This window comes from Monodelphis domestica, chromosome 1 (genome assembly GCF_027887165.1).
Source record: "Monodelphis domestica isolate mMonDom1 chromosome 1, mMonDom1.pri, whole genome shotgun sequence".
Lineage (NCBI taxonomy): Eukaryota > Metazoa > Chordata > Mammalia > Didelphimorphia > Didelphidae > Monodelphis > Monodelphis domestica.
The window spans coordinates 719,305,899-719,369,866 of record NC_077227.1 but is presented as its reverse complement, the minus strand read 5'-3'; the positions used below and the strand labels follow the sequence as shown (position 1 = coordinate 719,369,866).

The 63,968-nt window shown below is 44.4% G+C and overlaps 1 protein-coding gene across 1 annotated transcript; it reads left to right on the top strand.

The window, feature by feature from the left end:
* Positions 1-7,454: 7,454 nt before the first annotated feature.
* Positions 7,455-42,777, top strand: PAX8 (paired box 8; the record flags this gene model as incomplete). The annotated part of the gene is made up of 10 exons (XM_056818591.1): positions 7,455-7,672; positions 10,756-10,953; positions 13,020-13,108; positions 14,158-14,283; positions 15,146-15,321; positions 22,796-22,916; positions 23,499-23,705; positions 33,276-33,377; positions 39,185-39,271; positions 41,433-42,777. Coding segments are annotated over 10 exons (1,401 nt in total), but the record flags the coding sequence as incomplete, so codon positions are not given.
* Positions 42,778-63,968: the final 21,191 nt, after the last annotated feature.

Here is a 63,968-nt window from a genome sequence, read left to right as displayed (position 1 = left end):
GGAAAAGCAAAGTAAAGAAAAGAGAAAGGAAAAGAAAAGAAGAGAAAGGAAAAGAAAAGAAAGGAAAAGAAAAGAAAGGAGAAAGGAAAAGCAAAGTAAAGAAAAGAGAAAGGAAAAGAAAAGAAAAGAGAAAGGAAAAGAAAAAGAAAGGAAAAGAAAAGAAAGGAGAAAGGAAAAGCAAAGTAAAGAAAAGAGAAAGGAAAGGAAAAGGAAAGAAAAGAAAAGAGGGCAGAATCTGGCTGATTGTGCCCCAGAAAGTTTGGGAGCAATGGAGCTGGCTTCATGGGTAAGTGGAGCTGACATGGGCCCTCCAGGTTAAGGAAGGCCACCTTGGTTGTAATCCAGCTAGCTAGATGTTCTTGGTGGGCATGGCACATTATTACACCGGGGCCCTTCACCTGGAAAGTGGGGAGCTTGAACTAGGTGACCTCTTCATTCCCTTCCAACTTGAACATTCTGTAATTCTCAGAGAGATCTCCAGGAGGACCCCATTAACATGTAAATATGCTCCCTTAGGGGAGAGGGGAGAAGTGGAGAAGCCAAGGTTGGTGTTTAGCTGGTTCACAGAATCTTCCCCTAAGGGGATGGGACTCAGAAGGGAACATTTCGAAGAAGAAAGGAAAGCTCTGGAACAGGGGTGGGGGCCCTAGGGCATCCAGGGGCCAGCTTGAGGACAATAGGCCCCTGGGGTGGGGTAGAGGGAGTGGACGGGCAGGTGCCAGCAGAGAGGGCATGCCCATGGTGATGCCAGCCATTTTCCTCTGCTGGGTTTGAGCACCTGATGGAGTAAGAGAGCTCTGCAGGCTGACTCATTGTGCATTGTTCTTTCCCTGACTGTGTGGGGCCCTGGGTTCTGGGTTCTTGGTGCTAGTGGCAAAGAAGGCAAAGATACAGGCGATATTCCTCCACAGTCCCTTCTGGGTCCTACCACCCTGGCTGGCTTTCCAGTTCCTTCAGAAAGCACATGGTGGGACAGGCTGATTAGCCAAGGTCTTTTCCAGAGCGAATGGAGGTGCTTCAACCCAAACTCTCCCCATTTTGCCACTGGCCCTTGGGCAACTCGTCCATGATTCAGGCTGTTGTGCTAGCGCCCAAGGATAATCAGGATGCTGATGATCTCACCTACTTATAAAATGCCTTCCAATTTACAGAGCACGGAATTATGGGAAGAGCCTGGGATTTTAAATCAGAGGATGCAGTGTCAAACCTTTCCTTCAGTACTTGAGTTTCCATTCAAATAAAGGAGTTGGATTAGTTGCTCTAAGGCCCTTTCCAAGGGCAACTAGATAGCACAAAGGATGGCCCATTGGGCCTGAAGTTGGAAAGACTGAACATGAGTTCAAGTCTGGCCTCAGATACTTCCCATCTGTGTGACCCTGGGCAAGTCACTTAACCCCATTTGCCTCAGTTTCCTCATTTGTCAAATGAGCTGGAGAAGGAAATGGCTACCCACTCCAGGATCTTTGCTGAGAAGACTGCACATGGGATCATGAGGAGTGGAACACAACTGAGAAATGACTGAATAACAACCACAACAAGATCTCTTCCAACTTGAAATCTTATGACCTCTGGCAGTGGAACTGAGCAAAAGCATCAGTCAGAATTGATAATTAGTCTATAATTCTATGATCTAATTAGATTTTTTAGCACAAGCCCACTAATCCTCGTTTTATAGATGAGGTAACTGAGCCTGGGGAGAATAAAGTGACTTTCTTATGGTCACCAAGTCAGAAAAGAGTGAACTATCTTGACTAGAACCCAGGTCTTTTGACTGAAGCCAGAGCCTTTTTTTATAAGTCTGGGGTTGACTGAGGATGGCTAATGCAAATAGCACTCAGTGGCCCTGGGAATACAGCCTTAATTTCTCTCCTGTCTTTCCTAACTGACCTGGTAAATGACTTTGGAGAGAGGCTTTTCACCAGGCTAATGTTGGGCATTAGTCAGCACGTCGCCTCCATTGATCCATGGGATATTCTTTCTAGGCAGAGCTACTTTCTGGTCAGACGTGGTATATATTGTTTCTAAACTTTCTTCCTACATAAAATGATCTAATCCTTTTCTTCTCTTAAAAACTCTTTCTTCTGCCTTAGAATCAATACTGCATATTGCTTCCAAGGCAGAAGAATGGCAAGGGCTAGGCAATGGAGGTTAAGTGACTAGCCCAGGGTCACACAGCTGGGAAGTGTCTGAGGTTAGTTTCGAACCCAGGACCTCCTGTCTATGGGTCTGGTTCTTAATCCATGGAACCACCTAACTGTCTCCTCTAATTCTATCTTACTTGAAGGAAGAAATAGCATGATATGGCTAGACCATGGAAGTCTTGAAATCCAGGCATTGGTCTCAGCCCCGTTACTTCCTAGGGTGTCCATTAGATGGCTCAAGGTGAAGAGGGAAGAACCTTGGAATCAAGCTAGACCTGCATTCAGCTTTTGCCTTAGAGACATACTAACTGTGTGACCCTGGGCAAGTCACTTAAATTCTCAGCCTCAGTTTCCTCATCTCTAAAATGGGAATTTTAATAGCCCCTACTTCCCAAGATGATTGTGGGGATTAAATGAGAAAATACAAGCAAACCTTAAAGAGCTATAAAACATGGGGCAGCTTGGTGGTTCAGTGGATAGAACCAGACCTGGAGACCAGAGATCCTGGGTTCGAATTTGCCCTTTGAGGTTTCCTAGCTGTGTGATCCTGGGCAAGTCACTTAACCCCAATTGCCCAGCCCTTACTGATCTTCTGTCCTGGAACCAATATTGATTCTAAGCCAGAAGGTGAGAGTTTTCATTAACAAAGCAACAAACAACAAACTTGTGGGCTACTTTGATTATTGCTGTGACTTGGTGCACCAGCCATATGTGTGTGTATCACAATACATCCGTCTTTCTTTTTTATTTTGTACCCGGCTGCTATTATCAGCTTTGGATTCATCCATAGTAGGCTCTAGGGAGGTCCTGTGGTCATTCAATGGCTGTGAAGAACGTTGGTCTTGGAGCCAAAGGAACGAGTTCGAGTCCTGATTTTGCCGCTTATTAGCTATGCGATCTTGAACGATTTCTTCAGTAAGAAAATAGATGCGGAGAACTTTGTAACCACAAAGCCCAATAGAAATGTGAGCAGAGACGATGTGGCTACAAGGAAACCCCAGCAGATGTAGCAAGTGTCGGCTTGATTCCGCTCTGGTGTCGCGGCTGCTTAGCGCCCCCTGGTGTTCAGTGGGCAGACGCCAAATGGCTACCAAAGGAACTCTGCCCAGAGCTCAGAGGGGTGAAAGCCCCAAGGGACCTTGGGGGGTGGTCTAGTCCAACCTGCCGCCTCGAGGAAGGCCAGCCGCTGAAGGCAGGGCATGACTGGAGGGCATTTTCCACGGTTCTGGCTCCCAGACCTGCTTAAAACCACCCTCCCACCCCCCACAAAGAAGGTTTTTCCAAGCTGCCATCTGAGGCTCACTCCCCACAATGGACAAATCACTTGATAAGGTGGAAGACAATACGAAATATGGTGTAATGGAGAGAGTATTGGACCTGAAGTCAGAAGATCTGGGTTCAAATCTCACCACTATGATGTTGGCCATCACTTAGCCCCTTTTGGCACTTAGGTTCCACATCTGTGAAATGATGGGAATAGACTAGAGAGTCTCTGAGATACTTTCCAGGTCTAGATCTAATTTAATCAGATGGGGGGGGGGGTAGGGAGGAAGGAAACAAACATTTATTAAGTACCAATGCTCAAGCACTTTGCAAATCTTACCCCATTTTATCCTCACAGTAAACCTAGGGAGTTAGGTGCTATTATTCTCCCCATTTTACAGATGAGAAAACTGAGGCAGACAGAGGTTAAGTGACTTGCCGAGGGTCACATAATTAGTAAATATCTGCAGCTGAATTTGAACTCAGACCAGCATTCTATGCACTGTGCCACTTAGCTGGAATGAAACTGGACATGGGATTTTATTTGTATTGGGAGCTCCCTATGAGGAGTTTCCATTCTATCAAAGCAGATCTCACCTTCTCTGCAATTTACAGTTTTAAAGTTTTTCCCAGAGTGCAAAAGATTAAATGACTTGCCTAGGGTCACTTAGCCAGTTTGTGGCAGAGTCAGAACCTGACTCCAGGTCTTTCTGGTTGCAAGCCAAGCTATATGGCATGCTAGGCTGCCTCTGATTTGATCCTAAGGTCATATTCATTATCCCTTTCATTTAGTTCTTTAAAATGAATTTTTATTGTAATCTTTTGATCTTCGATTGCTTAAATAATTTTGAAAAATCATATTCACATTCATTATATTGAGATCCCCTGAAACACAGATTCTATAATTCAGTGGGTCTCATGCTGTATCTTATCTTCACAACCACCTTGTGAAATAGATAGGGCTGATATTCTCATTCCCATTTAACAGAAGAAAAAAACTGAGGCTCTGTGATTTGCTAGTGGCAGGGAAGGGATTAGAACCTTGACTTTCCGAATCCTAGCCCAGTGTTCTTTCCTACACCACACTGGCAACCAGACTTGAACTGTGAGCACTGCCAGGAGAGTGCAGGATGCCTTGCTTGCCATATTCAGACAGGGACTTCTTCCCTCCTGTCCTGCTGCCCACATCAAAGAAGCCTCTTATTTTTTTTAATGGGAAATTGACTGTTGAAGTCAGTGGGTGAGAATGGGCACTGGATGTCTGGCTCTCCACCCACCGCTATAAATAGGACTTCAGAGGTTTGAAAAATCTCCATCTTCTGTGAATCTGCAAACACCCAGGCACACTCCCCTCTCCACCTTCCCCTCCCTCCACTCCTTTCCATTCCCATCAAGGAAAGTTATTGGATGGCAAAGCATCAAACTGAATTCCTGCAGTCTTGCCCCTGGCCATGGATTTTCACAGAATTACAGAATTTTAGATTTCAAAGGGGCAGGAGGAGCCATCTGGACCAACCCATACCTGAAAGAGAATTCCTATTAGGACACATTCAACAAGAGGCTACCTAGTCTCCTTGAATGGCCTCCCACCAGGGGAAGCTGTCTGCTTCCAAAGGCAGCCCATTGCCGCTCAGATGGTCAGGAAGTTTTTTGAGATCCAGCTTAAAATGGCTCCTATGCTGTGCCCACCTTTGCTCCCTTTTCTTCCCCCTGGAGTTGAACAGAACAAGTCCAATTCTTTTTCTATTTGACAATCCTTCAAATACTTGAAAACAGCTATCATCTTGTCCACCCTCCCTCCCCACCTTGAATCTTCTCTTCTCTAGACTAAACGCACCCAGTTCTGGTCTTCAGATGACAGCGACTCAAGACCCTTCCCTTCTTGGGCGCTATCCATGTAGCAGCGCCTTAAACCAGGGGTTGGGGTTAGAACTGAACACAGCACTCTGGAAGTGGTCTGCTTTGGTGGGCTCACCTTGTCAATCCTAGGCCTCAACCTTGTATACTTTAGAATGAGTTGATGCTGCCTTTATAAGCCTGAAGAGTTCTAGAAAGGGGAGATCCATAACTCGGAGCAATTTTCTGATTTGCCTAGTCAGGAATTATAATCATAAAATCATAATACATAGCCCTATGGCTCTCTTTCTGGTCTTTTTCAAGGAACTCTCTGGAGGCCTTGTGAGGTCTTGTGGCAGGCAGAGATGATAGGATTTATTCACCACCCCCTTCCCTCATTGGGGAAATGGAGAAATAGGAATGGAATGACACATAGTTTAGGTCACATACTTAAAATTTTGGATATTCCATGATGTCATCGATATTCTTCATCTATTCCTTCAACTTCCCTTCCATGCTTCCTCCTCCTTATATCATGCAATTTTGTCCATGTCTTTGCATAAATTATCTGTATAATTTCCATCATACACATTGGAGCTTCTTTTTTCTCCTTCCTTGCTTCCTTGCTTCCTTCCTCTTTCTTTCTTTCTTCCTTCCTTCCTTCCTTCCTTTCTTTCTTTCTTTCTTTCTTTCTTTCTTTCTTTCTTTCTTTCTTTCTTTCTTTCTTTCTTTCTTTCTTTCTTTCTTTTCTTTCTTTCTTTCTTTCTTTCTTTCTTTCTTTCTTTCTTTCTTTCTTTCTTTCTTTCTTTCTTTCTTTCTTTCTTTCTTTCTTTCTTCTTCTTTCTGTCTTCCTTCCTTCCTTCCTTTCTTTCTTTCTTTCTTTCTTTCTTTCTTTCTTTCTTTCTTTCTTTCTTTCTTTCTTTCTTTCTTTCTTTCTTTCTTTCTTTCTTTCTTTCTTTCTTTCTTTCTTTCTTTCTTTCTTTCTTTTCTTTCTTTCTTCTTTCTTTCTTCTTTCTTTCTTTCTTTCTTTCTTTCTTTCTTTCTTTCTCTCTTTCTTTCTCTCTTTCTCTCTTTCTCTCTCTCTTTCTCTCTTTCTCTCTCTCTTTCTCTCTTTCTCTCTCTCTTTCTCTCTTTCCTCTCTCTCTTTCTCTCTCTCTTTCTTTCTTTCTTTCTTTCTTTCTTTCTTTCTTGCTTTCTTTCTTTCTTTCTTTCTTTCTTTCTTTCTTTCTTTCTTTCTTTCTTTCTTTCTTTCTTTCTTTCTTTCTTTCTTTCTTTCTTTCTTTCTTTCTTTCTTTCTTTCTTTCTTCCTTCCTTCCTTCCTTCCTTCCTTCTTCCTTCCTTCCTTCCTTCCTTCCTTCCTTCCTTCCTTCCTTCCTTCCTTCCTTCCTTCCTTCCTTCCTTTGTTTTTACAACCTATATTTCAATGTAATCTTATTATTTTATGCATTTAAGAATTCTTCTGATAAGAAGTCCACAGGTTTCCTCATACTATGAAGGGGTCCAAAGGGACCTCAAAAAGGTTCTCAGGGAAGTGAAATGATTTATCTAAGGTCATACATTGAGTTAGTAGCAGAAGCTGAGTGTAGCACTCAGATCTCCCGATTGGTTGTCAGGGCAGTGCCTTAGGAGCAAAAGAGAAGAGAAAGAAGGAGCAGGGACTTTTTTCTTTTGCTTTAGAGGGCAATTGAAGAATCATAGATTTTGAGCTAGAAGGGATCCCAAAGGCCATCTAATTTGACCCCTTCATTTTCTAAATAAGGAGGTTAAGTGATTTAGCTGAGGTTACACAAATAATGTCAGAGGCAGGATTTGTATTTGGGTCCTTTGACCCTTATTCTTTTTCCTAAGGACTATAAAGGGCCTGGGATGCTTTTGACATCAGAGTCAATGCCCTTGACTCCCTAAGGTGTTTAGTTTGCCCCTGACTCTCCCCTTGCTCCAGTACTTTGGCAGAAAGTTCTCCTTCTCTTCCCCTTCCTGAGAACCTTCAACTCCAGCCTTCTCCCCTACTTGTCCTGGACCAAAAAATCTCTCTTGGATGGTCCATTTCATGATGGAATAAAAGAGATGAGGGTGTTGGGCCCACACGCAGCTTGTGGGAAAATCAGAGCTAAACTTCTGCTGTCTATGATTGGTATATCTCAAGATAGGAATTAACAAGCTTCAGGTGGGAGCAAGCTATCAGTTGTTTTTGTTGATTCCCTTACTTGATGTTCTTCCCCCCAATACCCACCCATTTGGGAATGGGGGAATTTTCTTTCTTTAGGCCATGGGGGACTGAACCAGCTGGGTGGAGCCTTCGTGAATGGCCGGCCTCTCCCTGAAGTGGTCCGTCAGCGCATTGTGGACCTGGCCCATCAGGGTGTGAGACCTTGTGACATCTCTCGCCAACTCCGGGTCAGCCATGGCTGTGTCAGCAAGATACTGGGCAGGTAAGCACGAAATTCATCTCTTTTGCTTAATGCTTTTGATTGCATTGTTCTCCAGCATTTCTCTTCCATGGGCTTCTTCTCTGATGATCTGGGCTTTCTTGCTATTCCTGGAACCCAATACTCCATCTCCCAACCCTAAGACTTTTCTCTGGCTATTTCCCAGGCCCAGAATGCTCTCCCTCCTCTCCTCTGCTTTCAGGTTTCCCAGATACCCTTGGTGATTCCACTAAAATCCCACCTTGTGTAGGAACCCTTTCCTGGATCGCTCCCTTTCCCCTAGGTCTATCCTTTTACCTCTGAGATTGTCTCCCATCTACACTGCATATATATTGTCAGTCTATAGTTGTTTGCATATTGTTTCTCTTCATTAGTGTGGAAGCTCCTTGAAGTCAGGAACTGTTTTTGCCTTTCTATCCCCCCATGCAGAGAGTAAGGCCTGCGCACATGCCTGATCCTTGGACTTGCCCAACACAACCCACTTCTAATCCAGAATGCTATCTTGCAGAAGCTCTTATATTTGAGAGTTTGGAGATCCATAATAGCGGCTCCCTTCTATATCATCTGCATTCTCCTGCAGTCTCCCCATCCTGAGTGACACTGAGGGTTGGCCTAGTAGTTTCACTTCGTATGTGCTGTTCTATTCTAACATTGTTTAAGAAGAGGCAGAGAGAGAGCAGATGAAGACTTTGGATTCTTGGGATATGAGGCGTGATAACTAGGGATGGGGGCTCAGAACTCCTTGAAGATGACTAGAAGGTATCTTTGAGGGTAGAAAAGGCTGGGGAAAACCAGTTGGGATAACAAATTGGGAGCAGGGCTTAGAGACCTGTGGTCAGTTTATTGAGGAAGAGTTGAAGAATCCAGATTCATTGTAATAATAATTATTTAATGATTCATGATTAATTGGTAATAATTTATTATTAACAAAAGTCACAGGAATAGCTGGCATTTCTTCTAAGATCTGCAAAGCACTTTTTCTACATGATCTACATTGGGCTTCACAATATTCCCCTTAGGTAAGTGTTATTATCCCCATTTTATTGCTGAGGAAACTGAGATTCAGAGAGATTGAATGATGTCTTATTCTAGGTCATATACAACTACCAAGTATCTAAGGTTGTACTGAACCCAGGCCTTTGAAATTTTATTCTCTCTACTATACCAAGCTACTTGCTATGCACACACATTGTATAAGATGCTGAGGATACAAATACAGAAATGTTTTATTACTGAAGTTAGAGGCAGCAACTTCAGAGTTCAATCTCATTTTAGATATTAGTTGTGTGACCTTGGATAAGTCACTCAATGTCTGAATCTTGGTTTCCTCACTTGTAAAAAGAGGATAATAATAATAGCATCTACTTGAGGGTCAAATTTACACATATGCACACATACATCTATATGTACACACAACACATATATGCATACACATGTATATATGTAGATATACCAATATTTGTATATACTACTTTGCAAAGGTTAAAACTCTATCTAAATTATAGTCATTATTGTTGTTATTGCCCATGGCTAGAGAACTCCACTTTTAGGAATCTGCCAAGATGCTACAAACAGAAAGGAGAAGCTGATTTGGAGGATTTCTTTAGGAAGTCTTTCTCTAGGGATGCCCGTGGGTTGGTTTTCAAAGTGAAAAGTTTCCATCTTGCCCAGGGAATGGGCCTGGGAAAAGAACCTTGCTTGTCCAGGGAGCACCAGAAAATGAAAATTAATATATAATAACTCCAAATATTATATTTTATAAGATTTAGTAATAATCACTAGAAGCAAAGGAGTAAAAAGGTAATTTTCTAACAAAATAAAGCCATGTGCCCCAGCTAATCTACCTGCTCAAAAAGCCCTCTCCACTGAAGCAGCGACAGGAAGACAAGAGGAAGAGAGGAGGAAAAAGGGTGAATTTATATCCTGCCTACTTCAGTATGTAATGACAGGAGGAGAGTGGGATGCTGGGAAATGGAATTCAATGATACAAGATTTCTAATGACACAAAAGTAAGGGTTAGGTACCACAAAGTTCAGAGAGAACCAAGCATCAGGTCACAGAGGAAGCTAGTTAGGTGAAGTAAGGAGAGCTGGCCAGGTGGGGTGGTGGGAAGTGATGAATTAATTAATCAAGCCAAGCCAAACTACTTGAATAATATGAAATGATGTTCCCTGTAGCTATGCTTTTCTGCACATAGCTTGCATGCACCAGAAGAAGCCTAGAATCCTAGGATAGAAGGGAACTTTGAAATCATAGGGTCACAGATCAAAGATTTAGACCTAGATGGGACTATAAGGGTCAACTTGTTTAAGCCCCTCATTATATGGATAAGGGAACTGGAGCCCAGAGAGGTTAAGTAAATTGTCCAAGTTTCCACAGAGAAGTAAGTGGCTGTGAATTCAACCTCTTGCCCAGTGCTGGCCTGGAATGAGTGGCCTCTAGTGGAGACTACAGGGAGGACAACTGAAGAAGTAAAAAGGAAGCAAGGCAGTAGGCACAATGCAAAGGCAGAAATCCTGGGTTCAACCCCACCTCTGGTCTTTGGTCTCTTGGACAACTTACCTTGCACCCCTGGGCCTCATCTGTAAGTTAATGGGGTGGGATTCAAAGGTCTCTAAGGTCCCATCTAACTTTAGGTCTAGGATCTGTAAAAGAATGTCTATCCTACCTTGGGGTTGAGGGTCCGGGTAGGGATCCTTATGAGATTTAAAGATGGAAGACCTTAGAGATCATGTACTTCAACTACTCTAATTTTGCACTTGAGGAAGCTGGGGTCCAGAAAGAAGCCAGAGTGACATTCTCAGTGTTGCAAATACTAGAGGCATGACTGGAATTCAGCTCTTCCAATATCAGACTAAGTACTTGTTCTAGACTAAATCTAAATTACCTTCTTCCTCTGAAGCTTTCCAGAAACTATCCCTTTGGAGTCCCATTTCATCTGTCCACATTTCCTTCTCCAAGAACCCCTAAAGAGGACAGACTACAGTTAGGAAGAACTGAACTCTGCCATCCCACTCCTCTGTTCTCCACCCTCTCTGTTCTCACTTGCTTACTGGGTAATTCTCCCGCGTTCTCTATTGGAGTAGGTACTACGAGACTGGGAGCATCCGGCCTGGAGTGATTGGAGGCTCGAAGCCAAAGGTGGCCACTCCTAAGGTGGTGGAGAAGATTGGGGATTACAAGAGGCAAAACCCAACCATGTTTGCCTGGGAGATTCGGGACAGGCTCCTGGCTGAAGGGGTCTGTGACAATGACACTGTCCCCAGCGTCAGTTCAATCAACAGGTAGGAGAAGAGAAAGATGTATAACTCTGACCAGTGGGAGCCACTAACAAAGCAATTCTATGGAGGGGAGGGAGGATAAGGCAGAGATTGGATAGTGGCCCAAACACGTTAGTGCCATTCTCTCAAATCATAATAGGGCCTTAAGCTCCTAAATTAGCCCTGATCCCTTTAGGAATTGGGGAAGTGGATTTGGGGTAGGAAATGGTGGGTGCCTAGCAGGTGCTACATACCTGACCCAAGGGAGAGACCTGAGGTGCAGATGTCCTTCAGTTGTTCCATTCTGATTCTTCATGACCTCTTTTGGGGTTTTCTTGGCAAAGATATTGCAGTGGTTTGCCATTTCCTTCTCCAGCTCATTTTACAGTAGAGGAAACTGAGGCAAACAGGGCTAAGAGACATGCCCAGAATCACAGAGCCAGTGAATGTCCGAACTCAGGTTTTCCTGGTGCTCTCTCCACTCCACCACCCAACTGCCCATAGAATCACTAGCTTGCTGAAAAGCCCTGATCAGATACCACCTCCTACACCAGGCCTTGCTGAAACCAACTATTTGTGATCACTACCCTCTACGGCCTTAAGTTACTTTATATTTCCTAGAATGTGATTTATAGAAACTGATCTCTGGACATGTACAAACTTCTTAAGGGCAGGATGCTTTAATTTTTGACTTGGCTCCCCTGTGCTTAGCACAGAGCCAGGCACAAGCAAACAACTCAATAATGCTTGTTAAATTGATTTGAATTTAACTCTTACTCTTTGATCTCCTTGGGGTCTCCAGGGTGGAGCTTCTCTTCTCTGAAGGAACCTATCTCCAATCTTTTTTTTTTAAACTCTTACCTTCCATCTTAGAATTAATACTATGTGATCAATTCCACATACATCTTCAGCCTGGCACTTTCCTCTAGTGCCAGCCTCTGTCACAGTTTTGGTTCTAAGGCAGAAGAGTGGTAAGGGCTGGGCAATGGGGGTCAAGTGACTTGCCCAGGGTCATACATCTAGGAAACTGTTTGAGGCTAGATTTGAACCCAGGACCTTTCATCTCTGGGCCTGGTTCTCAATCCACTGAGCCACCCAGATGCCGCTCCAATCTCTTTTCTTTACAAACTATATTCTATTTTTCTCAATAATAATAATAATAACATTTATATAGTACTAATTCTGTACTAGGCACTTTACAATGATTATCTCAACCCTGTGAAGTAGGTGCTATTATTATTATCCCTATTTTGCAGATGAGGAAACTGAGGCAAATAGGGTTGAGTGACTTGTTTATAGTCACATAGTTGGTCAGTTTCTGAGGTCAGATTTGAACTCCGTTCTTCCTGACTCTAGGCACAGGGCTCTCTCTGTCCACTGTGCTACCTGGCTGTCTCAACAAAGGCTCTTTAGATGGGCAGTGCCTTGGGCCAGCGGGCTGAGTAACTGGGCTCAAGCTAGGTGTCTCCTAGGAGTTGCTGTGCTATCCACCTCCCCGAATGGCTAGATCGAGGAGGCAGATCCCTTTCTCCTTGCCCCTGTTGTCCAAGGAGGCTGGTCTGGAGGGTACAGTGGGCTTATAGGCTCATAGACTTAGGGCCAGAAAGGACCGTAGAGGTCATAGATTTTAAACATCTCATTTTTATTCCTTACTTGTTTTTCAGTCATGTCTGACTCTGTGACCACTTTGGGGGTTTTTTTGGCAGAGACACTAGAGTGGTTCCCCGTTTCCTTCTCCAGCTCATTTTGTAGATGAGGAAACTGAGGCAAACAAGGTTAAGTGACTTGCCTCTCATTTTACAGATGAGGAAATGGAGGCAAAGACAGGTTAAGTGTCTTTCCCAAGGTGGCGGGACTACATCTGAACCAAGGTCTTCCCCAAATCGTACCTTCCCCTCAGAGTGGCTGGAAGAGTAGCACCTCCCATCTCTGGGCTGCAGAAAGAGCTCCTTCTCTCTCCCAGAGAAGGGCTCCATGGTGTGCCATTCATAAGAGTCTTGGAGAGGGTCTCGCCTGCCCCAATAGCTGGGGTCGTGGAGACTTCAGGCTCCCCAGTGTCCCCAACATCCTTCTATTTCTCTTCCCAATAGGATTATCCGGACCAAAGTGCAGCAGCCATTCAACCTCCCCATGGACAGCTGTGTAGCTTCCAAATCTCTGAGCCCAGGACACACCCTGAGTAAGTACCCACTAGTGGCCCAGCTCTAGCCCCTCAGACACACATGCCGTTCACCCCATTGTTATTATTACCCATCATTTGTTTCGTGTTTCAAGGTTGGCATACTATCTGTTCTCACGGCTCTGTGAGGTGGATATTGCAAAGATTCTTACCCTCATGTTATAGATGGGGAGCTGTAGCTTTAAGTATTTAAGTGACTTGCCCAAGGTCTCAAAGTGATTGAATCAGGATTAGAACCCAGATCTCTTAAGCCCACACCTAGCAGGATGTTCAATATTCTGTGTTTGTTACTTCTTATATAAGCGATCTCTTACACATATGTATTTTCCTATATTCCCATATCCTCACACATACATGCATTCACATGTACACATACTCACACATGTATGTATTCACACAGTAGGCATGAGATGTCACTTGCCCTGTTGGGTTCTTAAGAGCGGCCAAAAAGAGGACAAGTTGAAATCATAGACTGTTTTAGATCTAGGAGGAAACCTTATAGCTCATTCTGTCTACACCTTTTCCTCTATCTTATCTTTTTACAGATGGGGAAATTGAGGCTCAGAGAGGGAAGTGATTTGAATAAGATCATGTAGTGAATTAGGTAGTGGCAGAATGGGGGTAAAACTGGGTGTCTTTCCAGAGTGGGCAGAGCTGAGACCTCAGGGAAGTGTTCTGTCATTTTTTTAGATGTGGTAAAGTGGGGTAGGGGAAGTGTGGATTACTATTTTTATTGGTTAAGGGAACCCATGGAAAGAAAACTCCTTCTAGAAAAGAAAATTGTTGCCTGCTCTTTCATTTATAGTATCAAGGGTTGCCTGGGAGCACTCAAAGGTTAGATGACTTGACCAGGGTCACACGGCCCCTACATGGGGACTTATACCTAGGTGTTTCTCCTGAGAGGCTGCCTCTATATTGATTATGCTGATAGCACTGCCTCTTTCTAGCCCTTTATTCTTTAAGGCTGAAGGGTCTTTCTTTCTCTTAGCCCAGATGACTGGGAAATCCTTCTGACTCCTGTCCTGTCTCCTCTCTTGTTTCCCCTCCAGTCCCCAGCTCAGCTGTGACACCCCCAGAGTCTCCACAGTCAGATTCACTAGGTTCAACCTACTCCATCAATGGGCTCTTGGGGATTGCTCAGCCTGGAAACGACAGCAAGAGGAAAATGGATGACAGTGAGTAGGGGAGGATTTGGGGAGTGGAATGCCTCCAGGGGATTCTGAAGAGTAGCTGGCCATGGCCATTGGTTAGGAGAGTGAAGGCCACATTTCCTGCCTGGGGTCTTAAAGACCATGGGGACTCTTTAGTTTGGCAGCATGTCAACTAAGCTGATGACATGAGTTTCTCAGCCCTCAGAAGAATGGTACCAACTTATTCCATCTCTCCGTAGAGAGGGCAGATAGGGTTCCAAGGGTTCCTGAAGACTCTGATAGATCAGAACAAGTTCATGTATTGGGGAGATTCCTGAAGAATGCCTGCCCTCCTGGAGTAGAATTCATGGCATTCTAAAATGTAGTCACCCAATGTAATCTGATCTTTGAAGAGAGGAAACTGAGGCATAGAGAGAAAAGAATACGTTCCTAGTATCCTGCAACTAATTAGTGCTCCTTTCCTCAAATCACCTTGTATTGACTCAGGAGCAAAGGATCATAAATTTAGAACTGAAAGAGACCTTAACAACCAGCTGGCCTAACCCCTTTATTTCATAGAGAAAATCAAGACCCAAAGAAGAGAAATCACTTCCCCAAGATCACCCAGCATTAGAATCTGAACTGGTTCCTGACATATCTTAACCCATACATCCTGTGCTCTCTATCTTATACTATTTGCTAAGTGTCTCCTATGGGGGCTCATCCAAAAGCAATGAGTATCTTCTCAGGTGACAGAGGTTGGCCAAGATAGGTACGTGTTGCACATTAGAGTGAGTCTCTGGGACAACGCATGGGCCCCCCTTCAGTTAGAGAGACCCCTGGGACAAGAGGAGCTATAGGATGACTGGGACCTTCTCTGAGGTCTTCCTCCATGCTGGGTTCCCAGGTGATCAGGACAGCTGCCGGCTGAGTATCGACTCCCAGAGCAGTGGGAGTGGCCCTCGGAAGCACCTAAGGACTGAGGCGTTCAGCCAGCATCACTTGGAGTCACTGGACTGCCCATTTGAGAGGCAGCACTATACAGAGGCTTACCCATCTCCCAGCCACACCAAAGGAGAGCAGGTGAGTTCTGGGACCCCGATGGGAGGGAGCATGTAGTTCTGTTTCCAAAACGTGGAGCAAAACAAAGCATTCTGTTCAGAACCGTGATTGACCATCCTGCCCCCTTTTCCCCATGTGGCCCAAATAACAAGAATAAAAATCAAACTTCATTTTATGATTTTTAGAGCCATTTGGCAAACATTACCTGGCTGTTTCTCTAGATAATTGTCTGAGCTCAATAATGTTAATAGATGGCTCCAAACACCTGCTTTTAAGACAATTTCGGAGTATCTTGTGTAGGAGCCCAGATTTAGACCAAGGAGGGTCCTTATGGTCATCTGATTAGATCACATCATTTTACAGATAAGGAAAGTGAGGCATGGTTACATCAAAAAAGATGGCATTTGATCCCAGGTCCTTTGATGCCACATCCAGTGGTTTTCCCACTCTGTATTTTAGCCAGGCAGCTATTACTAACTCTCTTTTACAAATAAAGAAACTGAGGCACAAGGAAATGAAATGTCTTGCTAAGGTCATAGCTCTTACAAGGGAGTATAAGTTTTCAGACTCCCAACTGGGATACACCATGTCTCAATGGTTATTCACAACAGCTCTTTGAGCATCATAGGAGAACATGGAGCTTTAAAGGCTGTCTAATCCAACCCCCTCTGAGATATTCTCCCTATTTGTTATATGAAGAAATTGAAGTATAAGGATATAATTAGAAGGGAGTTAGATTTGGAGTTAGAAGGTCTAGGCTCCAGTTCTGCCATTTGCTACCTATGTGACCTTGGGGAAGTCTCTTTACCTTTCTGGGTCTCAGTTTTCTCCTCTGTAAAATGAAGGTTGGCAGACTCAATGACTTCTAAGGTCTCTTCTAGCTCCTAATCTATGACCTCATTACTTTCCTAGGGTCAAACAGCTAGTTAAGTGTTCAAGACAGGATTTGAATCCAGACCTTCTTGATTCCAGATCTAACATTGTCTTTACTATGTTGGATTGTCTCTCAGTAGAAGATATTATTTTATCCTCTTTTCATAAATGAGGCATCAAAGAGTTTCAGTGACTTGCCAGGAATACACAGGCGACTAGTAATAGAACTAAAACCAGTTTGTATAGGCTCTTGGAGAGCCGATTGTAAAATTTTCAGCGTAAGCATTTATGCTTCTGAAGTCGACAAATGCCACACATCGGAGCTTGTTTTACTGTTTTGTTACTATTTGGACTTGAAAATGTGATGAAGAAAATGTTAATAATGTAGATTAAATCTAAAAGTTTGTTATGCATACTCTTTTTGCAGGGGAGGGGAGAGCCGGTTGTTAAACATTTACCAACCCACCCCTGAAAGAACCCAAGTTTCTACTCCCAGTCCAATGGGTTTTTTGTTTGGCTGATAACTGGTGCATCCCTCAGTTACTGTGAAAAGGCTTCCTTCCCCTAACTCCCATTTTTCAGTCCATTCAGACAAGGTCTTGTTACCTCTGTTAGCCTTCTCGAGCCACTGAGGAAAGATAAGATGATAGGACTAGAGAAATGAAGGCTGAGATCCAGAGGGAAGTTTTGTTTCCAAAGGAACCTTGGATGGGTAGGTTGGTGAGGACATCAAGGAAGGGCATTTTCCTCTCCTCACAAAGCCTCAGCTCTAGCACTCCCCCAGAGCTGTTGACTTCCCTCTTCTCCATCCGTTGACCAAAAGCTCCCTGATTTTTCCTGTACTTACTCTCTAGCTGCCCCCCTGGGTCGGCCAGCCTAATTCTGCTTTCCGGATTTATGCTTGGCCCTCCCGAATGTGTGGTCAGGAAATTTCCCAAGTTCCCAAGTGGTCCAACTTCAGCTTCTTACACTTGCCCCAACTTTGGAAAGAACAGCCTTCGGGGGCCTCTTCTTCTGCGGTCAGCCTTCAAGGGTTGACTGGGTCTACAGTATGGCTACCAGTAATGGAGTGAATTGTAGTCGTTGGCTTTGTGGGGAGCTGGGCTTGGGCCAACGCCTGCAGCTGGGGAGGGAAATGCATCAGCGATTTTTACCAGCAGCAGTGGATGCTGTGAAGAGGGGGCCATGGAGAACAGGCGATCAGCAAGAAGAGGGCCTGGATGTTCATCGGCGAGTCAGCAGAGAAGGTGTCATTGGCTCCATGGAGGGAAAATGAGGTCTGTACCAAGAGTGTGGAGAGAGAGAGCCCGATACGTGTGATTGAGCCAGCCTGCTGGAGAACAATGGGCCAGCCTGCTGAGAGCCAATGAAACCCGGCCATGACTCTGGGGAAGGCTTCTGTCGATGCCACATTTCCTGAGGACTGGTTCCATTTCTCTGCCTGCCTTCCCTCCCCCCCACCCCCTTCCCAACTTGCCTAGTCAGGTCTAAGGAGAGGAGGAGGGGTAGTGGAGACAAGTGGGGACAGAAGCCTGGCACTGGAGTGATCTTCGAGCATCTATTATGGCACATCTGGGGATGAGAAAGCTTGCTTTGCTTGGAGTTCTTCGGTTGGCCTCTCTCTCTTACCCTTCCATTGCCCATGTCATCCTTTGTCTGACGAACAGCCGATCTTGCCCCCTGCTCTGGCCCTCCTCACCTTGGCCTTAGCTGGACAGAGGAAAAGGTCCAGAATGGAAACGTTTCTTCCCCGAGCTAACTAGGAATCTCAGTGCATTCCTTCCAGGGCTCACTCATTCTTGGAGTTAGCCTAGAATCTTAGTGTATTTGCTCGCGTTCTCTCTCTTGCTTACTCACTCGGGATATCTCGGGTTATGATAAGAGGACAAAGCCATTCTTCTTCTAGAAATGAGAACTAGGCAGTGTGATATAGTGGGAAGAGCACTGGCTTTGGAGTCACAGGACCTGGGTTCAAATCCCATCTCCGTTGCTTACTACCTGTGTAGCATCAACATGTTTCTTGGGTCTCAGTTTCCCTCTCTGTAAAAGAAATGGTTTGGACTAGATGATCTCTGAGGTTCCTCATGACTGGAGATCTATGATGTAAAGATGTATAGGTATACATGCTTACTCCATGCACTCCTGTATTGATCAGACAACATTAACACAGAACAGTTAGATGCACATTAGAGTTTGGGAAAGGAAAACACTCCAGGTAAGCCACCTGGCCAGTCACCCAAGCTGCAGAGTAGATGGTCAGTACCAGGTCAAACTATCGGGGCTCCTGTCACGTCCCCTCATAGTTTGGGGTTAGAGTAGACCAGTAATAACGTAAAGCTCATGACGTTTCAGTTCTGGTGATTAAATCACAGCAGGTCATAGTCAGAAGAACTTCTCCTATGTAGGGACCTTCAGCAAGAGAAGTCGGGGAGATCCCCGATACCAGGAAAGAGGAGAGCTATGGGAACACGATCCCCAAACATTAACTCGATCAGTTAAAACGCATCAATCATCCATGAGTTTGGACTAGGGAAAAGGTGTCAGGCTGATTTTCTGAGGACTTAAAAAAATGAATGAGCTATCTGAGGTTATTGCAAGGTATCCCAGAAGTCTTAATGCCATTTAAAATTAACTTTTAAGCTAAAAACTCAAGACTTTGGAGGCTTTAAAAATCGTTGAATGAATTCCCATCACCTACCAAGACCACTCCATCTCCATGGCATAAAAAAAGTGATACTTCAATGGAATATCAATGGATTCTTTGGGAATATTGATGATTCAGAGGCAGGACAGGGAAGGAAGTACAGGTAGATATGGTCACAAAGTGTTCTTGTGGGGAGTAGAAGCTAGGTAGCACAGGGGATAGAGTGTTGGGTCTGTAGTTGGAAGGATCTGGGTTCAAATTTGACCTCAGACACTTCCTAGATGAGTGATCCTGGGCAAGTCACTTAACCCTGATTGTCTAGCCCTTGGTACTCTTCTGTCCTAGAGTTGGCATTAACACAGAAGGTATGGGTTTAAGAAAAAAAAACAAACCTTCGACAAAGTAGGGATCTCATTCAATTTCTGCATTCTGGGTTCAAGCAGCACCAGTACAGTCTGATCCTAAGCTATAGATCCTTTCCCTCCATCATTCCTTCCTTGGGAAGATTTGTAACTTGAAGACCATTTAGCTAGTGACTGCTTCAGTGCCCTCAGTGGTGCTCTGGCGGCCTGAATGATTGAATATGGCTTCCAGAAGCACCCACAACACAACTGGAAAGCGACGTGGTTCCTTGGAGACACGACTTCAGTGAAAATAATTAGGAGTAATCACAGTCGGCGGCTTGGTTATGTAACAGACCTTTGCTGGGCTTTCGATCTGCGTGAAATTTTAGACAGCATGTGTTTGCGAGCGAATGGGGAGCGATGTTCCTGGATGAGGCTCCTGTTGTGTCTGGCTGTGTGGGCTTCACCTCTGGCTGGTGTGGGGCGTTGAGATCGCTAGGTAAGGTCTTAATCCAGAGCTCTGAAGGACCTCAGAGATCACAAGTCCAAATCCTCATTTTAGACTCAGTCGCCAGAGTGGTTGAGTGAATTAGGGTAACAGGATCGATCCTAGACCTGGACGGGGCTTGGGTGGTTCTCTTTCCCAACCCCTTGTTTTAGGGATGAAGAAACAGAAGTCCTTGGACTCCAGAGTCTGTGCTCTTTCTTCATGTCCCCCTGGTGAAGACAAAATGACCCCAAAGGAGGGACTTTTGTAAAGCCCCAAGATGAAAGAGTTTGGGGTGCCATGGGGTTACATCTATACGCAGCACGTGTGTGTGTGTGTGTGTGTGTGTGTGTGTGTGTGTGTGTGTGTGTGTGTGTGTAGTTTGTGTCTTGCTTTTGGCTAAATTCTTGCTTTGAGGGAAAAGAATCCCAAAAGATATTAGCGTCAAAGTCTGCAGAGCATATGAAGACTGGTAAGAATTCAAATCAAGATATTAATAATGGATAATATGCCTTTTGGGAATCTCAATAATTTCTTATTGAGATTAACCCTAAATATCTAAGGGAGACTAAGGGTAATAAATGATCTTCACTTGAGTTTAGAGAAAAACTTTGCTATACAATATGGCTCAAGTTCCACTTCTGTTGGAGACCCTTCTGGTCATCCCCATTTTTGCTCCATCCCCAACTCCAAACTTTTCCTGCTCAAATAATTATTCTCCATTTCCTCTCTCTATATATCTTGTATGTACACAGTAGTTACTTGTTTTCTCCTCTATTAGAATGTGAGCTTCTTAAGGGAAGATATTTTTTTTTGGGGGGGACATTCCTAGTGTTTATCACAATTACTTAAACAGAATATGCTCAAAAAATACTTTTTGGGTTCATTTTTATTATATTGGCTCTGCCCACCCATGAACAGTTAATATTTCTTCAAATATTTAAATATGACTTTATATAAAAATGTTTTATAATTTTGTTCAAGTAGTTCCTGGGCTTGTCTTGGCAAGTATACTTCCAGGTATTTTATGCTTCCAATGGTTATTTTAAATGGAAGTATCTCTTGTAGTGTATTTTTTTTGTGAAGTAAATTTCTTGACTGACTGATTATCTGGTATAGTAACCCTGGCATATTTTTTTCATCAGTTGATCAAACAAGTTTGAATCTTAAGAGTGAGTTCCTCAAGGTTCAGTTTAGAAAGTTGACTTCTAAGTTGACGGGGAAGTTGGATTCAATTACCTGTAATGTCCCTGCCAACACTACAATCCTCTGACTTATTCTGTGAGTTCACAATGAGTCACATGCCCTAGAAAACTCTGTCACTTTCTTTGTGTCCAAACAGTGAGACTGAGGTCCAGAGAGGGAAAAATAGGCCATAGGATCATAGGAGGCTGCTGGGTTCAGTTATCTCATTTTGTAAATGAAGAAAATGAGGTACAGAGATATTAAGTTACTTGCCCAAGATCACATAGTAAACATCTGAGACAGATACACTGGGCAGCTTCAGTTGTTCCTTTCAATTGGGCTGTCCCCATGTACAGATGACCTGAAGACCTTGAGAAGTTAGTGCAATTTGAGGGTCATTTATGAGGTTTGATTCGTTCAATGTTTGGTCCATCAATCCAATTTGCTTCTGAATTGGAGAGACAAGTAGAATTAGAGTTTCTCTGGGGAGTTAGGGCTTCAATTTTGGTTCTTATTCTGAAAGACACCCAAAAGAAGTTAAGATGAATAGAGTTAAGATGAATACTTGGGTTTCCAGGAAGACATTGCTGCTGTGAATCCTCACAGCCAGACTGACAAGTGGGAAGGCCATTGGAGATATGAAGCTAGGCTGTGGATAAGATAGTTGTAAGAGGAAAGAGCAATGATTAGAAGTGTGTTTGGTAAATATCTAGAGAAATTAGAGAGACAAATGATAGGGAAAATTAGGGGGGTCATAGAGCTGGTTAAGGGGCAATACAGAAGGGTGGAAAGAGCACTGGCCTTTGGGTCAGGGTTTAAATGCTGGATTTGACATTTCCTGACTTTGTTACTTGGGCAAGTACCACTGAACTGTTTGACTCAGTTTCCCCATTTGGAAAAGAGAGATAATGCCTTGTTTACAGTTAGTGCTGAATAAAAACTGAAATACACAAAGAGGCACATTTATGGGAGCTATTGTTACCAGTATATGCTGATCAAAATTCAATGCAACTCAACATTAAGTGTTTATGATGGTTGACCTAGGACTGTGTTGGCAATCCTTTGGCACACATGCCAGAAAGGACTGCTCCCCTCCATCTCTCCATGTATGCCTGAGGACATTTCTTTCATCACTCACCCCTCTGACCAGAAGACCAATGGGAGCACTTCCTCCCTCCCCTGACTGGGGTAAGGCAGAGGGCTCGCATGCAGCCCGAGGGTTGCAATTTATATACTCCATCTCTAAAAGATTTGCCATCACTAGGTGAACTATTTCTACAATGAAAACAATAAGATAAAGAAAAGCAACTTTGAAAGACTTTAGAACTTTAACTCCGATCCGTACAAGGATTAACCATGAGTCCAGAGGTCTTCAGACACATTATTGGGCATGGCCAATGTGGGAATTTGTTTTGTTAGACTATGTGTGTTTCTAATCAGGGTTTTACTTTCCATTTTTATCCGTTAGAGGAAAAAACAAGAGGGAGAGATCATAAATACATTTAAAAAGAAATATAATTTTTCAAAAGGACCTACTTTTTTTAAGGTATTGTGCTATATACTGGCATTTATATAAAGAAAAAAATAGAAGTCTCAACCCTAAAGAGACTTCTGGTGTTGTGGGGGAAGGAAGATGGACATAGATAAATATATATAAAACACATACAGGGTAAATACAAAACAAATTTCAGAGGTTGGGGAGGAAATTGATAACAATCAGGGAAAGTCTGCTGTTGGAGGTGGTACCCGAGCTACGGTTTTGAAGAAAAATTAGATTTTCTGCAAGGCAGAGGTGAGGAAGGCAAGCCTGTCAGGCATGAGGTTAACAAAAACATGGCAATGGAAGATGACCACTCTGTTGATTGGTCTAAAAGTTTTGGGATAACTTCTGACCTCATCCTGCTAAGACCAGATCTGATGAGTTTAGGGCACTTTATGTACTGACTCTTCTTTGCTCTCCAGGGTCTCTATCCTCTGCCCCTGCTCAATAGTGCCATGGATGATGGGAAGGCCACACTGACCCCTTCCAATACACCGCTTGGTCGCAACCTCTCAGCTCATCAGACATACCCTGTGGTGGCAGGTAAGGGGGGGCAGGGGTTGTGCTGGGGTGCAGCTGCAGGAGAATGAGGTGGATTTAGCTAGAGGAAGGAGCTTGGAGGGTTCCCAGGGCCAGGCAAGAGAAGATGGACCACACTGCTAGAAATATAAGTAGGGGTAGCCACAGCTCAGCCAGAGGGGCCAGGCCAATCACACACCGTGTCCTGGTTCCTTCTTCCTTTTTGTCTCCCCTTGTCCCAACTCAGCAAAGAATAAGGGTTGGTAGATTCTGTTTAGAAAGTTATTTCCTCACCCTGTGGTCCTGAACATATAGGAGAGACCCAGTGTGGAAATAGACTTTTGCCTCCTCCCCTTCCATGGTCCTCTTCTCATTGACCCTCCAGGAGGACCCAGAGTAGGAGGGACAAAGATCCAGCCTTGTCTTTCCTGGTGATGCTGAGGCCCCCTTCCTCAAAGAGAGGGGGAGCCCCAGGTCGCCCCCTCCTCCCTTGGCCCCCTGCAGCCATCCTGTCCCCTTGGCATCTCATGTTTTGATTTTGTGCATGGTTTCTCATCATATCATCTCACACCCCTCTCTCCTTGTTTGTCTCCCTCCCTTCGGCAGATCCTCATTCACCCTTCGCCATAAAGCAGGAAACCCCTGATGGGTCCAGTTCTAGCTCCACCCCTTCCTCTTTATCTAGCTCGGCCTTTTTGGATCTGCAGCAAGTCGGCTCCGGGGGCCCAGCTGGTGCCTCCGTCCCATCCTTCAATGCTTTTCCCCATGCTGCCTCCGTGTATGGGCAGTTCACGGGCCAGGCCCTTCTTGCAGGTATGGACAGGGTGGGAGGGTCTATAAGGTTATAAGTCAACCACTATCCCCTTGTGGGGGGCCCACTCCCTTATCTTGCTTCTCCACTCCATCCTTTCCTCCATGCATAATTCCTGGCACTCAGTAAATATTCTCTCTCTTTCTCTCTCATCCTTCCATCCTTCCATCTATCTATCTTATCTATCTATCTATCTATCTATCTATCTATCTATCTATCTATCTATCTATCTATCTACCAATCCATCCATCCATCCATCCATCCATCCATCCATCCATCCATCCGTCTATCTATCTATCTATCTATCTATCTATCTATCTATCTATCTATCTATCTATCTATCATCTCTCTTTCTATGTCTGTCTCTGTCTGTCTCTGTTTCTCTCCTCTCCCCATACCCATCTCCATGGTTTCCATAAGGTCAGGTCAGGTATGGCACGGAGGGAAGGAAGCATCTAAAAGGATGCAAGGAAGAAAGAGGCATCTTCCAGAGTCTGACAGCCCAACTAACCCTCTTCCCCAAATCTGCAGGGAATAGTGGAGAGCATGGACCAAGAGATCTAGGGGCTGAGTTGTGCTCACTTTTAGCTTCAGTGAAAACATGTTGAGGAAAGACCTGGAACATCTTTGGGCATGGAGATAGGAGGCAGGATTCTTGTCCATTTGTTTTTCTTCTTTTACCCCCAATTTAACAAATTTATTAACATTTATTATGTGCTGAGGGAAGAAATGGGAATACATATTTATTAAGCACCTACTATGTACCAGGGACTGTGATAAGTGCTTTATAAATATTATCCTATTTGGTTGTCATAAGAAATAATTATTATCCCCATTTTACAGTTGGAAAAACAGAGGCAGATTGGGTTTTCATGACTCTAGGTCCAGTGCCCTGTCCACTGCAACACCTAGCTCCTTTGGGGCATATGAAGGCAAAATGAAATAGTGTCCATCCTCAAGGACTTTTGGGTCAATGAGTATGGGCAGAGAGGGCTTAAGACAATAGATATATTAATAAGTAAATGTAAATTATCTACAAATAAATTGGAGAGGGAGAAAGAGTATAGTTTTAATACGAAAGACAATTCATTAACAATAGAAGCGAAGGCACAAAGGAAGAGTAGGGGACAGTGCTGGCCCAGATTTCTAGTCATTAAACAGGGGGCTGGCCCCATTTAGGTCTCCAGGAGAGAGGAATCTCTGCAAACAACCTAGCAGCATAAACAGCTGGGTAAGCTCACAGTTGTTGACACTGTAAATCATGTTTTTCCAAATAGTCTCGGGATGAACATCTGTCCCTGGTGCCGTTCTTGTTTATTGCCACTTGGCAACTGGAAATGTCTTTCTCTTCCCAACGCCGTGTTGAATGTAAGAAGGCTTTTTGGAAGAGATGTAGAGGAAGCCTGATTTAGTACAAGCTGGGACAGAGGAAGTAGAGAGGGACATTGCATAAGTGAATGAGATGGGCAGAGGCAGGTCATTTAGCCTAGAGCAGACAAGGAGAGAATCTGAGAGATAGATGGAATGTCAGATGGTACGAGGGAATGGGACGGGTAGAATGGCAGAGTGGAGAAATGTCCTTCTGAGACGGAGCATGACTATGGCAGGTGATTCCGTTTTCCTATATAATGGTGGGGACCTCAGAAAGAGAACCAGTACGGGGCTGCTTAGAATGGTTGGCAATGAGAGTTTGGAAGCCGGTCGAGCAAGAAGAGAATGGCCGGCATTATCCTGTGCAGCCCAGAGATCTGTTCTAACACAGTAAAGAGAAAATTTTGAACTTAGCTACAAAAACATTGCCTCCACTGTATTCTCTGCCCTTGTCAGATCTCACTGGCAGTATTTTGTTCTGTTTCGGGCGCCATGATTTAAGAAGGATAATTGTAAACTGAGGAGTGTTCAGAGTGGGACAGCGCGGATCGTGAAAGACCGTGACTTTATGATATGAGGATTTGTTGAAGGAATTCAGGATGGCATTTAATTTCTGTCCACTTCAGTTTCCTCATCTGTAAAATGGGCACAATAATAGCATCTACCTCCCAGGGCTGTTATTAGGATCAAATGAGATACTATATGTTAAATTCTTTGCAAATCTGAAAGCACTATATAAATGCTAGGCTAAAACAAAAAAAAAAACAAAGGTCTCTATTACCCTCCATCAATTTTCATCGGGAATACGACACAGAGTCTCACCATCCTGGGTGTGCTTTACTTTCTTAATGTCTCTTCTAAAATGTTACACTTGGAAATGAACATGATATTCAAAACAAAACAGTGTATCATATGACTAGGAGTCAATCAATTAACAGGCATTTATTAAGCCCTTACTGTATCCCAGGCACTGGAGATACAAAAGAAAAATTGTTCCTACTCTACATCTTTTAGAAGGAAACTACAGGTACATGTGAAAGTAATCACGAAAACAGTACCAGCTGACTGGGGAGGTGGGTGGCTCTTGCAGGGAGGTGGTGGTTGGTTCAGGGTGGAAGGAAGCCAGAGATTCTCAGCACCTCTCACTTCCCACATACTCTGAGCACTGCTATTAACACAGATTAAAGACCCCTCAGATTGATTTTTGGCTACCACATTATACCGTGATCCCATTTTGAAGGAATTCTATAAGAATTTTCAATTAATTCTCTTTTAAAAAACCCCAAACCTTTACTTTTCTCCTTAGAATCAATACTCTGTATTGATTCCAAGGCAGAAGGGTGGTAAGGGTTAGGCAATGGGGGTTAAGTGACTTGCCCAGGGTCACACAGCTGGGAAGTGTCCGAGACCAGGTTAACTCAGGTCTAGCTGCCCAACATTTCTATCCCTTTAGTCGAATCTATTCTTCTAGACATGAGTGAAGATCCATGGAGAACCTGACCCTGCCATTTTCCATCTTTTCCCATGAGAGGTGTACCATTGATTCATCCGAGCTAGTTCTCAGCTTTCTACTTTTGGTCCAGTGAGACCCAGAATTCTAGAAGAACTATGGTCAATGTGGTCAATCCTGGGTATCCCATTTTAGGAAGGGCATTAACAGGCTGGAAGGTATCCAAGGGAGAGCACCAGAGAGACCGTGATATTCTAGGATCACACTGGGGATGTTTAGCCTGGAAAAATGAAGAGGGAGGGGAGCTCACAATAGCTATCTTTAAGTATCATACAGGGAAGGATGAGGAGTAATACATAGATATTATATAGAGGCAGATTTCTGGTTAACATAAGGAAAAAGATCACAGCCCCATAGAGCTAGCCAAAAGTGGAACTGGACCCTTGCGAAATCGTTTGTTCTCCATCCCTGGACTTTTTTAAATGGAAGGAGAATTGTTGGGAATCTTGCAAAGAGATTTCCTGCTACAGGATGGATTGGACTCAGTGACCTCCAAGGTCCTATCAGTCTAGGAAGAAAAGAGATCTAAATAAGAATAATTGGCATTGGTGTATCTTTAAGGTTGGCCCGATGCCTTCCAAGCTCATGTGAGTTTCACAATGTCACTGTGAGGTAGGCATTACAAGCCTTATCATTCCCATATTCCTGTAGAAACAGGGATAAAACAGAAACAAGAATACAAATGTTAACTCTTCTAAAGGAGGATTTTGTTCTGCCAAGCACTGAGTCTAAAGTCAGGGGGCCTGATTTCAAGTCCCTGCTATCTTTTTATTTCCTCAAAATTGAAAAGTTCTTACCTATTAGGGCTTTAGATTTCGAGTGAGAGAACCTAGGTAAATCCTGGCTCCACTGCCTGACTTTATGACTGGCAAGTCACTTGATCTCTCTGAACCTCAGTTTCTTTATCTGTAATATGAGGAAATTAGATTGGATCTCTGGTGTCCCTTCCAGTTCTAAATCTAATCTATGTGAGATTATGAACTTTGGTATAGAAGGGAATGCCATTGAGAGGTGTGAGGACACTCCAAATGCAGACAATCTGAGGTAGCCAGGTAGTATAGTGGGTAGTGCACTAGACTCAGAATGAGGAAGAAGTGGGTTATAATCCTATTTCAGACACTTATTAGCTGAGTGACCCTGGGCAACATCACTTAACCTGTCTCAGTTTTCCCACCTGTAAAATGGGCATAATAGTCGCATCTACCTCCCAGGGCTTGTTAGGATCGAACAAGATAACATATGGGAAGTACTTTGCAATCCTGAAAGTGCTATGTAATCACGAATTATTATTATTATTATAATATATGAAGAAGGATAATGACAGGGGGCCCAGAAGCTTTGGAGAGAGCCCAAGAGAAATCAGGAAAGGGAAAGGCAGAGAACTATGTCTCTAATGAACCTTGAGGAAGAATCAAAAAGAGGGTCAGAGAAGAGGCAGGAGGGCTCTGAGTGAGGGATCTCAGAGAAGGGTAGTGAGAACGAGAGTGAGTGCCTTAGTCTTCCAGGAGGTAGAGACAATGGATTCATTTTCTCAGAAGGACCAACTGTGCTGAAGTATGTGTTGAATGGATGCAACTCCATTGTGGCCACAGCAGAAAGTACAGTCTTGAAATCTGGAGCACTCTAGGTAGTCAGGGTGATATAGAGGTAGGGCAGTGGTTGGTGAGGGTGACGACTTGAACAATGAGAAAGGGCATTAAAGTTAATGAAGGGTGTAAGACAGAGGGGGGTGATAGAATAATAAAAGTCCTCGCAGAGCTGGAGGGGACTTTAGAAATCATCTCATCCCATCCCCCTCATTTACAGATGAGGAAACTGAGGCTCAGGGTCAGCCTCTCCTCTAAAATCTGGGGCTAGGAAGCTACATCTCCTGATGGCTTTGTGTCTTTTCTAAGTCAGCATCTTCTTCCACGACCCAATCCTGAGTCAACTCCAACTCTCTGTCCCCCACACCTGTCCCCCCTTCCCCTGGGTGTGCATACATAATCCTCATTCTTAGACTCACATGCTTTCTCGTCTCATTAGCAGTTCTCTTTCATTCCTTCCTTCTGGTGCCGTAGCCGGAAGAGTCTCTGTGTTTAGCTTTGCAGTTCATTTGGGAAAAAAACCAACATGTCTGAGTTTTCCAGTCAAAACAATGATGTGTATTTGCATTTGGGGAGTAGAAGAATGATAACAACACCATACCTTCAAAGGCAGTGGGGTAGAGCAGATCGAGACCAGCCTTGGAGCCCCAAAGACTTGAGTTCAAGTCCAACCTCTAACTTATATTGTCTGTATGATTCTGGGCAAGCCTCTTCTCCTCATGTTCTAGAGAGCTCTCTGAGACTTTACCAGGCAGAGGTATATAGCTGAAATACATTGATATATACCAAAATATGTTGATATATAATATACCAATATATGTTGTTATATATGAGCATACATAAATATATACCAATATACATAGATATAAAATATACTGATATACATTGATATATAATATACCAACATATGTAGATATATAATATATCAACATACATAGATATATACCAACATTTGTTGACATATAACAACATACATATATAATATACCCAATACATAGATATATAATATACCAATATATGTAGATATATAATATACCAAATAGAAAGCTATATGATATACCCAATACATAAATATATAATATACCAAATACAAAGATATATAATATATCAACATATGTAGATATATAATATACCAAATAGAAAGCTATATAATATACCAAATAGAAAGCTATATAATATACCAAATACAAAGATATATAATATATCAACATATGTAGATATATAATATACCAAATACAAAGATATATAATATATCAACATATGTAGATATATAATATACCAAATACAAAGATATATAATATATCAACATATGTAGATATATAATATACCAAATACAAAGATATATAATATATCAACATATGTAGATATATAATATACCAAATACAAAGATATATAATATATCAACATATGTAGATATATAATATACCAAATACAAAGATATATAATATACCAAATACAAAGATATATAATATATCAACATATGTAGATATATAATATACCAAATAGAAAGCTATATGATATACCAAATACAAAGATATATAATATATCAACATATGTAGATATATAATATACCAAATACAAAGATACATAATATACCAAATAGAAAGCTATATAATATACCAAATACAAAGATATATAATATATCAACATATGTAGATATATAATATACCAAATACAAAGATATATAATATACCAAATACAAAGATATATAATATATCAACATTTGTAGATATATAATATACCAAATAGAAAGCTATATGATATACCCAATACAAAGATATATAATATATACCCAATACATAGATATATAATATACCAATACACTTTGGTAGGGGGAGTTTTATCCTGGGGAATTCTTTAAACCAATGAAATCAAGGTTTGGTCCACTAACAGAAAACCCCTTTACATTTCTATTATTCTCCAACAGATACATTTCATTTACATTATTTCATTTCATCCTCAAAGCTACTAGGTGAGGTGGGTGATAATATCATAATATAGCACTTTAGGGTATACTTTAGTGTAGGTAGTGCCAGCTTTGTTACATGTTTTACAGATGGGGAAACTGAGGCTTGGAATTGCCCAATGCCACATTGCTAATGAATGTCAGAGCTGAGACTTGACCCCAGGAGCCTTTGAGACCAAGCCAAGCTAGCCCTTTTCACTGCCCTGCCTTAAACTCAGTTTCCTGGCAGTGTTTCCCATTTTAAAGTCTCTCCCTCAGTTATCATTGTGTGCTGTAAATAGGACTCTACCTAAAGAGCTCCTGGCTCGGTTTTGCCTGATCGGGTCCAGTTTCCATGATAGATTGCCTGTGTTGCAAACAAACCTGGCGTCCAGCAATCTAAACTTGCAGGCCAAATAATGCATTTAAAATAGGATTTGCTTTACAAGAACTCAATTTCCAGGCAGCCTTTTGAAGAAAATGGCCTTCTGTTCCAAGCAAGCTCTGCCGGCAGTCTAATTCCCTGACTGTCCCTGAATTTGAACTTGGCTGATCTGGAGATGTGGGGTCTCCCAGCACAGCCCCCCCAAATGGGCAGCAACAATAGTCCCTTTGTTTGGTGCTTTTATGCTTATGAAGATCAGATGAGGTCATGGTGAGAAATCTTGTCACCTTTATCTGAGGGAGGAAACTGAGGCTTGGAGACCTTAGGGAGCATCACGAGTCAATCACAGAGCCCCCATCAGAAGTGCCATTTCTTAGGGCTTCAGGGGGACAGATCAGTAGTGTACAGGTGACTCAAAGATGGTGTTTTGCCTCCAAGCGATCCATCTTTCTCTCGCTCTCATCCTTGTGGTAGGCTTCAAAGAGCTCTGGCCCTGGAATCAGGAAATTTGGGTTTAAGCCCCCAAATGAGACAGCTCCTACTTAGGTGATTGTGAAAAAATCAACCTCCCTCAACCTCAGTGTCCTTTCCTGTAAAATGGGTGTAAGGCTTCTCAAGGCAGCTTAATTTGGTGGATAGGTGGGGTGCTTGGAGTCAGAAGGACCTAGGATCACTTCCAGCCTCTGACATTTACAAGCTTTGAGCCCCTAGGCCAGTCATGGAAGCCTCAAGTAACTTCCTAGGATAGATATATCCACTACGTCACAGATGGGGCCAGGTTTGCTTGGGCAGAGATATCACAGGATCATAGACTTAGGGCTAAAAGGGACCCTAGAGATGAATGGATTCAACCTCATCATTTTACAGTTGAGGCACCTGAGACCCAGAGAGTTTAAGTGACTTGTCTAGGGACACACAGCAAACAAGAATCTGAGATGGGATTTGAACCTAGGTCTTCTTGACTAAATCCAATGCTCTATCTAATAAACTATCCTGTCTCTGATAGTCCAATACCCTCATTTTACAGCTGAGGAAACTGGGATCAGTGAGGTCCCTCTTTTGTATTTGTGCTTCCTCCCTTGAAGGAAGGTGAGGAAGCCACTTGGTAAAACGTCCATATGAGCTGCCTTATTTCAGTACACTAGTACCATGCAGTATCTCGTTCCCACCATATCTTGGGGCAGAAGAGTGGTCTGTAGGGAGACTTCAGATTAGGGAAAGGGGGGAGTAACAGCTTATCTGCTTTCATAGGGAGTAACAGCAGGGAGAAGCAGTGCCTGGTAGGATCGGCTGCCCATGGAGGGAATGTTTTTCCAATGGTTCTCAGAGGCAAATGGTGGGTGGGAGAACTAAAGATCAGTTCTGCTACTGAGGCAGCCACTGCCCAGGGGACAATCAAGGTAAGTTAGAGTGCTGGAGGACACTCGGGGACTCAGGAAGATGTAGAGCAGAAATAAGAGGGTTACACTTGGAGGAGATGGCAGATACCTGGATGGCATCTCTGAACACTTATTGGTGCCAGAGAGTTAGAAGTGGAGGAGGACAATGACTCAGGTAGGGAGGGATGGTCAGGAGATTGGGAAAGGAAGGGAAACTTGGAAATTGGGATGGATTGTGGACCATCCATTCATGGTGGAGCTTTATAGTTGTGTTTTTTTAAACAAGCTTTAAGGTACCAGGGACCCATGGACACCATTTGACCAATACGATGGGGATGCCCCTGGTTAAAATAATAACAATAACCTCCATCTCTCCCCTTTCTATTGGGCTTCCAAATTGAAAAACACTTTCCAACTAGCTACTGTCTCCACTCAGAAATAGATGTATGTTTCTTGGGGCCAAATGGGCCATTCCTGGTTGCCCATTACCAGTCCTCCGTGATGGAGGGTGACAGTAGCCCAGCAGACTGGTTGTTCCACCCAGATGCTGAAGTCCACTCTTAGCTTACCAAGCCACTGTTTGCTTCTGCCTACACCCAGGGATCCATGTCTAGGGACTGAGGGTTATCGAGATAGCCCGTGCCTAGAATTTACTCGCTCCTCATCTCTGCTGCATAGAATCTCGTTTCCTTCAATACTCAACTCAAGCACAATCTTCTACATGAGGCCTTTTCTGTCACCCCAACTACAAGTGCCCCCCCACTTCTAATCACTTTTTTCTACTCTGTATATCCTTGAGTCACTCAACAATCAATATGCATCTACTAAGCACCTACTGTGTGCTAGGCACTAGAAACAAATAAAAGAAACTAAGCAATCCAACTTATCTTGTCAAATTACCTTCCCTCAATAGAATGTGAGCTCTCTGAGGGCAAGGACTCTTCATTTTTGTCTTTGAACCCCTATAACTTACTCTAGTGTCTGGCATATAGTAGTTGCTTCATAAATGTTTGTTGATTGATGAATTGAGGCCAACCATATGCCTAGCACTATTCTAGGCACTGTGGGGAATAGAGAGGGGAATATGAGGCATAGCTTCTGCCCCCCAGGAGTTTATATTTATTGGTGAAATGATGCCAGTGCTCATGATATTATTAGAAAACAGTGTGAAATCAGTTGCCAAATGATAATGCCAAATGAGCTGGACAGACATCAGTGTGGGGTTGGAGCAGGTGGGGAAGGCTTCATGGAGGAAGCAACTTGAGTAGGATTTGGAGAGGAACATGAGGGGATATTTAAAACAGGAGCAACCTACAGAAGAAAAGACCCCGGGCTCCTCCCAAAGAGATGGCAAAGGCGGAATCCTTGGCTGATGGTGGCTTCTTTTTTTTTTCAGGGCGGGAGATGGTGGGACCCACGCTGCCCGGATACCCACCTCACATCCCCACCAGTGGCCAGGGCAGTTATGCCTCTTCTGCCATCGCTGGCATGGTGGCAGGTAGGGAGATGAACTGGGGACCAGGACTCTGGGGTTCTGAGGGAGGGGCTCCTGCTACCAGTAGACAGAAGTTGGGAGTGGGGATATGGTCCCCTGGCTCCGAGTTACCCACGGGCACTGAAGGACACTCCTTTGCCTTTTCTCTGAGGGCAGTTTAACTCCCTCACTGTCCTCTGTTTTGCCTTTCCTCTCCAAGTTTACACCCAGCTCCAAATTGGGATCAGGCATGATGAAAGGAGTCAAGATATCCAACCCCTATCTCTCAGCCCCCCTCACAATAGCCAACTCAGGCTTATTGGCAGTAGGCACTTTGCTTCCCTAATGCCCACCGGGGTCTCTCATTAGTCAGCCTTGGTGCAGTGGGAAAATGCTGGGTTTAGGCTTGGAGGTGGGATGGGATTTAGAGCATCGAGGCACAGTGGGAAGAAAGACAGATTGATAGCTAGAGGACACAAGTTTGATGCCTGGTTCTGCCATTTATGATTTCTGTGAGCCAGAACAAGTTATTCTCTCTCTTTCTGTGCCTCAGTTTCCATATTTATAAAATGGGTAGGTGGTCTCTGAGGTTCCTTCCAGCTGAAAATCTAGGATCCTATGAAAGTGACCTGTAAGACCCCTTTTAGCCTGAAATCAATGATCTTATGATGATCCTAGGTCCTTCGAGGTGCCTTCTAGCTCTAAACTGGTCATTACAGGAATCTCCTATGTGCTAGCCTGATGACTCACCTAACTTCCTCTCCCTGAGGAGAGGGCCTCAGTTTACTTATCTGTAGAATTAGGGTTGGTTCAGGTAAGATCAGGTTTCCTCCAGAGTCCCTCTGGGTTGAGTCCTATGGTCCTGTACCTAGATGACCTCTAAGGTTCCTTAGAGATTTTAATATTTGACCTTTAAAAAGTCTCTTCATCCTGTCTCCTGGGATGTTGGATGATCCTTAAGGCCAGGGGTGATCAGCAGCTGTTTTTGGAGCATGGAGGTATGAGGAGGGTGATGGGAGGATTTCCCAGGTTGACTCCTTCCTTCCTCTTCTGGGATCTGGTCCTCAGATAGGAAACATAGCCTGGAAGGGGATGCCTGACTGCCCTCTGTCTCCCCAGGGCTTTCTGTCAGAGATAAGGGCTGGAGAAAGTTCTCTGGCCTCTACTCCAAACCCTTTTTAGAAATAGATGGGCATCTGCCAGGCTGAAAAGTGTTCCCCTGCCTCTGGGCATTGGGGTGGGAGATTGAGCTGCTTTATGTGAAGAGGGAAGAAGAGGGAGAAGGGAGAAGGGGAGATGGGGAGAAAGGGGGGGAGAGGGAAAGAGAAGGAGAGGAAGAGGAAGGGAGAGAGGGAGAGGAAGAGAGAAGAGGAAGAGAGAGGGAGAGGAAGAGGGAAAGGAAGAGAGAGGGAGAGGAAGAGGAAGGGAGAGAGGGAGAGGAAGAGAGAAAAAGAGGGAGAGGAAGAGAGAGGGAGAGGAAGAGGAAGGGAGAAAGGGAGAAGAAGAGAGAAAGAGAGGGAGAGGAAGAGAGAGAGGAAGAGGAAGAGAGAGAAGAAAAGGAAGTGAGAGAGGAGAGGGAGAGAGAAAGAGAAAGGAGAGAAAGAACAGAAGGGGAGATGGGGGAAGGGAGGGAGAGAGGGAGAGAAGGAGAGAGGGAGAAGCAGGCCTCCTGAGGCTACATCGGCTCCCAGCACAGTGTCAGTTCCCCTGGCTCTCACCTCCCAAAGCATAGCACATTAACCTGCTCCTCCCTCTCTCTCTCCCTCCCTCTCCAGACAGAAGTTAATTTTTGCCAGCTGCCCGCCCCTAGGTGCCCTGGGCTGAGGCAGGTGCACTGCTCCCAGGAGAGACAGACAGACAATGAGAAAAAAAGCCAGAGTCAGAGAGAGACCGAGAGACAGAAACATGGAGAGATCTAGAATGTTAGAGACACGGAAACTAGAGGCAGAGAGGGACGAGGGAGAGGAAAGAAAGAGGCAGACACACACGGAGACAGAGACAGACACAGAGAGATAGAGACAGAAGGAGTGAGGGAGGGAAGGAGGAAGGGAGAGACAGAGCCAGGAAAAGAAAGAGACAGCGAGAGAAGCAGAGAAGAGAGACAGAAAGAGGCAGAGGTGGGGTAGGGAGGGAAGGAAGAAGGGAGAGAAAGAGGAAGAGAGAGAATGAGAGAGAAAGGGAAAGAAATAGAGAGGAGAGAGAGGGAGAAAGGAGGGAGAATGAGAGAGAGGGGGAGAGGGAGAAAGAGGGGGAGAGAGAGGGGGTAAAGGAGAGAGAGACAGAGAAAAAGAGGGGGAGAGGGAGAAAGAGGGGAGAGAGAGAGAGAGGAAAGGAGAGAGACAGAAAGATGGGGGGGGAGGGAGAGAGCGAGAGTCAGGGAGGGAGGAGGGAGTAGAAAGGAGGGAAGGAGGTTGTGCTCTCCCTGGGAACCTGCTGAGCTGGCACTTGTTGCTGCTTGGTTACCGTGGCGATGTGGTTAATGCACCGTTGAAAATACAGAATACTGACTCCTCTCTCCCTCCTGGCCCAGGCCTCCCTCCCTCCCTCCCTCCCTCCCTCTCCTGGAGCGTGAAATGAGATTGGTCAAGATAAAAAAGGAAAAGATTCGGTTATTTTTTTTAAGAGTGTGGATAATGGGGCCTCTCAATCACAATCCAGGGCTCCAGTCGGCTCTCCCTGCTTCCCACTCCCCCACTCCCCTGCCGCTTGCTTGGAGGAGTCAAAGAGGAGGAGGAAGAGGAGGAAGGAAGGATGAAGTCTAGGGTTTGCCTCTTAATTATGACTCACTCCTCAGGCCTGGCCAAGGGGAAAGGTGGGGGGCACCTGGGGCTAAGTGGGGGAGTTATCGTTGCGCCAGGTGCCTGGACCCGCTGAAGGCTCGGACCTTGAACCAGGTGGCCGAGCTCTTAAGGGAAGACCCTTTCCCATACTGGGAGCCCTTGACTATGGGTGCAGGTCTTTAAAAAATGAATGAAGGGCCAAACACAGCCACACATTGCTGAAGCGCCTACTGTGTGCCGAGAAACAATCACCTTAAACTCAAGAGGCTTCTTCCTGGGCGCAGGCTTGTCTCATCTATAGAAACTCGAGTGAGCAGATGGATGGGTTCCTGACCAGCCCAGTGTTTCAAAGACCCAGAGCTAAGGAGGGACCTCAGAAGCCATCTAGGACAAGCCCCTCAAGGAAGTCTGTGCCTAGAGGACGTAAGGGAACTGCTCGAGATCACCTAGGCAGCAAGGGTCAAAATCAAGATTTGATCTCAGGTCCTCTGACTCGGGTTCAGCCCTCTCTCCAGTGGCAGCTATTTAAGGGGTCCTTCTACACAATCAAGCTATGGGCTGTGATGTAATGAAGCCCATCTCCCCTCCAACTAATTCAATTGAGTTCAGCGTTAAGATTTTTCACAAAAAGGCATCCCCGGAGACAGGGAGAGGGACAGGCATTTATTAAGCACCTACTATGTGCCAGGTACTGCATTAAACAAGTTACCTGGATTATCTCCTTTGAGCCTCACAATAACCCTGTGAGGTAGGTGCTATTATTAGCCCCATTTTACAGATATGGAAACTGAGGCAGGGAGTGGTTAAGGGACTTGCCCAGGATCACATAGCTAGGGAACATCTGAGACTGGAGTTGATCTCAGGTCTTTCTGATTGGGAAGTCCAAGGGATAGGTAATATTCACTGTACCATCTAGTTGCCTCAAATGCATAATTTATATTTTTATTTATTTATAAAATTCATAAATTTACAAATTTATAAAATCCAGGTAACTCTGATTGCTTGAGGATGAACATGGAGTAGGTAGTGGAAGGGCTGGTCCCAGATTTGGGTCCTTCTTCTGACACATATTGTATATGACCTTGTTTAAGTCACTTGACTCCGTAGAATTAGGACCGGAGGGGATCTCAGAGACCAGCAAATGGGGTTCTGCCCCATTTTACAGATGAGGAAATTGAGGTCCAGAAGTTAAGTGGTTTACCCAAGGACACACAGAACATCCATTGGATTCAGGCTTTGAACTCAGGTGTCAGATTCCAGAAAAAGTAGTATTCTTTCTCTGGTGCTACTTTAATGTCCTTGGACAACTTTCTAAGCTTATAAATTGCAAATGAGCTCTTTGATGGAGGGATCACACACATTGGAAGTTCCCCAAGTCAAGGAAATCTCCATCCCCTTCCTTTGCCTTCAGAGCATTTGGTGAAGAGTGTTTACATAGCATGCAGACCCTTCCCAGGACCTACAATGCATGCCTTTGTACCATTATTTCCCTTGGCTACCATGGGAATGAAGCCAGCAGCTGGAGCAGAGCCAAAAGACGCTGGCTTGGGTTCCAGTCCCACTACTTACCTGGGCCTCAGTTTCCTCATCTGTAAAATGAAGCAGTTGGACTAGATGGCCTCTGGGAACCCTCTCGGTCTCAGCTTCCTCACTGGTTAATTGAGAATGTTGGATGGGATGACCTCAGAGGTCGATTCCAGATCTGGGATCTAGATTCTCCTAGAGTCAGTCAGTTTACATTGAAGTATACCTGCCCTGATGGACTCTGGGACAACCCCCCCAAGACACACCAGGCAAATCTCCAGAATGCCAGAGCATTCCAGAATTCAGTCAAAGAGTTGCTATTCCTACGTGGGGGCAAGGTATGGTGGAGAGAGTGATGAACTTGGAATCTAGAAGCCTTGGTTTCAGATCCCACCACAGATACACTTACTAGCTCTGTGGCCCTGGGTGAGTCATTGACTACATTGGTGACTCAGTTTCCTCATTTGTAAAATGCAAGGGTTGGGCCATATGGCCTTCATGATTCTTTCCAGCTTTAAATGTGTGCTCCTATAGTGCTGAGGCTCCAGAGATTTGGATTCTAGTCTTGGCTGTGCTTCTTCTGAGCCCAGTTCTCTCATTTCTAAAATGGGCACGGTGGTTGAATGGATTGGACTCGGTTATTTATTGTCTAACTCTCCCAGCTTCAGAATTCTTTGACGTCTCCCATTCTCTTCATCCATGATTGAGCCTCAGCCTTTCTTATTTCATCTCAGCTCTAGTCTGCATTTCTCTCAGGGGAAACCAGGGCTGAACTAGGGTTCAAGTAGAAAACTAAATTTGGAAGGACGATGGAGCTCCTCCAAGAGAGTTCCATTGGAGTGGTCATAGGCATGACTCTTTCTTACAGTCGGAGAAACAGAGGCTCCACTTAAGGGATGAATTCCTCCCTTCCCTTCCTGCCCCTTGAGCTTCCCAGAATGAACTTCCAGATATCTCTGCTTCCTTTGCTTTGGAACGAAGAACATTGGTTCATAGAATCATAGATTTAGAACTGGAAAGGATTTTAGAGGTCACCGAGTCCGGTCCCTTCATTTTACAGATGAGAAACAAAGAAGCTAAATGACTTACCTAAAGTCACACAGCCTTCAGTCATTTTTCAGTCATGTCTAACTCTTGGTGACCCCTTTTGGGGGTTTTCTTGGTAAAGATACTGGAGTGGTTTGCCATTTCCTTCTCCAACTCATTTTACAGAGGAGGAAACTGAGGCAAACAGGGTTAAATGACTTGCCTAGGGTCACCCAGATAGTAAGTGTCTGAGGCTGGATTTGAACTCAGGTCTTCCTGACTCTAAACATGGCACTTTGTGCATTAGCTACCCAAGGTCACATAGCTGCCAGGTCTTTGAGATGGTAGATCCTAAGGGTCTAGTTTGGCAGCTAGAAGGTACAGGATGTCTGCTTCCTAGTCTTGCCCTGCTCCCCAAGGGCTCAGCTGCCCTTACCTTCTCCCCTTGGCCCCCAAGCTAGATGCCTCACAGGCCTTTCTCCTTCTGTCTTATGCCAGCAGGAAGCGACTACTCTGGAAATGCCTATGGTCATTCCCCCTACTCCTCCTACAGCGAGGCCTGGCGCTTCCCCAACTCCAGCCTGCTGAGTAAGTCTCCTTCTCTGGGGCCAGTCAACCATGGCCTGGGGGGGCTCCTGTGCTAGGGCAGGGAGGGCAGTGGACTGAGATGGTGAAAGGAGAGGGGAGTCAGGGAAGGGGGCAGACTGTCTGCCACTGGGATTTCCCTCCATTGGGTCATGGCCCCCATGGGAAGAGGAGGAGAAGGAGCTGAGTCCTTCCCCTGCAAAGGCATTGGCCAACCAGCAAGCTTTGCCCAATGAGTTCCCACTGCTAGGGAGGCACTGAGCTAGAGCTAAGATGAACCAGACCTTGGCGTCAGCCCTGAAGCATCTGCCTTTCCACTGAGGGACACAATATGGGGACACAAAACAAAGGAGCCCATGCGCACCTATTTGGACCCACACATGCACATATTTGTGTTCCTACATACCTTTTACATGTATATATTTACATATGTGTACATGTGTGCGAATACATGGATGCACACAGGCAGCCTAGTTTAATAACAATCATAGCCAACATGTGCCATTGTTTACAATTTACAATTATTATCTCATGGATTCCTACCAAGACTCTGGGACGCAAATGCTATTATCATCCCCATTTTACAGATGAGGAAACAGAAGCCACCAGAGGTTAAGTGACTTGCCCAGGATCTCACAGCGAGGAAGGGTCTGAGACTGGATTTGAACTCGTCTTTTTCTGGACTCTAGTACCTGCTCTTTATCTATTGCCCCACTTAGGGGATAGAGAGCTAGATTTAGAGTCGGGGAGACTTGGCTTCCCATCCAGGATCTGACCTTACTGGGGTGTGTGGCCCTGGGCAAGCCAGTTTACTCCTTGGTGCCCCAGGCTACTCTCTAAGATTGTGAACAGAAGAGGTGGTGACCTGTATTGGTAGAGGGAATTTCCTCATTTGGGAGTTCTCTATACCAGGAAAATCACACGTCTAGTCTTTATTTCTAGCCTTACTTAGTATGTAGAAAATAACCGTGAGAATAAAGGTCAGTCTAGTAAGAGGGAGAGAGAACGTATGCCTGAATCATTCCAGGACAATGTACGCCAAGTCCCACATGGGTTCTAGCCTTACTCCTCCTGTTCTAGCCCGTGGTCCTGGGCTTTCATGGGCAACGGGAGAAGATTGGCAGTTGAGATGAAGAAGAACATTTGAGATCTTCCAGCTGCGTGGCAGAAGTCATTTAGGAGTGGAGAGATTAGAGGGTCTCACTGGTGCACTGTCCAGACTTTATCTTGAAGCCCTTTCATCAATGGCTTCCTACTGGAGAGAGTCCTTTATCTGATAGATAGACATCTCAAGCAGAAGAAGTGGCTCTCCTCTTCCTCTTTGCCTCCCTTCCCATCATTCCCACCTATTGCTAGGCTTCTGGGCATTATAGAAAGTGCTGAGACTGAGAAAATGAGCTTCTTAGTATCATTTCTACTGGTTTTAGCCATCAGGTCAAAGATTTGGGGACAAAGAGTGAGTCAAGAAAGAGGGGTGGAGGTATCTAGAGAAGCTGCTAAGGTGGGGAGAAGAACACTGGACTTGAGAGTCAGAAGACCCACTGGGTTCAGATCCCAATTCTTGTCATCAAGTTGCTCAGTGACCATGGATAAATCTTCTAAAGGCTCTGGGCCTCAGTCTCCTCATCTGCAAAATGAGAGGGTTGACCCTGATGATCTCTCCCAGCTCTGACAGTCTCCATGGCTCATCAGGGAACATTTCCCACTATATTCGGGGCTGTCTATATGGATAGCTGATGGGATGGTGAAGGAAGGACCTACACACCCAACCCCGATTCTAGCCTGTACCCTTCTGGCTAGTTGGGACCTTGTCCTCCAGGCCCTTGATGGCCACCAGGGCCATCCAGATGTGTTTTCACCATTGCTCTTCAGAGTCACAGATGTGGTCATTTCCCAAAGGGAGAGTAGAGAAAGTTGAAGCTATCTCCTCCAACAAAAACAGGAGGAAAGAGGAAAGGAACATTCCCACCCTTGCCAGAACCTCGGTGGCGAGGCCTGGGAAGAAGAGGGAATGAGAGGAGAGAGGAGTTAATCTTTGATGATCAGATAGGAGGGGGGTAAATGTTTAACTTCAGCTGTCTTAAAGGTCAGCAGATGCTGGGGAAGGCTTCGCACAGCTCTCCCTTCTGACCGGCAGTGTTGTTATTTCTTTTAACTCTTCTAGGTTCCCCATATTATTACAGTTCCACCTCAAGGGCGAACGCACCTCCCACCACTGCTTCGGCCTTTGACCACCTGTAGTTACCATGGGGACAGCGGGAGCGACTGTACAGCAGGAGGACTCGGGCTGGGACAGGCCTCAGGAAGTCACACAAAGGAATCTTTATTTATTACATGAAAAATAACCACAAGTCCAACATTTCAACTCCCTGTGTGGTTAATTTAATGAAACGTGAAAGACACAATGACCTTGGGGAAGGCCAAACTGTCCTCCAAGGCTCCTGGACATGAGACAGGAGTCCTGGAGAAGGGGAACCATCCCACTTTTTTTTTTAAAAAGAGACTGATTTGGAGAAGAAATTGACCTGTGGTGCTCTCCCGTTAAAGGAGAGACGATGGGAAGGAGAAGGAAGGCGAGACGTTTTGGAAAGATGGGTCCTTGGCAGGAGTGGGATGGGAGGGAACTGAGTTCTGATGGGGTCTGGATTTGACTTCTCCTTGGCTTGGTACTCAATATGATGCTATCTTGGAATACCGCCCAACGTGCCCCCCACCTTTCCCGGATGCGAACCCTCCCAGTGATTTCCCCATCTCTCCCTCCTACTCCATCTTTCCCAAAAGAGGGCCATGGAGGAGAGACGTGCTATTCAACTCATCTTGTTGGGCTCCCCTTTTCCTGATTTCATAGGCATGGACCGAGGGGCACTCTTGATCGGTCCCTCGGTCTCATCACTTGACCTTCATTCCCTTGGCTGAAGTGAAAATTCTTGGAAGAGCATAAAGCATTCCATGAGATATTCTTCTAATGGATCCTCCCCTTGACAGCTGCCACCAGCCAGGTCTGACACAAGCCTCATAAGGGCTGAGAAGGGAATGGACCAGGAGCTCCTCTGGCAGTCCCCAAGCCCTTCTGGGGATGATGGGAGAAGCAAGTTCTCCTCTGGTCCAGCCTTGGGGAGACAGAAATCATTTGGGATCCATTTCTCTAAACTGATTGATCATCCCTAGGTCAAGTGCTCCTTCCTTAACCCCAGCTTTCCAGGTGGGAGACATCTCTCTGAGGTCTGGCCAGCTTCAGGAAGACTGGGATCCTTCCTTAGGGGAAGAGATGGGGTGGGTGGGTGGTGGTGGGGTCTCCTGTCCCATTGGGCCTGTCTGTAAATACTGTAAATGAAACTCAGCCTGAGTTAGATCCCTCTTTCCATCCCCAGACTTTACCTCCTTATGAATTGTCTCCCTGCAGCAGCAGGACCTCCCTCCTTGATGCTTCTGTAAACACACACACACACACACACACACACACACACACACACAACCCCCTGCCACCCACATCAGTCAATAAAACATTCTTCTTTGTTTCAGACTTCTGGATTGGCTGGGGAAGGTGTTGGGACCAGCCTTCTAAGAGGGCTCTTTGAGGGAATTTTCTCCTACTTTCCTTGGGGAGATGGGGAAGATGGGAGAGACAAAGAGCCAGTTGAGAGGGATGGTGAAGAGAGAATGAATCACCATAAAGTGCAAAGTGGGGCGATCCTTGAGATCCCCACAAGAGGCTCTGGGCACTTACTGGGTCTTTCCTTAGCACACCATATAAGAGGAATTGTTGTCTACCCATCGTTTTGAAGAGAACCAATGACATGGTGGGGAGATGTCTTGACTCTATAAGAGGACGATGACCAAAGGTCCCCATAGAGATTTTCAGTGACAGACAAGTGTTTATGTCCTCAAGGGCTGTCTAAAGTGTTCTGGGTTGGGAGTCTGGAGGAACTGGGGTTGAATCTTGATTCTGGCACTCACTCTGAGTGATCGTGGGCAAGTCATGGGCCTTGGCATCTTTTTTTTTTTTTTTTTACAAAATGAAGGGATTGGTCCAGGTAATCTCTGAGGTACCTTACAGGCCTAAGTCTATGATTCAGAAGACCCTACTGGTTTGGTTTTAAGGAATAGGAAATGAGCCACAAAGAAAAAAATGGTGACCAGACAGGAATTAATTTGTTAGCACATTAGCAATGGATTCAGGGAAATGATGGACAATGAAGTAGAAAGTTCTAGATTTAGATGGGGTAAGAGGAAGCCCTGGAATCAAATCCCACTTTGGGCATTAACTACATAATTCCAGGGAAGACATTCAGCTTTTCTACCTCTCAACTTTCTCATCTGTAAAATGCAGGGGTTGGTGTAGACAGCCTCAAAGATCTCACGCTGTACCTCCATGGCTTTACCTTAGGGGCAAAGGGACTTTTCTTAGCCCCCAAAACTCCCAATGGAAGCCATTGAGGAAAAAGGCAAAAGAGAAGAGCTGGTCTGGCAATTTCCCAAGATACTCTTTGTCCCCAAGCCTCAGCTAGAATGAAGGAACAGAGATTTCTGGCCATGCTTCCAGGGTTGCACCTGGGGAGGGAGAGGCATTAGAGAATGCCAGTCAGTCGTTCTTGGCAGCAGTGAGAGGTTCATGGAGGAAGGGCATGGGTATATGAAATCTGCCCAGAGGGGTCAGCTCTAAGAATTGGAGCTGCATTCACCTTCACTGATAGACAGTCTGCCTGGAAGTCAGCAATAGGGAGGGGGCCACCCACTAAAGGATTTTCCGAAAGGAAATGGCCAACATGATCACAGAAGGCAAGTGTGACATTTTGAAAGGTCCCAGGTGGGCTCTTATCCCCGTCCTGTAAATGCTGGCAACCTGGACTGGCACTGTGGTCTCCCTGTATCCTTTGGGGGGTAGAGGTATGGAGAAATTTATGCACAGGCACCCAATGGCATCTGCCAAGGAAAGATACCCTTCAGAGAAAGGACTGTACCCTCCCTCTGGGCTAAAGGGTAGGACACTGGGGTCCCATTATGCTTTAGATTTATTGCCTGAGGACTTTGAGTCTCTCTGTCCCTGTTCTGGCCTCCAACTCTTCTCCCAATGGACTGTGAAGAATCCCTTTGCCTTTACAGGCTGAGTTCAATGATAACTGCCACTTCAAGGGGGCTTTGAGATCCTTGGTCAGTGCCCAGAGAGCTTGAGGCACAATTTATTCCTGCTCCAGCAGGCATGCTATGCCTGTAACCAGGAGTCCAGAGCCTCCACAAGGCAAGAGTGGGTTGACATTGAGGAATCTGAATTTCTCTTTGCCACAGGGTTGATGGTGGGGAGGGGTCCAGGATGCCTTTACTATCTTTGAAGTTGACCATTAAACAGAGGCATCATTAGTTTTCCTCCAAGGGCTCCTGGTGAAAAGTCCTCAGATTACTTCCCCCAGGTGGCTCCTAAAAGGGAGGAGAGAAGCGACAATGTTGAGTGTATCAAAGGAGATGTGGGTCCTTGGCTGGATGGGGGGGTGAGGGAAAGAGGAAGCAGGGGGCTTCGAGGTGGTGGGAAATGGACAGGGACACATGGGTAAGGAAGGGGTCAAGAGCTGAGGAGCTGTGGGGAAGAATGTGCCTGGGATGGAGGGATGGAGGAAGGTGTGAATGGGAAGGAAGGTGATCTTGGGAAAGAATGTGAGAGGGGGGAGTGTGCTTGGGAAGGAGGTGTGGGAGGGCAGGGGAGTATGAGGAAGGAATGGAGAGGGTGTGGGAAAGGAGCATGGGAGGAAGAATGTGTGGGGTGGGCTCTCAACATGGCAAGGAGCTCTCAAGTTCAGGGGTGGGATGGGGGAGTAGGAGGGCCACGTATCTGAGCCATAACGTGGCTTCTTCTCACTGGGGCCAAACTCATTGAACTGGCAGTGGCCCAGGGCACAGTCTATTTTAGGATCACTGATTTAAAGCTGGAAGAGGCTTTGGAGGGCAGAGAGTCCAACTCCCTCCTTTTACAGATGAGGAAACTGAGATCTAAGGAATTTAAGTGACTCATCCATGCCACATAGCTGGGCTCTGCACTTGAATCTACTGTATGGTAATGTAACCTTGGTGGTATGGGGAAGACAGGCACCCCCAGCTTTTGCCTTTTGGGGAGTTAGGAGGGAAAGCTGGGTTCTTCAATGGCACTCCAGAGGTCATGGTGTGGGGTGGGGTGTGCTGGGAAGTAGTAGGGGCAAAACAGTAGACAGAGAAGGGTCAGGAGAGTCATGCTATCCCAAAGATGAAGCAGGCTCTTCCCTATCAGATGTCAGCACCCTGGCCTGAAGCCCTGCTCAGTCCATAGTAGTAGAGCTCCATCTCTATACTGTCTTCAGAAGCTCACACATGCTATGATCTTAGTCTTTGCCTTTGGTACTGAGGAGTAAAATCCTGTCGCCCCCTTGATATTGAAAGCAGAGCTCTATGGTTCCTTTTCCATCCCACTCCTTAGCTCTCCTCTCCTCTCCTGTCCTCTCCTGTCCTCTCCTGTCCTCTCCTCTCCTCTCCTCTCCTCTCCTCTCCTCTCCTCTCCTCTCCTCTCCTGTCCTGTCCTCTCCTGTCCTCTCCTATCCTCTCCTGTCCTCTCCTATCCTCTCCTGTCCTGTCCTCTCCTCTCCTTTCCTCTCCTGTCCTCTCCTCTCCTGTCCTCTCCTGTCCTCTCCTCTCCTCTCCTGGCCTGTCCTGTCCTGTCCTGTCCTGTCCTCTCCTGTCCTGTCCTGTCCTCTCCTGTCCTCTCCTGTCCTCTCCTGGCCTGTCCTGTCCTGTCCTGTCCTCTCCTGTCCTGTCCTGTCCTGTCCTCTCCTTTCCTCTCCTGTCCTCTCCTCTCCTGTCCTCTCCTGTCCTCTCCTCTCCTCTCCTGTCCTGTCCTGTCCTGTCCTGTCCTCTCCTGTCCTCTCCTGGCCTGTCCTGTCCTGTCCTGTCCTCTCCTGTCCTGTCCTGTCCTCTCCTGTCCTGTCCTGTCCTCTCCTGTCCTCTCCTGGCCTGTCCTGTCCTGTCCTGTCCTGTCCTCTCCTGTCCTGTCCTGTCCTCTCCTCTCCTCTCCTGTCCTGTCCTGTCCTGTCCTCTCCTGTCCTCTCCTCTCCTCTCCTGTCCTGTCCTGTCCTCTCCTGTCCTCTCCTCTCCTCTCCTGTCCTGTCCTGTCCTGTCCTGTCCTGTCCTGTCCTGTCCTCTCCTATCCTCTCCTGTCCTGTCCTGTCCTCTCCTGTCCTGTCCTCTCCTCTCCTGTCCTCTCCTCTCCTCTCCTGTCCTCTCCTCCCCTCTCTTCCCTTCCCCTCCCTTTTCCTTTCCTTCTTTTCTTTTCAATCTTTCCTTTCTCTCTTAGTAACATACATTGCTCCCCTCTCCTCCAAGCACAAATACAAATTCTCTGAGAGAGGTTAGGACTGCTTATTAATGCTGTCTAGAGTTTCCCCAGTTATGTGCAACATGTTAGGACATAATGGAGCACCAGACTTAGGAGACAGGAAGTCCTGGGTTCAAATCTGATATTAGATACTTCCTAGCTGTGTGACCCTGGGTAAATCATTTAATCCCAATTGACTATCTCTTCCTATTTCTCTTTTGCCTTAGGATCAATGCTTAGTAAGGAGGTAGAAATTTAAAAAAGACAGAATGGAGGCACATGGACCCTGCCAGATTCCCTAGTCTCATTGACTCTGAAGTTAGGTCCTGGGTTCAAACTCTGCCTTTGACACTTATTAGACACATGGCCATGGGAAAAATACTTTACCTCCATGAGCTCAGATTCTTCATCTATAAAATGAAGTGGTTGGGCTAGGTGGTCCCTTCTAGTTCTAGGTCTGTGCTCCTAACTCCTTTGACCATCATGGGCCTCAGTTGCCTCATCTGTAAAAAGGAGTGACCTCTGAGATCCTTTCCTTCTTTAGATCTATGATGCTAATTCTCTTAACCTCTCTGAGTTTCCATTTCTTCATGTGTAAAGTGGAGGCCAAGACCTCTGAGGCTTCTTCTGACTGTGGAGCTCTTGCCAATCACTAGGTCCAGTTGCCCCTTCTGGATTCCCAACAGTCCCGGTTTCCATTCCTTCTTCAACACCAATACACTCTTAGAAGAATTTCAGAGCACCCTTTGGGCAATTTGGAGAGGGGGTTCAAATCCCTGGACAGTTACAGCTGCCCAGGACACTGCGAAGACCTCATTGGGGACATTGAGCCCCAGTCCACATCTGAGTGGGTGATGCTGGCTTGGGCAAGAAACTTAAGTTCTGAGTGTGAGTTTTCTCATCTGTGAAAATGAGAGGGATGGATGTGATGCCCAAAGTCCCTTCCGGCTTTCAATCTAGGCACCCACAAGCCTATGGTTTCATTAGGAACCACTGACTTGACTGCAGCCCAGTTGACACATTCTAGGATGGTGGCCCAGGGTGTCTCCTCATCTGTAACGCTGAGTCCTCCAGTTTTTTAGAGGTAGAAAGGACTTCTGTTCCTTGAGAAAATAACTGCTCTTCCATCTGTCATGGGACAGTGTTGCCTTCTGCCTTCTTGGCCATATGTTGGACAAGGCTCTGGTTCTGATGAAGGGTCTCCTTCCTTCCTCTTAGAAGCTGCTTCTTTCCTCTCCTCCATCTTGTTCTACTTCCCTCTCTTCCTCCTCCTTTGACTTCTCACAATTGCCTGCCCATTCTGAGTTTGCCTCTTACCTGGAACACATTGGCCGGGGACATTTAAGGGACTTGCTTGGGGTGGAGGGGCTCGAAAGAAATGGCACGGTCCTGGACTGACGAGAAAAGGGGCAGATGAGGACTGGGGGATGATGAGTTGGGAAGCTGGGCCCAAGTCTCTGGGCCGCCATCTTCCTTACCTTTCGTGCTTTTGGAGGGGCCTGGAAACTCCTCTCATTTCTTTCTGTCCTTCCATTTATCAAGAAGAAAAATCTCCCCTCCTTACTCCATCCCACCCCAAGGGCAGTGAGAAAAGGAGTTTGGACACAGTGCTAAAGGGATGTGGAATCAGAGGGGCAGGAGAGGAAGTGGAAGGAAAGAGAACAAATAATTTATATCGTGCCTACCCCGTGCCAGGCACTTTATAAATATCACATTTATTCCTCACAACAATCCTGTGAGGTAGGGGCTGTTATTATCCCCATTTTACAGTTCAGAGAAACAAGTTAATTGACTTGCCTAGGGTCACACAACTACGAAGTGCCTGAGAGCTGATTTGAACTCAGTCTTCCTGACTCTAGGTCTAGCATTGGACACCTAGTTGAGTCAGAGGAGCTCAGTTGGGCTGCTGAGTCTGCTTAATTTTTAACCTTTGCCTTCTGTGCTTTGGATCCAAAGCAGAAGAGCAGTAAGGGCTAGGCAAGGGGGTGGGGTGGTTAGGTGACAACCCTGGGTCACCCAACTATGAAATATCTGATGTCAGATTTGAACCCAGGACCTCACATATCCAGGCCTGAGCCACCTAGCTGTCCCTGCTACTTACTGTTAGATGATGTTATTTGAGTCATGTCCCCTCTAGGGCCTCAGTTTCCCCATATGTAAAATGAGGATAGACTTATACCTGATGACTTCTGAGGTCCCAGACTTAGATCTATTATTTCAGGACTTTTGTGGGTATTTCTTTCCTCATCTGTATAGTGAGGGGATTGGACTTGGTGACCTCTGAGCTCCCTTCTAGCTCACAATCCAAAGCCATATGCCATGTACTGAAGGTTACTCTGGATGAGTCAAATGAATTCATTGTGCTTAGAAAACAATCCTCCTGGAAGTATCTTTACTCATTATTTACTTTTTACTTTCCTCAGGGCTTCCGTCCCCTTTTCTCTGTCTTTCTCTTTGAGGCTTCTGGGATACCATGATTGAATGTAGGCTGAAGTTTGGGGATATGAGTGAAGGGGAGATAGAGGGAGGGTAAGTATCAGGTGCTCTCCCCAAAGGCTAGCATCAGAGAACCACAGGAGAACCCAGAACTACTGACATTTGGCTCCTTGGAAAAAAGTGGGGGCACAAAAGGGATAGGGATTCTATTGTCCTTTTCCTTATAGTCATCTTCTGGACCATGACTTTTTATTACTTCTTTGCAGTCTCCAGGACTCCTCTGCTGATCAGCACTCATGTTCTAGGTCATAGTTGTCCAGTGTTGGTCAGTACTCCAGTTCTAGGTCATAGTTGGTCAATGTGGTCAGCACTCCAGTTCTAGGTCATAGTTGGTCAATGTGGTCAGCACTCAAGTTCTAGGTCATAGTAGTCCAGTATTGGTCAGCACTCAAGTTCTATGTCATAGTTGTCCAGTGTTGGTCAGTACTCAAGTTCTAGGTCATAGTTGTTGGTCAATGTTGGTCAGCACTCAAGTTCTAGGTCATAGTTGGTCAATGTGGTCAGCACTCAAGTTCTAGGTCACAGTTGGCCAGTACTCAGGTTCTAGGCCATTTTTCATCAGTACTCAGGCTCTAGATCATAGGATCATACACTTGATCCTGCAAATGATTGCAGAGGACATTTAGTCTAATTCCTTCATTTTATAGATAAAGAAACTGAGGTACAGAGATTTAAGATCATAAATTTTAGAACTAAAAGGGATTTTAGGGACCATCTACTCTAACACCTTCATTCTCCAGATTGGGGAACTGAGGTCCCATAACCTAAGGTCACAGAGGAAATAAGTCTTGGAAGGGGGATTTGAACACAGGTCCTCTGACTCCAGATATAGCATTCTTTCCTTTGCTATAACCAGGCTATTCAGAATTTTGATGGAGAAGGGTTTCTTGGAGGTTCTTTGGGGTTTTGACAGAAGGAGACATGGGTCCCTGGGTGTGTGTGTGTGGCAGGGGTAGGAGACAAGTTTGGGGGCTTGGCACGTCTCCCCATCTGCGATGAGGCGGCAGCCAGCCAGGCTTCAGAAGTGTGGCACTGGCTGCCTACGGCTTTCACAGAGAAATGTGATTTCCCCTTGAGTGAAACGGACTGTGCATTGTGGAAATTGGCTCTTTTCTGAGCTGGCGATGGTTGTTGCCACAGAGCCCAAGCGGGGCTGGGGTCTGCGGGGGGCCGCCCTGGCCCCTAGAGTGAACCGGGAGCAGCCATGTGCTCAGAACTCATTAGGGATAAATCAAATTTGAAACAGCACGACACTGACGCACCCCCCCATTCCAAGCCCCAGCTCCCCCCTCCCCCTCCTGTCCAATCCTTGGCTCCCCTTCCCACACCCCTACCTTCTCCCAACAACTGTACCTCCTTTACACATGCACCCACCCTCCATCCAAACCCCAGGAGCCATCAATTATGAGCAGACATGTTCATTGCAAATAAATCTTGGGGAGCGGCGGCGCCGCTGGCAAGGTAGGACTGAGTCTTGGAGGGCATACGGAGATGGGGAGCTCACCCCCACACCCCCACTGTGCTCTGCCACAGGCGGCACCCTCTTTCCCGAGTTCCCAGTGCCTGGCACTTGTCTCACCACAGAGATGGGCCCCCCAGCTGCCGCCATCATGGGCCCCACTTGGGGAGATGAGGTGGTGGCCCCAGGGATGGACTGCCCGCCCAGGAGGCCTTTCAATGGAACAGTTCCTATGAAGTAATCCTTCCTCATCCTGGCCCCCATGCCCCTTATATGCAGAAGGAAATAAATTGCCCGGAAAATACATGCATGGAGTATGAACGAGTCTTCATTTCTTCAGCAAAGAAAGAGAAGGAAGGAGAAAAGGAGAGAAGGGAAGAATGACAGCATCCTGGCGAGAGCTGTTAGAAACCTCTATTTATGACACCATAATTGATACACACACACACACACACACACACATACACACACACACACACACACATATATATATATTCACACGCATCAAAAAAAAGGTTTCATCCCCATTTCTAATTTACCAAACTCCCTCCCTCCCTCAGATCATAGATTTGCTAACGATATGGGAAAGGGGCCGATTCTGCATATTATTCTGTAATGGGCTAGATTTGTGGGAGTTATTAGGTCCCATTAATTACGGTAATAATAATAATGCCATTAGCAATCGAGCTGGGTGTTCGTAAGAATCGGGGCCGGATCTCCACTGGGAGCCTGGAGACAGCATGGGGAAACAGAAAACGTGGCTCCCAGTTGGGAGACCTAGATTCTAGTTTAATGAGTTGAGTGACTTTGGGGAAGGCAATTGACCTTTCTAGGTCTCAGTTTCCCCTCCTGTAAAATGAAGAGTGATAGAAGTCTTGCTTGAAAATCCCGAATCAAGAAAAGATACCAATTGATTTAGGGAGGAAACCTTGTTTCCTTTTCCCAAGTAATCGCAGAATCATGAAAGATGAGGGTTGGGAATTTAACTCTCATTGTAAAAAAATGAATAACAATTTTTAAGCACTCCTATTGGGTACCAGGGACTGTGCTAGGTGCTGGAGATCTAAAAAGAGACCAGATTTAGTCCTGACCCTCATGAAGCTCGCCATCTAATGAAGGAGAGAACAAAACAGATGCTTAATGTCTTCATGGCCATCCATAAATAAACACAGGACACATGTCTGAGTTAAGCAGATAGCAAAATATGTATCCTGAAGCAGCCTGGATTTTATCAATCACTGCTGATTTTAGTCTAACCCTTTTGTAGAGTAAACAGATGAGAAAAACAAGCCCTGGGGTTGAAGTGACTTTCCCAAGATCACAGATAATTAGCAGCATTCCTGGGACCAATATCTGGGGATTCTGTGATGCCCAATCCAGAGAGCTCATTGCTTATATCAGTTGCCCCTAGAAGCAGCCAGTTGGCATAGTGAATAAAGTGCCAGGTCTGGAATTGTCAGGTACCCTCATCTTTCTGAGTTCAAATCTGGTCTCAGATACTGGCTTTGTGACCCTGGGCAAGTCACTTGACTCTGCCTCAGTTTCCTCATCTGTAAAACAAGCTGGAGAAGGAAATGGCAAACTACTCCAGTATCTTTCCCAAGAAAACTACAGTCACAAAGAGTTGGGCATGACTGAAAATGACTGAACAACCCTAAATGGGCTCATGTAGAATGACATGACTGAAAAGCAAATGAACAGCAACAATTCTGCAAGCCAACGGGTTCTCCCTGGAGATGATGTGGGGCTTGAGAATGGAGTGTACAGACAGAGGAGAATTGAAATGAACATGGCTGCTCCCCAGTAGAGGATCCTAGATTTAGAAGTGGAGAGAATCTTAGCTGTCATCAAATGATGACTCTTGCAGTTGAGGATATTGGATCCCAGTGTGGTTCCAACTTGCCCAAAGACCACCAAGGTGATATGTGGTGGAGCTGGGATTCAAACCCAGTCCCTCTGAGTGCAGATGGAGCACTCTTTTGTGGTCCCAGAGGAGCCATTGGTGGAAGTAGCAAAGAAGAAAATTAAAGCTTGCTGTTACAGCTGTCCCAAAGTGTAATGGGGCTGCCTCAAGAAGTGGTGACTGTCTCTCTCCTTAGAGGCCTCTTAGCAGAGGTTGGACATCCCCTTCTTGGGTATGTTATAGCGGGGATTCCTTTGTGTAGCAGTTGGACCATATGGCAACTAAGATGTCTCCCAACCCCAAAAGCTATGATTCTGTGATAGCCCCAATGGGCGCGTTATTTCCTCTTTTGTTCCGATCACACATCCATCCCCACCATCACCCCTATAACCGTTCAGTGGGTCATTTCATAATGCTTCCTTCTGGTTCCTATTTCCCAGAATTAGGAGTAGAGAAATAGGGAAAAGGGTGGGGAAGACAGTGGGAGGAGAGAGAAGGGAATCATCCTGGGGCACTGGAAAAAGCATGGAGTTTGAAGTCTAGACAGTTCCCTTTGTCCATCTGACTCTTATTTTCTTTATCCATGAAATGAGAAATTGAACTTCACATCTCCAATGTCCTTTCCAGTTCTGAATCCTAAAATGATGGGCTTGTACATTGAGAGGGGAACTTGGGAGTCATCCAGTCCAGCCTTCTCATTTCACTGATGAGGCAAATGGCTTAAAAAAAAAAAGTTACTGATGAGGAAAGTCACCTTGGACCTCCAAGGAGACCCAGGGAGTGGGAGTGATTAGCCCCAGGTACCTCCCTATTACCTTGAGGATCAAATATAAACTCCTTTGCTTGGCATTCTAAGCCCTTCACCACCTGGTCTCTTCCTGCCTTTCCAGCTTTCGGATGCTGTACTCTCCTTCACTACCTCCATGATCTTTCGACAATGACCTCCTTGTGATTTCTCCAATAAGACATCGTTTCCAAGTCTTTGCATGAGCTATTCCCCACTCTTGGAATACTTCACCCCCTTAATTGGTCCTCTTAGCTTTATTGATTTCCTTTAAGACTCAGATCAAATTCTTCCTGCTCCAGGAGGCCTTTCAAAAGCTCTCTAGCTGCTAATGGCTCCCCTTTTCTGAGAGCCTTCCATCTGCCCTGGACATATTTTGTTTGTCCCTAATTTTTAATCAATTTGTCTCTCCCATTGGACTGTGAACTCCTTGAGAACAGGGACTATCTTTTCTATTTCTTGGCACTCTTATTGTTTAGTCCAGTGCCTGGAGCCCATCATGGAGCTTTGGAAAGGGTATTAGGTAAATATTTGTCAACTGAAAGGAACCAAAAGAGGCAGGATTTGAACCCTGGTCCTCCTAGTGGAATGTCAGAGCCAACATGCTTTCCATTATATCCATTTATGTCCTGGATAGAGTGGGTTTGATAGAGAGTATACACACATCTATTCCACATGTCCAGACATCCTTGGGTTATAGATAACGGGAATATGCCCAACCCACTCCCAGGCAATAGTTTCTCTCTATCACCCTTCTTTTCCCCCCTCCCCCCATTCATTACTGTCTACTACTGTCTACCAGAGTGGTTGAGCCCAATCCTCAGCCTTCCCTGCTTGGAATCTCAGGGCAAGGAGGAAGTAGGGAGGGAATAGAAGGAGAGATTTGTAGAGGATGGAGCAGGGGGAGGATGTCAAGGAAGGACATAAGCTAGGAAAGGTAGTAGAAAGAGGAAAAGAGGTGAGTGAATGAATTGAGAGAGAAGTAGGAGAAAATGGGGCAGGGAGGAGGTGAAGTGGTTGGAATTCTGGGCTTGACATCAAGAAGACTTGAGTTCAAAAATGGCCTCAGATACTTACTGGTTGTGTGAACCTGGGCATGTCATTTCATCTATGTTTGGCTCAGTTTCCTCATATATAGAATGGAGCTCATCATAGCACCTATGACTCCAAATAATAATTATAAAACTCCTAGCGCAGTGCCAGGTACCTATTAGCCAATATAAATGTGTTCAATACATAGATGTACACATATACACATAGACAGAGAGCTGTAAAAATGTGGATAATAATAGTACCTACCTCCCAGGCTGTTGAGAGGATCTAATGAGAGGATCTCTGTAAGGCACTTAGCACAGTGTCTGGCACATAGTAGGTGCCTATAAATATTAGCTATTACTATTATTATCATTACTATTATTCTAGGGCCATAGATTTTTATGGAGAAGGGACCTTAGAAATGATCCCTTCCATCCTTCTCATTTTACAAAGGAGTAAACTGAGGCACGATGACATTAACCCTGGCAAGTGTCCGAGGCAACATGGGAACTCAGGAGATGGCTGTCTCTCTTGACCAAGGAGTTCCAGGACTCTTGGGTTCTTGACTGTGGCCTTCCATGTGGTGGCGACCATGGCAAGAGTGGTCCCGGCAAGCAGGCTTCTTCCACCCACCTTCCAGGAGGGAGCCCAGGCTGAGAAGAGCAGGTGCATCAGGCCCAGGGTCAGGGAGCCGAGGGGAGGGAGGCAGGAGGGCTGGGGGGCTGGGACACTGGCAGGGCCCATCTGAGCATGTCGCCCGCTAACGAGGAGCGGAGGCGGGGGAGGGGAGGGCGGGGAGGTGAATAAATAATAGGAAATAAAGGTTCATGAAGCAGAAAATAAAAGGCAGATTATACAGATGTGGCAATTTGAAGGATCATTGCCTCTGTCCTCTTTTTAACTGCTGCATCTGGAGTTTGGAAGCCGCTTCCCTTCTCCCTCCCTCTGCCAGTCCTCCCCCTCCCCCTGCCCCCGCCTGGCTGGCATCCCCCTCAGGGCCCGGGCACGAGTGGGGATGACAACCTCAAACTCCTTCAAAGCATTCTGGGAATGTGGAATGGGCATGGGATGTGGGCGTCAGGAGGACGGGGAGGGGCGTGAAGGTGGGCTGGGGGAAGGTGGGCAGGTGGGCACGAGTGCCAGTGGGTGAACGTCGATCACGATGAAGGCTTGAAAGCTGGGAAGTCGTTCGATGGACGTTGTTTTTCCCATTGGCTCACTCCTCTCAATCATGGCGCACCTTAGACGTGTGGGTGGGAGTGTGGGTGAAGGTCTGTGTGAGGACGCTGGCTGGAGGTAAGGTTGGAAGTGGGCTTCTGTATGGAGTCAGCCTTGCTGATACCGCGAGATTTGAGGCTGTGGCTATGGGCGGAATACAAATGAAGGGATTGGGGGAGCTTCAAAAATCCCAAAGTCTCCACCAGCCATAAGGGCAAATGGGCAAATTAGGTTTGGCCAGTTTTAGAAGGCATCCGGGACCCCTTCCCTTGGGGACCGTTGTCCCTGCACCTCTGTTGGCCGGCATCAGCCCTCTTAGGAAGCCAGCTCTCTGACCCATCTACCCCCGGGCTCACTTTCCCCCCAACCCACAAAGGGGCAAAGGGCCTCTGGGACAGAGACTGCCTCCTCTTCCCAGGTAACCGGCTGTGCCGGAAGGTGGAGGGTCTCCTGCACCACTGAGGACTCTCCTGGTGCCTCACACCTTAAAAAAAAAATCCTTACTTTCTGTTTTAGTGTCAATCCTAAAACAGAAGATTGGCAAGGGCTAGGCAGTGGGGGTGAATGACTTACCCAGGGTCACACAGCTAGGAAGTGTCTGAACTCAGGTCCTCCTGATTTCAAGACTGGCACTTTATCCACTGTGCTACCTAGCTGCCCTACCTCCATTACTTCTTTTGTTTCAGGGGAAAAGAAATTCTCAATTATACTCTAGCCTCAGCCCCCTTTACAGAACAAAAAAAGCCCATTTCTTTACTAAACTTTAAAATCATTTTAGGAAAAAATGAAGGTTAGCAAAACAAATGAGCACATCAACCAAGTCTGGTGGTGTATGCAATTTCCCAGCTCTACAAAACAGAGGAGATGCATTTACTAAGAAACACATTTAGTCTAAGCCTGGTCAGTATAATGCAACAGCAAACACCCCTATTTCTACAGTCCTTTGAAGTTTAAAAACACAGTTTTTAACACTTTTAACTTTTAACACAGTTTAAAAACAAACTTCTCTCAACCACCGTGGGGAGGCCAATGAGTGTTTGGAAGTATTGAAAGTATTACCCTCATTTGATATATGATTACTATAGTATACATACCAGTAACATCTCAATACAAAATATTAACAATAACATCAAACATTACCCTCATTTAATATAGGATTACTATATTACACATATCAGTAATATCTTAATACAAAACAATAATAAACATATTATTACCCTCATTTAATATATAATTACTATATTATACATATCAGAAATATCTTAATACAAAACATTAATAACATCAAACATATTATTACCCTCATTTAATATATGATTACTATATGATACATATCAGCAATATCAATACAAAATATTAATAGCAATAAACATTATTATCCTCATTTAATATATGATTACTAAAGTATACATATCAGTAACATCTTAATACAAAATATTAACAATAACATCAAACATTATTACCCTCATTTAATATATGATTACTATAGTATACATATCAGCAACATCTCAATACAAAATATTAACAATAACATCAAACATTATTACCCTCATTTAATATATGATTACTATAGTATACATACCAGTAACATCTCAATACAAAATATTAACAATAACATCAAACATTACCCTCATTTAATATAGGATTACTATATTACACATATCAGTAATATCTTAATACAAAACAATAATAAACATATTATTACCCTCATTTAATATATAATTACTATATTATACATATCAGAAATATCTTAATACAAAACATTAATAACATCAAACATATTATTACCCTCATTTAATATATGATTACTATATGATACATATCAGCAATATCAATACAAAATATTAATAGCAATAAACATTATTATCCTCATTTAATATATGATTACTAAAGTATACATATCAGTAACATCTTAATACAAAATATTAACAATAACATCAAACACTATTACCCTCATTTAATATAGGATTACTATAGTATACATATCAGTAACATCTTAATACAAAATATTAACAATAACATCAAACATTATTACCCTCATTTAATATAGGATTACTATATTACACATATCAGTAATATCTTAATACAAAACAATAACAATAAACATATTATTATCCTCATTTAATATATGATTACTATATGATACATATCAGCAATATCAATACAAAATATTAATAGCAATAAACATTATTATCCTCATTTAATATATGATTACTAAAGTATACATACCAGTAACATCTTAATACAAAATATTAACAATAACATCAAACATTATTACCCTCATTTAATATAGGATTACTATAGTATACATATCAGTAACATCTTAATACAAAATATTAATAACAACAAACATTATTACTCTCATTTAATATATGATTACTATAGTATACATATCAGCAACATCTTAATACAAAATATTAACAATAACATCAAACATTATTACCCTCATTTAATATAGAATTACTATATTACACATATCAGTAATATCTTAATACAAAACAATAACAATAAACATATTATTATCCTCATTTAATATATGATCACTATATTACACATATCAGTAATATCTTAATACAAAACAATAATAAACATATTATTACCCTCATTTAATATATAATTACTATATTACACATATCAGTAATATCTTAATACAAAACATTAATAACATCAAACATATTATTACCCTCATTTAATATATGATTACTAAAGTATACATATCAGTAACATCTCAATACAAAATATTAACAATAACATCAAACATTATTACCCTCATTTAATATATGATTACTATAGTATACATATCAGTAACATCTCAATACAAAATATTAACAATAACAACAAACATTATTACCCTCATTTAATATATGATTACTATATTATACATATCAGTAATATCTTAATACAAAACAATAACAATAAACATGCTATTACCCTCATTTAATATATAATTACTATATTACACATATCAGTAATATCTTAATACAAAACAATAACAATAAACATATTATTACCCTCATTTAATATGTAATTACTATATTATACATATCAGTAATATCTTAATACAAAACATTAATAACATCAAACATATTATTATCCTCATTTAATATATGATTACTATATGATACATATCAGCAATATAAATACAAAATATTAATAGCAATAAACATTATTATCCTCATTTAATATATGATTTATATATTATATATAATTAATATCTTAATATAAAATACTAATATGAAACCTATTATTACCTTTAATATCTGATTACTATATTATACATACCAGTAATATCTTAATACAAAATATTAATAACAATAAACCTATTATAACATATTAATAATAATAATACAAATAAAAATGGGGAAACAGGCTCAGAGACTGCAAGTAACTCAAAGGTTGTACAGCTGGTCTCTGTCAGAACCAGGATTCGAACCCAGATGTCCTGATGGCCAAGCCCAGAGCTTTTGTCCCTCACGCTATAGTTAGGAGGCAATTGCTTTACATTTATCTGGGGGGAAGTACAAGCAGGCCTGACTGCTATCTTCAAGAGGTTTATGACATAAGACAGGTGGACCTTCTGAAAAAGCAAGGAAAATTTGTTATTCTTCAGTTTCTGTTTTGTCTGCCTCTTTGTGTCCTCTATTGGGAAAGATACCAGAGGGATTTTCTCCATTTTTACAGATGAGGAAACTGAGGTATATAGAATGAAGTGACCTGACCACGGTCACACAGCTAGTAAGTGTCTGAGGCCAGATTTGGACTCAGAAAGCTGAGTGGCCTTGATTCCAAGCCCAGGGCTCTATCCACTGCACTACCTAGCTGCCATATAATACTGTTGACTTGTATTAGGCATAAGAAGTGGACCTGTGATTTCAGTGATTTTATTGTGATTTCTGAATGGGAAAACTCCTTCTTCTAATGCAGGTAAGTCAGTCCTGTCGCTGCAACTAATAGTCTCAGGGAAGAATCTAGAGCACTAAAACATTAAAAGTCCAAAGTCACGTCTTTTCACTGACATTTCCAGGATTCTTTCACGTCATACAGGCTGCCTAGCTGTGTCCTTCCACATCTTAAAAAGAGAGACAAACACTATCTAGCATTTATATAGACAAAGTCCTTTACCAAGATCATCTCATTTGATCCTCACAGCAGCTCTGGGTGGTATATGCTATTTTTTAATCTCCATTTTACAGATGAGTAAATTGAGGCTGCATGAGGTTAAGGGACTTACTCATAGGTAGTAAAATACCAGAGCTAGATTTGAAGTGATTTTTTTAAACCCTTCCCTTCCATCTTGGAATCAATGCTGTGTGTTGGTTCCAAGGTAGAAGAGTGAAAAGGGCTGGGCAATGGGGGTTAAGTGACACAGCTAGGAGGTAGCTGAGTCTAGATTTGAATCCAGAACCTTTGGTCCCTAGTCCTGGCTATCAATCCACTGAGCCATCTAACAGCCCTCACCCATGACTTCTTTAATCTAATTGTAGGATCTTATGCTTGCCCTGTTTATACATTTCTTCTTGGATTTAACCCATCATTCTAACCTGTCAGAATCTTATTGAATCCCAGTTTTGTCCTCCAACATGCCAGCCATTCCTCTTAGTCTCACGCTGTCCACAAAGCTGATAAGCATGCCACCTACACCTTTATCAACACCACTGATAAAAAATGTCGAATAGATCTTGACCAGGAGCCCCCGTGGCACTCCTCACGAGGACACTTCCAAGGCTGACATCAACCCATCAATCCCCCAATTTGAAACACACCTGCTGGTTCTAACCTACCCATATTCCTCCATATTGTTTATGAAGATGTTGTGAGAGATTGTCAAATGGCTTATTAAAATCCAGAAAGATTTTATGTCTATAGCATTCCCCTTATCCACTCATCAATATTCCATCAAAAAGAAAAACGAAGCCAATCTAGTATGATTTGTTCTTGAAGACCCCATGTTGGCTCACAGTGAGCAGTGCTTCCCTCTTTGGCACTCACAGACCATCTTGAATTGACTTCCTCACTAAACTTTTAGGCTATGGGATTCTAGGAACCTTGAACCCTATGGATCCATTCATCTCAAATTTAAGAGTTCCATCCCATTTTGCTTTTCTTTCTCATCCTTACTGATCAAGAAATCCAAGCTAGCATGCTCATTTTGTTCAAGGATTATTTCATTTTTTTTATTTCAATTATTTCAATAGCTCCCTTTTTTATTGTTAAAAATCAAGACCAGAATCGCAGTTCCCTGGGCCATTTCCTCTACCAAGATTGAACTTGTTATTAAAGCAAGTCAAACATTTTTTTCAGCTGCTCTGCTTTTAAAAGAGCAAACTCCAGGAGATGTCTGGATAGTAGTGGTCTCTTATTACTTTTATATCATTCTTCCTTGACAGTTTTATGATCCACTCCAGAGTTCATCATCCATTTCCTCCTTCTGGCTCTGTGGTCTGGAATATACTCCTACCATCATACCATTTTAGTTTCTCCCTTCATTGATTCTCTTCCAAATGCTCAGTGCCAAATGTTCTCCTTTCAGTTCATAGGTTTCCTCACAGTAGTATAACTTAATAAATAATGCCACTCTCCCATTGCACTTATCCAATCTGCTCCATTTTAACAAGCTATTCTCCTCAAATAGCATACCCCAATTTGAGTCTCATTCTATTGCATCTTAGAACCAAGGGCAGTGAATGGAAATCACAAAAGGCAAATTTAATTGTGATTTACAGAATAGCTTCCTTACAACTATAGCTGTCCAAAAGTGAAATCAGCTCTCTTGAGAGATATCTATCAGCCAACATGTAAGTCAGTAAATACTTGTTAGGCACCTGAAAGTCATCAAACTGAGACAGAAGGATAACTTTTAGGTACTAACTGGGTTAGGTGGCATTGGGGCATAGTGATACATTTGAGGTCAAACTCACCACTTTGTGTTAAGATGGCAGCTATCATGGAAGATAGAATCAGGAAGACATGCCTTCCAATCTAACCTTGGACACTTATTAGCGGTGTGACCCTGGGCAAGTCGATGAACCTTGTTTGCCTCAGTTTCCTCACCTATAAAATGAGCTGGAGAAAGAAATGACAAACCACTCCAGGATCTTTACCAAGAAAACCTTAAATGGGATCCTGAAGAGTGGAATCAACCCACAGCTGAAAATGACAATGATAGCAATGTAAGATGGATTGTCATGGAGAGGGCATAGTTTAGATTTTTCATCTTAAAAGTCTAAACCCGGGCATAGGCAGTTTGAATAAAAAATGCCCAAGAGATGGGAGAGGGATCAAGCAGGAGAACAGATGAGACGCAGCAGACTGATAGGATGTAGAAGAGGGAGAGGAAAAACCAAGATGACTTAGAGGTTTCAGATCCAGAGGGCTGCAAGAATGGTGAAGAGCCAGTTTGGGGAGCCAGGAGATGAACTGGGTTTTGACAGGTTGAGTGCAGTGATGCTGGAAATGCCCATCAGAGTGGCTAAGGAGATTCGTGAAGGTCGCTAGGAAGAAGTCAGGGCTGGAGATGGAGATTTTTGAGAAAATTCTTTCTACAATGTCATTGAAACTAGTTGAGATTCACGAGAAGGATGTTGTCAGGGCACTATTGTTTCTGACCCAGGAGAAGCCAAGAAAATAAGGTCATGTTCAGAAGGTGCCATCCCAGACAGGGTTTGTTGTTGACCTTGTGATACAAAGTCATTGTTGCTCATATTTTAGGTATATTCTTTGCCCAAGGTCTCAAGCATCTTATAGCCCAGCCCAGTGTATTGGACTTCCAATGGGGGGAGCCCAAGGGATCCATAAAACCCGGGGAAATATGGACATAAAAGGAAAAGTCCCCAAGTAAGCAGATAATTTAGAATTGTGCTGTACCTTCCATCAGGAGGCCAAACATACCTGTCTTCCCTTTCAAAACATATAGTTCAACTATTTTAGCCTCATAGGCTAACAGTATTGACCTAAGATGGAAGGTAGGGGTTCTAAAAATTAGTAGAGTAACCTCTTCTTCTCAGATATTGTGGGAGGCAACGTGGTGCCATTACAAAAGGCTGGCTTTGGAGTTGGAAGTCTCAGGTTCAAATGTTGGCTTTGCCATTACTTATCAATTGGGTGGGTGAGCTTGGGCAAGTCACAAAATGTCTGGGGCAGAGTTTTCTTATTTATAAAATGAGGACTAGAGGACTTCTATCTAAGGTTTCTTCCAGCCCTAATTCTGTGATCCTTTGGGGGGAGAGAAGGGAAGGGATCCTGGAAGCCTTCATTTTTTCAGTAAAGTAGGACGTGAGGTCATCTGCCAAGAGGGAGGAGTGGACGGGGTCAAGGAGAACGGTGAAGAGGCTGAAATACTCAGACATTGTGGCCAATGAACCCCCAAACCATATACATACGCCATAAAATTGAAAAGGAGTGAGCTGTCATGAGTGTAGAAGCGTTTGGTTTAGCCTTGGTTGACTCTTGGTTGACCCTTGGTTGAGTTGAAGGGAGAAGAGCTCTTGCCCACGGCTAAGTCAGGAGAGCCCAGCTATGTTGCCAGGGGGCCATGGGGGGAAAGGGTGATGCCAAACAACCCAGCTGCTCTGGGGAGCGGACCTGTTAGAAAGGAGGGAAAAGGACATGGCAGATGGGCTGGGATTCCGTTGGTTTCCCCTTTCTTGACTTAGGTGTTTCTATTACCTTCACATCCCCAGGAGTGGGAGTAAAAGGGGGGAGGCCTCTCATGCAAGACCACTAGGCTTTCCATGTCACATTCTCAGATGTTCCCAGATTCTGGGCCAACGTGAAGAAATTCCCGCAGTCCGCCATGTGAAACCAGGAGCCAAGCCATCCAGAAATTACTGCGCTTTAGCAAAAGTCATGGAAGGGGTGTGATGCAAGGGTCATGACATTCTCCTGGCTATGAGCAGGAAATGACGCCTGGTCCCCATCCTCTGGGCACTAGAGTTCTGGCCTCGAGGGGCTTGGCCATGCCTGGGGGAGAAGGAAAAAAAGGGGGACCAGGACAAGAGAGACCTTTCCTGGTTCCTTCCCCTCTAGCCCTTTGCTAGTGCTTTCCCTCTGAAATTATCTGGGATCTATGTTGTACTTACAGAGTTATTTTTATTTATTTAAAAACACTTACCTTTTGCTTAGCATCAATTCTTTTTTTTTTTAACCTTTCCTTTCTGTCTCAGAATCAATACTAAGTAACTGTTCCAAGGCAGAAGAGTGGTAAGGGTTAGCCAGTTGGGTTAAGTGACTTGCCCAGGGTCACACAGCTAGGAAGTATCTGAGACCAAATTTGAACCCAGGTCCTCCCTTCTCCAGATCTGGCTCTCTATTGAATCACCTAGCTGCCCTTCCCTCACTCTTTTTCAACTTTTTTTTTTTCTGTGTGTTGTAAGCTTTGTGAGGGCAGGAACTGTATGTTTTTATTTATATTTGTATCTCTAGCACAACTAGCATGTGGGCGGCTTTTATTATGTTTATTGACTTCACTCAGAG